The sequence below is a fragment of the Mus musculus genome, chromosome 11 (assembly GCF_000001635.26).
Source record: "Mus musculus strain C57BL/6J chromosome 11, GRCm38.p6 C57BL/6J".
Taxonomy (NCBI): domain Eukaryota; kingdom Metazoa; phylum Chordata; class Mammalia; order Rodentia; family Muridae; genus Mus; species Mus musculus.
The window spans coordinates 60,827,058-60,893,565 of NC_000077.6; the positions used below are offsets into that span (position 1 = coordinate 60,827,058).

General features: G+C 46.9%; 2 protein-coding genes and 1 long non-coding RNA gene across 6 annotated transcripts; 2 read left to right on the forward strand and 1 right to left on the reverse strand.

Moving 5' to 3' along the window:
• Nucleotides 1-3,573: 3,573 nt before the first annotated feature.
• On the forward strand, nt 3,574-31,366 carry Dhrs7b (dehydrogenase/reductase (SDR family) member 7B). Of its 3 annotated transcripts, none has more exons than NM_001172112.1 (7): nt 3,574-3,703; nt 17,108-17,286; nt 22,044-22,147; nt 24,685-24,901; nt 25,362-25,454; nt 28,643-28,795; nt 30,661-31,366. In NM_001172112.1, the coding sequence occupies exons 2-7, from the start codon at nt 17,115-17,117 to the stop codon at nt 30,864-30,866; spliced, it is 945 nt and encodes a 314-aa protein (NP_001165583.1). In that variant the 5' UTR covers nt 3,574-3,703; nt 17,108-17,114; the 3' UTR covers nt 30,867-31,366. The 3 variants fall into 3 exon arrangements, with proteins under 3 accessions (NP_001165583.1, NP_663403.1, XP_006532932.1); NM_145428.2 differs by having other exon boundaries at nt 3,574-3,674; XM_006532869.4 differs by lacking the exon at nt 3,574-3,703 and adding an exon at nt 10,738-10,872 and having other exon boundaries at nt 30,661-31,089.
• Nucleotides 31,367-37,394: 6,028 nt separating this feature from the next.
• Tmem11 (transmembrane protein 11) lies at nt 37,395-51,981 on the reverse strand. Of its 2 annotated transcripts, NM_001168507.1 has the most exons (3): nt 51,656-51,981; nt 48,703-48,990; nt 37,395-38,291 (listed from the first exon to the last, which is right to left on the reverse strand). In NM_001168507.1, exons 2-3 carry the CDS (start codon nt 48,714-48,716, stop codon nt 37,775-37,777), a joined length of 531 nt encoding a protein of 176 aa, NP_001161979.1. In that variant the 5' UTR covers nt 48,717-48,990; nt 51,656-51,981; the 3' UTR covers nt 37,395-37,774. The 2 variants fall into 2 exon arrangements, with proteins under 2 accessions (NP_001161979.1, NP_775655.1); NM_173453.3 differs by lacking the exon at nt 48,703-48,990.
• A 5,161-nt stretch (nt 51,982-57,142) lies between these two features.
• On the forward strand, nt 57,143-59,328 carry Gm26534. Its single transcript, XR_879906.1, has 2 exons — nt 57,143-58,489; nt 58,677-59,328. It is a non-coding gene; the product is annotated as a predicted gene, 26534 (long non-coding RNA).
• Nucleotides 59,329-66,508: the final 7,180 nt, after the last annotated feature.

A 66,508-nucleotide genomic window follows, 5' to 3' on the forward strand; every position in this document is an offset into this window, starting at 1 on the left:
GATTGGTGACCTTAATGCTGATATGGAAAGATCTGTACCCTGCAGGGATGATGGTTAACCCATGGCCCCATAACTGGAGCTCCCCCTCTTGGTTCTTACATACCTAGATACTCTAGCCCCTCCTTCCAGGCTCCAAGGGAAGAACTGCATATAACTTGGTGGAAGGGTAGCTGGATACTCAGGTGAGGGTTCCATGGCTTTTCCCACCCCCTCCTTTATGAATGGTCAGTTTCGAGCAGGCCCAGATGAACTCCTGAAGATGGGAGCTCAGAGGATCATCCAGTACATTGTCGCTTCTTACTGAATAGGAGCATAAAGCTAAGTAGGGCAGAACTAATCTCTCTCATTCTGTCCGTAAAGCTGTTACATCTCCTGGGAGCTCACTAGAGAATGTGATCACTAATCTTGTTTGCCTGCTTGAATACATCTGAAATTAACTGGGACCCAAACTGCTAGGCACCCTTGTGAGGGATTTTCCTTAATCAGGTTATTTGAAACAGGAAGACCCACTCTAAATCAAGACCACACCTTCTAGTGGCAACCCAGATAAAAGAACGTGGAAGAAGAAAGCTTTGGTTTGCTTCCTGCTTGCCCTTACTCTTGCTGGCAAGTGCATCTGTGCTGTTTCTAGGGCTGGTGCTAAGTCCAACTTCTTTAGGATTCCAATGTAGACTGAATGCCAGCAGCTCTCTGGGACTCCACCAAGTACTTCAGAACCACACTGAGACTGCTGATCTGCTGATACAGCCAGCCTCATGGACTGAGGACTGAGTGAACTAGCAGACTTTGGCTTTTCCACAGTGAGAAAGACTTTGTAGGGCTACCTGGACTGTATCCTGTAAGGTACTCTAATAAAATGCACACACACACACACACACACACACACACACACACACACACACTCACACCCCATCCATATATATATTCTATCAATTCTATCTATCTATCTATCTATCTATCTATCTATCTATCTATCTATCTATCTCATTTTGTTTTATATCTATATATAAACTATTGAGCTTTGTTCCTTTGGAGAACCCTAACTGATAGAATATCCATGAAACTTCTTAGCTTGCTGATCCAGGACCAAGCAGATATTTCCCTGTCACCTGAGTCTCCTTTCTTTGTTGTTCCCAATGGCAGCTGCTGTTGAAGGACTCAGAAATAGATATATTGTTTAAGCTTATTGAGGAGAAGAGGTCCAAAGCCAGCAAGATAGTGAGGAAGAGGCACCTGAGGGAGAGGAGAGGCACCATCTAAAAGTTATCTATCGGGGGTGGGGAGGGTCTAGATGAATGGCTCAGTAGTTAAGAGCACTGGCTGCTCTTCCAGAGGACCCAGTTTAAATTCCCAGTACCCACAAGGCAGCTCACATTCACCTATAACTCCAGTATCAGTATATCTGATAACCTCTTCTAGAGATTCTGGGAACTTGGCACACAATTAGTACATAAACATATATGTAGGTGAGGCAGCCATACATATAAAGATTTTAAAAGAAAAAGGTTGACCTGGAGACAGCTCAGTGGTTAAGAGCAGTGGCTGTTCTTCCAGAGGTCTTGAGGTCAATTCCGAGCAACCACATGGTGGCTCACAACCATCTGTAATGGGGATCTGATGCCCTCTTCTGGTGTGTCTGAAGAGAAGGACAGTGTACTCACATACATAAAATAAATAAATCTTTTTTAAAAATTGTACAAAATTCTCAAAGGACTAATAAAAATATAAAAAATGTTAAAAAAGAAAAAAGTTCAGTTTCTTATTAAAAACATATGCTTTTCAATTTTCATTCTTGTGCTACGGATAAAACTGAGTGCATTGCATATGCTTACAAGTACTCTAACATTGTGCTATATATTCTAGCCCAAAGCTAGTGCTTTTTGACAGAAACCTGGACTTCTAAGTACCTTAAGAGTCTGAATCCTATTTCCATTTTCCATTTAAGCTGGCTTCCTTGGACAATACTTTGGCAGGATAATCTTATGCCTTTTTGCTATTGGCAGATGGATGTGGAAGTCTGTAAATTCCACTTGTCCTTCACTGACACCTAGAGGAACTCTTTGTTACTATTTGGTACAAATGGAAGTCCAGACTTCTAATAAGTCTCCATTGACACTGGGAGGGGAAAGAGTGTTTAGTTATTGCTCTCTGCATGGCCTCTTTTCACACGTGGGAAGTGGTCTTGTCAGTGAGGGATGGAATTCCGACTCAACTCTCTACTTGGCTTCAGCTTACACAGAGAAGGGTGTGTGTCTGTGTGACTCCTTACACTTAAGTGGGGGTGGAAAGAGGAGGCTAGAGAGAATGGAGGAGAGTATGCCCAAAGTACATTATAAACTTGCATGAAATATCTTTATGCAAGCTCCTCTCATCTACAATAAACAGTCAATAATGAACATACAATAAATTTGCTGAGCAATAGTGGCTCATGCCCTTAATCCCATCACTCAGAAGGCAGAGGCAGGCAGATCTCTGAGGCCAGCCTGGTCTACAGGGTAAATTCCAGGACAACTGGGACTACACAGAGAGACCCTGTCTTGAAAAACTAAGATAATAATTTTTTCTGCAAACTTTGTATCTTTTGAAATAAAATTTATTTCCAGCTATATGTATTACAAATTGTATTGCTTATACACTCTCTTGTGTTGTTGACGTTGTTGTTATAATTATTATCTTGAGACAAGGTCTCTCTCTGTAGTCCTGGGTGTCCTGAAACTCGCGATGTAGACCAGGCTAGTCTTGAACTCACAGCACTTGGAAGGCAGAGGCTGGCAGATCTCTGTGAGTTCGAGGTCAGCCTGGTGTAAAGAACGAGTTCCAAGACAGCCAAGGCTACATAAAGAAAGCACTGGTCTCAAAAACCCAAAAAGAGGCGGGGTGAGGGGGAGAAAGAAAGAAAGAAAAAGAATAAAGAAAGTTCCTAGACTTAGCACTATTAATAGTATTAATATTACATGTAATAGTGACATATATGTATGTATATATATGTATATATGTACACATATGTATTTATGTATATATGTATGTATGTATATAATGTATGTATGTAATATATATATATACATATATATATATATATATATATATATATATATATATATATAATAGTAATACTAGAATAGTACGTTCCTAGTTGTGTTAAATGTGGCTCCTTGTTGGAAGGAAAAGTGACTACTTATGTGTAGGTCTGTTTCTAACCTCCTTAAAAAACAAAAACAAAAACCGAGCCCCCTCTCCCCATCTTTGTAACAACATCACATCGCCGTTTATAATAATCTTGGCAACTGTAGCATTTATTTTTGCTTTTTGAAGCAGTGTCATGCAGCCTAGCCCAAAGGGGACCTTGTATTCCTGAGCTGCCTCCCTTCATTTCTCAAGTACTCGGATAACAGCCATATGCCATCAAACTCAGCTTTGCAGAGCAAGTTCAGTTTTTTCTGAAAACCGATGGAACCCAAACCACTACTTAGAATTTTCCTCCGGAAGATTTACGGTATAGGACTTAAGCAGACTGACGTCATTTAGACCGCAAAGGCTAAACTCTACCTCTGTTGGGCGCATCTTCAGAGCGCATGTGCTTCCCGAGTATTGTGATTGGACGGAACCAAGCTGCATTTCGTCAATTCCGAGGCGGGAGCATGAAGTTGATTGACCATGATCTCTCCGTCCTTTAGGTAAAGGCTAGGGATGTTGCAACCTCTTGGTGAGTGGAAATGAGGACGGTGTCCTGTCTAAAGCGGAGGCGCGGGGTACATCTGCTTTAAGTGACTGAGTGAGGCTGAGCACGTTCTGGGGAGGCTGTGGATCCTGATAGCTTCCGGTTCCCCGCGGCGCCCCACAGTGAAGGAAGCAGGGTTCAGGCACTCCGCCCCGGCACGCTCATCGCGGAGATCACCTGGTCTCTGTGTGTGCGTTTCAGGGTCTGGAGCCTAGAGCGCGCAAGGTCGCGTGTGCATAGCTACTGTGGCATGACCCCAGTGGCACTCCTGCCCGGGGATGGTTAGGAGATCTGGGTTTTCGGAAAGGGCGAGCAAGATTCTGACTTTGGAACATCCATGAGAACAGCTTTCTTAGATTAGACACTTCCAACCCTAACTGTGCCGGTTAGCAGGTGCAACTGTGGGTGGATGCCTTAAACATTCAGCGACCGTTTCTTCAGTTAAAACTTTAGAAATATGGCAGTAGTGAAGAGTAAATAAGTTTTTGCTTGCAAGGGCTTAGCTAGTGGCTACATGTACTCAACACATGGTACTCATACATTACTCTCAGTTCATTAGCCTTTAGTATAGTGATTTGAGAGTTAATACATACGCCTTTCCACACAAACACTTGCACTAGCTCTCAGGTGGGTATTTACTTTTGTTATTTTTCCTTTTTATGCGATATTTTATTAAATGTCTTTACAGGACAACAGCCAGCCTCCAGACACAGCTGCTAAGACCCTGTAGGCACTGACTGGGACATGTTAGTTGGCTCTGGCTTCCCACCTTTTTGTTCTGAGATGGTGGTGGTGGGCAGGATCTCATGTTTGGGATCCAGGATGCTCACATGGTCAAGCAGAGGGTTGAAGGGCTGACCTTAACACTTGGGTGCCAGGGCAGCATGATCTTTAGTGCCCAGCACATCCTGTCTGAGCAATACACAGTGCAGGCAATGTCAATACAGTAACTAAAAGAGTCTCCACTGTGCATATCCACAGCCTTCATTGGCCCTCTGTCCTTAGAGCTTCCCATAACCCACAGCCTTGGAAGCCCTTGGCCCCACTGTAGCTGTCTTTAGATACACCAGAAGAGGGCATCAGATCACATTACGGATGGTTGTGAGCCACCATGTGGTTGCTGGGAATTGAACTCAGGACCTTCGGAAGAGCAGTCAGTGCTCTTAACTAATGAGACATCTCTCCAGCCCCGTACTTACTACTTTTAGTGGAATTGCCTGTAAAGACTTTTCAGTCTTGTAACCCTGTAGGGGTAGTGGAAAGCTTTAGAGAAGTAGCAGGTGGCAAGGGACCCCTTAGTGATAAGGTTTGAATTAGGCATCAAGACCTACTTGTTTTAGAAGTGCAGGAAGGGAAACTAACTGGAGTACCCACCACTATCTGTCTATTGTAGATACCCACTTTCCTCATCACAGCAGAGTATGAAGTCAGTAGTAGTATCTCTACATTTCGGAAGAGTCCTGGAAGCTTAGCTGCAGCAAATTAATGAGGGGAGGCAGGCTTTTAGATACATTCCTCTATGCAAAAGCCATGCTCATCCAGGGAACCAAGATTGCCTTTGAGTTGGTCATTGTAAGAGAAATTATTGAAAGATTGTTACAAGTCCTGTGCACCCGCTTAGTATGGAGGCCCAGGTTCCTCCTCAAACCCTAGTGCCAGGCACTTGGGGGGGATGCTGGTAGTTGCAATTACTCCCCAGGCAGGAGGTCACAAGGTCAGGAGCTGGAGGCCAGACCCAGGTAGACTTACTTTTTTTTGGAAGATACAAAATGTCTATTCACTCTAGCTAGAGAGCAAGTTCATCCAAGTCTAGCTTGGTAAATGGGTGAGTTTATTAAGGTGACTGGGTGAGGAATTACATAGAAGAAACGTAATTCAAAGGCGTCTGCATCCCTGAAATGCCCGTCTCAGAATGGGAGCTACATTATTGGTTTCTGTTCACCTTGCAGGCAGCTCCACCACTGAACAGCCTTCTCTGTCAGCAATCATTTGCTCTCTGACCTCTCCTCAGCATGGTGTTTATTCATACAGCTGTCAGGACCGGCAGGCCTTGTTGAGTCTTGAAAGTTTTACGAACTTTCAGACTTAGAAATTTCTTATTTTATGAGCCGGGTGACCCTTCCTTGCTTGTTTAATTTTTCCTTTCCAACATTAAGAGTTCGTTTGGGATCATTTATTTTTATTCTAGTACATGGATTAGCAGGTTAAGTAGACTTTTCCTTATAGAGAACAGACTGTGAGAAACTACTTGCTATAGTGGAAAGAATCTTTGCTCAGTTTTTTGTTTTTTTTTGTTTTTTTTTTGTTTTTTTTCCCTGAGGGGGCTGGAGAGATGGCTCAGTGATTAAGGACACTGACTGCTCCTCCAGAGGACCCAGGTTCAAATTTTAGCACATAAATTTTGGCAGCACATAAGGATACCCCTAAGATCTCACACTCTCACATAGATATACATGTAGGCAAAATAAATGCACATAAAATAACGGTGAAAAGAAAAATTCTTTTCTGAGTTACATATTGATTAGGGATTTGGTAAGAATAGCAAAATAAAGTTACTATGTTCTAGTAACACATGTGTTACTAAGAGGAAAATGTACCAGCCTGGTCTACAAAGTGAGTTCCAGGACAGCCTGGGCTACACAGAGAAACCCTGTCTCGAAAAAACAAAACAAACAAAAAAAAAAAAAAAGAGGAAAATGTAGCTTAGTCCTATTTTCTTTTTCCCTCCCTGTTTCACAGTGTCATTATGGAGTCTAGGCTGGCATCAAACTCATCCCTCAGCTTTAGCCTTCACAGTGCTGGAACTGCAGGTGTGCACTGCTGTGACTGACAACTTTTGTTTTGTTTTTTTCCCAAGATAGGGTTTCTGTAGACCAGGCTGGTCTTGAACTCAGAGATCTCTGCCTCCCGTTTGTTGGGATTAAAGGCATGCACTGCTACCACCCAGCCGACAAGTTTTATTCTAATAGACCAAAAAAAAAAAAAAAAAAAAAAATTGAAGATGAGAAAAACGAAACAATGTGTCTAAATGAGAATAGCTAAGAGGGAAGCACAGCGGAGTTAGAGGAGTGTGTGGAAGAATGGAGGAGAGGCTCCACAGCGTGGGATGCTGGAGGGACACAGTGAAGGAACACGGCATAGAGCCTTTTTTTTTTTTTTAAAGATTTACTTATTTTATGTATATGAGTACTCTGTAGGTATCTTCAGACACACCAGAAGAGGGCATCAGATCACATTGCAGATGGTCGTGAGCCACCATGTGGTTGCTAGGAATTGAACTCAGGACCTCTGGAAGAGCAGTCAGTGCTCTTAACCACTGAGCCATCTCTCCAGCCCCCACAGCATATATCTTAAAGGTGCAAGTCTTGTCTTATCTGGGTGTCTTTGGCTAAGGACTGGGAGATCTTGTAGCTCTTAAATCCCAGGCTTGGAACTCTCCTGCCTTAAAGGACCTGATGGTGTTTACAGAAGAGTACAAGCTGGGTAAGTGAGTATGTGGTTGATTGTTCTCGCCTTTATAAGCTGGTCTGTTTCAGAGTCTTTTGGAAAATACAGTATACAGCCATATGCAGCTTAGCGGCGGTTGAATACAATGCTGTCATTGCGTAAACATTTGACTGTGTATTTGCACAAACCAGGATTGCTACAATGTCAGAAGACTGTAATCTTATGGGCCATCATCATTATGTATGCGGTTCATCATAGGCCAGAATGGCTGCTCCTAGTTATATTGTAAAGATGTGTTTCAAAGCTATAGTTACACAGGAGTTTGGGAAAGGAAGTTTGTGGTGTAATATACCCATTAGAGGACTATAACCTAAGCTCTAGTCTACTGGTGCATGGTTGTGGCTTGGGCATAATGATTTGAGGGTTGACAGGAGTGATGTTGACTTCAGTGCAGTGGCTTGGACAGTCCCAGTTGTTGTTGTTACTGTTGCTGTTGTTGTTACTGTTGCTGTTGTTGTTACTGTTGTTGTTGTTGTTACTGTTGCTGTTGTTGTTACTGTTGCTGTTGTTAGCCATTTTACCACAAAAGAGGCCAGCCTAAAATGACTAACTACATGAAGGGCTTTGAGTTGAGAGTAAGCTGAAACTCTGTCCAGGATAACCTCATTTAATTTAACTTGGAATGCGGTTGCTGCTTTTCTCTCTCTCTCTCTGTCTCTGATTTATTTATTTCATATATGTGAGTACACTGTTGCTGTCTTTAGACACACCAGAAGACAGAAGAGGGCATCAGATCCCCTTACAGATGGTTATAAGCCACCATCTGTGAGTCTTGGAACTCACTCTGTAGACCAGGCTGGCCTTGAACTCAGAATCTGCCTGCCTCTGCCTCCCAAGTGCTAGGATCAAAGGCTTGAGCCACCACTGCCCGGCCGGCCCACAGCAACTCTTATAAAAGGAAGTATTTAATTGGGGCTGGCTTACAGTGTTAGAGATCTAGTTCATTATCATCATGGCAGGGAGTAGTATGGTGGCAGCAGCAAGAGAGAGACTCTGGGCTTAGAATGGGCTTTTTGAAATCTCAGTTACACACACACACACACACACACGCCTGCCCCATGACATACTTCCTCCAACAAGGCCACACTTCCTAATCCTTTTAAATAGTACCACTCTGTGGTGACTAAGTATTCAGATCTGTGAGCCTGTGGCAGACATTCTCATTCAAACCACCACATTCTACTCTCTGGCTCCAATAAGCAGATCGCACACTTCCAACTTGCAAGGGCAAAGGATATACATTACTATTCCAAAAGGGAGAAAACAGCACAATGAGGAAGTACTGGATGAGAATAAGACCAAAAACTTCAAATTCTGTATCTCCCATGTTTGGTGTCAAAGTGCTCTTCAGATCTCCAGCTCCTTTCAGTTCTGTTGACTGCACTGTACTTATTTCTCTTGGGCTGGGTCCACTCCCTGCTAGCAGCTCCCCTGGGCAGGTGTACAGTGACCTGAGCATCTCCAACATCTTGGCATCTTTAATGCAATCCAGGCTTCAGCTTCAGAACTTCACACAGTAGCTTCTCTGGACCTCCATGCAGGGACACTTCTGACACACGCCTGGCCTCGGCAGCTTTCCTTAGCCTCGGAGGGAGATCCCATGATCCCTTCTTGGATTCTTGACTCTAAAGCCAGAAGAACCATGTGGCCAGCACTGCTACCTTCTGTTTGCTGGGACTGGAACTTGGCCTCTTTGTTCAAATACATTTTCACCAGCTTTCGGGGCTTGATGGTTTCTGTCACTGCTCAAGCTTTTCTTTAATTCCTTTTCATGGGGCTGGAGAGATGGCTCAGGGGTTAAGAGCACTATCTGCTCTGCTCTTCCAAGGTCCTGAGTGCAATTCCCAGCAACCACATGGTAGCTCACAGTCATCCATAGTGGAATCTGATGCTCTCTTCTGGTGTGTCTGAAGACAGCTACAGTGTACTTATATACATAAAATAGAAATTGCTGTAATTCCTTTTCATGAATTAGGAGCTCAGCTGGGTGGGATCTTGCCCTGAGGTTGCCACTCCCTTAGCGTCAGGCTTTTCTTTAAACGTTTTTATCTCCATCCCACTTCCTGGTGCTCCTTTTCTCCCCCAAGTGTACACTTTAATTTCTCCTTGCTCAGCTTGCTCCTTTTCATCATAGGTCTGCCTAAGGGTGACCCGCTATCAACCATGTGACACAGTCAATACTAGGTTGCCTTGAAATCTCCTCTGCCAGTGCTATTAACCAAAAACTCCTCAGTTCTGCTTCAGCCAGACTTTTTGGACAAGGGCAGAGCTGCTACATCATTTGACACCAAAGTGTCACAAGACCAGGTGTCTAGGCCACTTAGTAATAGTCTTCTCCTCTGAAGCCTACATTGCTGCCAGGCCCATTATCTTCCACGCGTCTACTACTTGCATGACTCATGAGCCGACTTAATAAAAGTATTCAACTGCTTTCCTAACTCAAGTTCCACATTCCGCCAAGAAGCAGCACGGTCAGGCCTGTCACAGAAGTAACCCGCTTTCTTTTTCGTTATGCTCTTCCATTGCTGTGAAGAGACACCGTGACACACCAACTCGTATGGAAGAAAGCACTTAATGGGGGTTTGCTTATAGTCAGAGGCTTGGTCCATTGTCATCATGGCGGGAAGCATAGTGGTATACAGGCAGACATGCTGGAGAAGGAATTCAGAGCTCTACATCTGCAGGAGCAGGAAGAGAGAGACTTGGGGCTTGGAATGGGCTTTTTGCAACCTCAAAGTCCACCGTCAGTGACACACTTCCTCCAACAAGGCCGTACTCCTAATCCTTTCAAATAGGAGTCATGACCAGCTATTCAAATCTGTGAGCCTATTGGGGGCCATTTTCATTCAAACTGCCGCAGATGGCTTTGCCCTTCTGGCTTTTTTGCATGTGATAGTCTTTCTCTAGGGCAGATTCCACCCCGCATGTGCAGTTGTTTTCCAGCTTGCCATTCTACTTTAGTGTTCAGGACAGACTGCTGTAGGATGCGATGATGCTTTTCCTTTATATTTGTACAGGGCACCAGGCTTCATTCTCAGACTTCCACTGCAAGTTGGCCTGTAGTGGTCCACTGTAAACCCAGCATGAAAATGGAGTGCCAGTTGCCGATACGAGAGTCATTCCTTCCTTAAGCATTGAATGCTTTGGAGCGTAAAGGGACACAAGCAGTACTGTGTGTACTGGTGTACTAGTTATCATCACAGGGAGATCCGTGATCAGTATGGAATGGATACGCAGGAGGAATGGTAGACAGAAAGAAAAGAGGCAGCGCTGAGCTGTAGGAGTTTTGTGAAAGGGAGACTAAAAAGAGAGGGTTAAAGATATTCGTACAAATGACAGAGCAGCCTTTTGGCTGGAGACTGGAGGGTAGGCAGCCAGGACTCTAGGCTACAGAGGGAAAAGAAAGATAATAGAAATTGTATCGAGAGAAACCAACAGCAACAGTGGGGGCTGTGCTGGTTGGCTACACGGACCTGGCCGTATTTCATAAACAAAGCTGGGAGGAGACTGGGTGTGAGGCCACACACTGCTGACTCTCTGACTTGATTGGGGTTCAGGCCAAAGTCTCTGAGTACTCAACGGCAAAGGTGGCTAGGAGCTCGGACCGAAGAGCAGGTGGTTCTCTAACTTCAGATGGTGCAGAGCAGGTGGGCTCTCTAGTTGCTAATGGTTAACCAGAGTTGGGGTTGAAGCATTGGCCAGTGGTCTTGGTCTCCGTCCCTCCCTACTTCCTCTTCTCTGTCTGTCTGGTACTTACTGGCCTTTCCTTCCGCTTTTGCCTTGAGTGCTGGCATTACAACTGTCCATCATTATAACTGGCCCTGCTCAGACTTTTGGAAAGTCAATAGGAAATTTCAGATTTTTTCAGATAAATTTTAGTCTTACATTGGAGCCTGTCTGCCCTTTGGCCCTGTTTCCTTATAGTGTGGCTCAGTATTGCATGATTGCCTTTTTACAGACCTGGACCAATTCCTCCCTATGCCCTGGAGAGTTCTTTTTTTTTTTTTTGTTTTTCGAGACAGAGTTTCTCTGTGTAGCCCTGGCTGTTCTGGAACTCACTCTGTAGACCAGGCTGGCCTCGAACTCAGAAATCTGCCTGCCTCTGCCTCCCAAGTGCTGGGATAAAAGGTGTGCGCCACCACCGCCCGGCGCCCTGGAGAGTTCTTAGGACCTGTCTAGTGATTTTCAGATTTAGATGTTTAATTTCTGTGCATAGTTTCTGATGAGATTACATCTGCCTGTTCCTACCGATGATTTGAGTTCTAAAACATTGCTTTAAAGAATAAAGGAGTCTTGGAAACAGGTTCCATCTCTGACTTACAATGATGAACTTTGGCCAAAGTAATTGAAATGAGTAATATCATCACGGGTGACATAGTTTATGTCTAAGTTCCTATTCTTGAAGCCATTGCCACAACGCCTCTTGGTGGAAGAGAAAAGGAGCAGCCGAATGTGAGAGCTCATCACCCTGGCTGCCTTAGCCTGGGAGCCCCTCGGCCCTGTCACTTCCTTGTGCCAATTTACATGGCTTGTTAGTGCAAGTTCAGGCCCTAGGTCCCTCACAGGCAGGTGACTGGTGGATGTGCTGCATGTATAGGTGGCATGTCCTCACTTCCTGACCAGAGAGAGCTTCCTGTTTCCTGTCCTGCTTCCCACTTTTGTCAGACAGCCCCAGGAAGAGTCTGTCCCTTTTCCTACCAATTGATGTCTGGAAAATGTGAGCAAAGTAAGCCTCCCCCCCCCCCCCCCGTTCTGTTATTGGGTTGGGTTGGGCTTTTTCTTTTTAATTTTTTTTTGAGACAGACTCTCACTATGTAGACCAGGCTAGCCTCAGACTCATAGATATCCCACCATCTCTGCCTCTTGAGTGCTGAGATCTGACTCCTTTGTATACTGTCACTCTGGCCTTCCTCATCTGTCCATGATTTGGCCACACCCTGAACTAGAAGCTGATAAGTATTTGGATGAAAAATGCATACCTTATAAATGAATTTAAGCCCTCCTGTATGCCATTTTGAAAGAAAACAAGCTTATCTTTGACCTTGCTTTATATAGAAGATTTATTTCTTAATCTGGAAATATGATTGCCTGACACAAAATTCCCTTCAACTTTTCAATAGGATTAGCCATAGGTATCTCTCTTGGCCTATCCATCCGGCCCTTTCAGAGAAGCCTGGTAGGAGCTGGGCAGTGGTGGCGCATGCCTTTAATCCCAGCACTTGGGAGGCAGAGGCAGGCAGATTTCTGAGTTCGAGGCCAGCCTGGTCTACAGAGTGAGTTCCAGAATAGTCAGGGCTACACAGAGAAACCCTGTCTTGAAAAACCAAAAAAAAAAAAAAAAAAAAAATCAACCTTTGAGTCGGGCAGTGGTGGTGCACGCCTTTAATCCTAGCACTTGGGAGGCAGAGGCAGGCGGATTTCTGAGTTCAAGGCCAGCCTGGTCTACAGAATGAGTCCCAGGACAGCCAGGGCTATACAGAGAAACCCTGCCTCGAAAAACAACAGCAAAAAAAAAAAAAAAAAAAAAAAAAAAAACCCAAAACAAACAAACAAAAAAACACAGAGAAGCCTGGAAGGTCTAAGCAGTCCGGGGGCCCATAGGTGTGTTTATGTGTACTGCATCGTAGAAAAGGGTATTTGAGTAGTGGAAAAATGAACGTGTCTTAGTTAGGGTTATTATCACTGTGATGAGACACTGGCCAAAAGCAGCTTGGGTAACAAACGGTTTATTTGGCTTCTGTCATTGAGGGAGGAAGTCAGGGCAGGAACCTGAAGGCAGGAGCTGATGCAGGGGCATGGAGGGGTGCTCTTTACTGGCTTGCTCCCCCTGGCTTGCTCAGCATGCTTTCTTACAGAACCCAGGAACACTTGCCCAGGGTTGGCACCACCCGCAATGCACTGCATAAGTCACTAATTACGAAATGCCTTACAACTGGATCTTAAGGAGGCATTTTCTCAGTTGAGGTTCCTTCCTTAAAACTATGTAGCACAGCGTATAAACATTTTCACGTACTTGGGGAGATTATGTCATAATTGAACCCGGCTCATCAGTAAAATGGCTTGCTCTGTGAATGTCTTTCCCATGATGGTTATACTGAGTTAGTGTGGAGAGTTGGCCCTGATGTCTAATTTATTGTGTGTCTGCCTCTGACATGGCTTGACAGAACGAATGAGTGCAGCTGTGGACACACCTCACAGACAGTGGGCTGAGGATGTGTCCTGTTAGTCCTGGGTGGACAGTATCTTAGTTACTTCTCTATTGCTGTGACAAAACATCATGACCAAGGCAACTTATAAAAGGAAGCATTTAATTGGGCTTATATTCCCAGAGAATAGAGCCCATGATGGCGGAGCAAAGGCCGGGCAGCAGGAACAGCTGAGTGCTCGCATCTCGACCTGCAAGTAGGAAACTGTACAAACACAGGGAACAGCATAAGTCTTTTGAAACCTCAAAGCCTGCCCCAGTGGCACACCTTCCTGAACAAGGCTTTGGCTAATCTTGCCCAAACAGTTCCACAAGCATGAGGGCCATTCTCATTCAAACGTCCACGTTCTACTCCCTGGCCCCATAGGCTTGTAGCCATATCTTAATACGAAATGCATTTAGTCTAACAACAAAGGTTGGACTCAGTACCTCGGTCGTTTAAAAGTCCAGAGTCTCTTCTGAGAGTTAAGGTAAGATATTGTGGGCTGGTGAGATGGCTCAGTGGGTAAGAGCACCCGACTGCTCTTCCGAAGGTCTGGAGTTCAAATCCCAGCAACCACATGGTGGCTCACAACCTCTGTAACAAGATCTGACGCCCTCTTCTGGAGTGTCTGAAGACAGCTACAGTGTACTTACATATAATAAATAATAATATATATATATTCAAATATATATAATAAATAAATCTTTTTTAAAAAAAGAGATTGGTTAATCTCTTTACATATAATAAATAAATAAATCTTTTAAAAAAAAGATTGGTTAATCTCTTAATTGTAACCTCCTATAAAATAAAAAAAGCAAGTTACATAATTTCTAACATACAATACCACAGGCTACGTGTCACTATCCCAAAAAAGAGGAATAGGGGCACAGTGAGGAAACACTAGGCCAAAGCAAGATGGAAACCCAGCAGGGCAAACTCCAAATCCTGTAGTTGTGTGTCTGATATCAAAGGGCCCGGACGCCTCCATGCTTCTCTCTTTTGGCTGATCCCACTCTCAGGGTACAGCTCTAACATCTTAGGATCTTCAGTGTAGTAGGCTGCACCTTCACAGCTGCACATCATGGCCTGTAGGGACTCCCCTGCCACATGCCTGGCCTCAGCACGTCCTTTATTGCAGAGGAAGGTTCCACAGCGCCTTTGCTGGTGTACTCTCCAGAACTCTAAAGCCAAAACCACATGGGTGACACTGCCAAGTCCGGCTGGCTGCTTGGGGTGGAGCCTGGCCCTCTGCAGTTGAAGCTTTTCCTTTGTTGCTTTTTTTTTTTTTTGACTTTTTGAGACAGGGTTTCTCTGTGTAGCCTGCCCCCGACTGACCTGACCCTTACTGTATAGACCAGGCTGGCCCAGAACTCATAGATGCACCTACCTCTCCTCTGCCCCCTAAGTGCTGGAATTAAAGGTGTGCACTACCACCACCCGCTTCCTTTGTTACTTTTTAGGAACAGAAGATTCCCCAGGCCTCTTCTTTTCACCAGATGGAATTTGAGGTGGGTGGGGTCTTGGTCTGAGGACCGCCCTCCCTTTCCCTAGAGCTGGCTTCCTGGATTTCCTCGCACCTCGTGGCTCCTACGCTCCATTTGCTGGCGCTCTTTCTGTTCACACTGCACACTTTATATTTGCCGCGCTTGCTCTGCTTTGTTGTAAACTTGCATAAGGGTGGTACTAAGAACCACAGGACAAGACAAGATTGCCTGTAGATTTTCTCCACTAATTTTTAATTTAGCCTTAGGGGCAAATTCTCATTCATTCATTCTCCCTTTCTCTCTCCCTCTCTCCCCCAACCCCCCTCTTTCTGCTTTTGGTGTTTTGGTTTCAAGACAGGGTTTCTCTGTGCAGCTCTGGTTGTCCTGGAACTCAACTACCTTAGGTAAATTCTTAAGGCAGAAAGCAGCCAGGTTATCAGCCAAAACATCACAAGAATGGTCTTTAGCCCGGCTATGAATATCACTCCCTTCTGGAGATACTTGAGTGGACCTCCATCGTCCAATAGCTCTCAGCACTGCTACTGTCTCCCAGGCTTTGATTAGGTTGCCGCAGTAAACTCTGCTTACAGTGTTCAGCCACTTCCCTAGTCTGACATCCCAAAGGTTTCCACATATCTCCAAAATTCAACACGGTGAGGGAGTTTACAGCAGTAGCCCAGTCCCTCCTACCAGCTTCAGTCTTAGTAACTATTCTGGGATAAAACATGGTGACCAAGGCAACCATCAAAGGAAAGCATTTCATTTGGCTCACAGTTCCAAAGGGCTGGAGTCCATTGCAGAGCTTGGCAGCAGCAACAGCTGAGATGCCACATCTTGATCCATCAGAGGCCCCTACTGACTTACCTCCCCCATAAGGCCTTATCTCCTAATTCACTCCAAATGGGTCCACCAGTTATTCAGTCAAGAGCCTTGGGGGGGGGGGGGCATTCTTATTCAAACTGCCCAAGTCTGGCCTGAGATGTTGTAAAGAATCCCAGGAGTGTGCAGGATTGGGCGTGGCCTTTTCTCAGGTCCTAGGTGGCTGGCTCATGCTTCATTAGGCTTCATGATGAGGTACTCTGAGCTTTCCCGTTTCCCTGGGGCTGAGAAGCTCTGCTCTTTCCCTGCTCCCTGCTGGATGGGGCAGCCTGCTCGCTGCAGCACTGGCCTTGAGACATTTTCTGTTACACACACATGAGACTTTTCTGTGTGTGTGACAAATTTTGTTCAGTTTGTTAATTTAATTATGCTGGTATAAAAATTAAACTTTATTGAATCCTATTTATTTAGTGAGTTTTTGTCATTTGGTACAACCCAGCATTCCCAAGGTCTTTTTTTTTTTTTTTGGTTTTTCGAGACAGGGTTTCTCTGTATAGCCCTGGCTATCCTGGAACTCACTTTGTAGACCAGGCTGGCCTCGAACTCAGAAATCCACCTGCCTCTGCCTCCCGAGTGCTGGCCCAAGGTCTTTTTAAGAATTTGTTTGTTGTGAAGTGACTTTCTGAGGTCTGAGATGGCTCTGCATGAGGCTGCTATGGCTACTTGCAGCTGCTGCATCCCTGGATCTTGTACAAAGATAATTCATCCCTCCTGCTAACAGACCTGAGCGAAGAGATCAGAGGCCAAATTGGCAGTGACAGGTGGGAGTGGGAGTGGTACCCGCCAGGCTAGAGAGAAGACGGTTCATTGGGGCTCTGCGCTGGTGCTGCACCACATTTAGGGTCTAAGTTTCTGGGGCCTCTGAGTCAGTCACTCCTGATGTTTTGACTTTGTGTCTTTGGGTGCAGCTGTGGCTCAGTGAAATGCAGCTGAGACTGTTGGCTATGGTCTCGAGGGGCCATGAGAGGGAGTATGGAGTGGTTTCCAGTCCTTGTCCCTGAGCCTAAGCTCCGATGTCCTTCCCTGAGTAAGGTCTCTGCCCACCCACCTTCTTGCTGTCTGGGAAGTGACCAGCTCCTGGGCCATTTGGACAAGGCAGGGTTGTTCTAGCCTGAGATTTGCTCGGTACAAGGAGCTGGGATTGTAGTAAGGAGAAAATTTCCCCAAGTCCTTGACTTAGTTGGGTTGAGCCCCAGTCCCCTCCCCTCCCATCCTGGCCCTAGTTCATTGTATGGAGAAGCAGAAGTAGGAGCTGCTAATTTAGAGAAGGAGCTTTGGCTAATCCCCAGTTCTCCTACTCTGTCCCTAGTAACGTGGTTTGGTTCTCCCAGGAAAGGTATGCTGAAGGAGAGGGTCATGGACTTGGCCTCCCAGACGACCATCCTGCCCCTGCTGTTTGGCTGCCTGGGGATTTTCAGCCTCTTCAGGCTGCTGCAGAGGATCCGCTCAAAGGCTTACCTGAGGAATGCTGTGGTGGTAGTCACGGGCGCCACCTCAGGTCTCGGCAGAGGTAAGTCATGGGGTCTGTGATGGGGAGTCATGGGGAGTGGAATCAGCAGGCGCCGCAGGCCATGCAGAAGGGACCTGTCCGTAGTCCAGTTGGAACAGGGCATGTGAGCAGTGAGCAAGTCTGTGAGAATGAAAGCGAGTGAAGAGGCTGCTTCTAGACAGCAGTAGCTTTCCTCAGCTCCGCTGCTTGAAAAGAGGGATTTTCGGGGCTGGAGAGATGGCTCAGCGGGTAAGAGCACTGACTGCTCTTCCGCAGGTCCCAAGTTCAAATCCCAGCAACCACATGGTGGCTCAGAGCCATCTATAATGAGATCAGATGCCCTCTTCTGGTGTGTCTGAAGAAAGCTACATATAATACATATAATAATAAAGCTTTAAAAAAGAAAAAAGGAAAAGTAAAGAGGGATTTTCAGATGTGGAGAAGTAGGTGAACGGTGTTTTGACCTTTTCCCGGGTTTGTGTGACTCACTGGCCTTTGGCTGGGGGCTTGGCACTGGCTTTCATGCATTTCCTCTTTCCCATCAGGGACTTAGCAAGGTCAGAGGTCAGATCCATGAGGGCCTGCTTCTTCCCTCACCCAGGCCTTCAGCTCACACTGCCCTTCAGTGATACCTCTGAGGCTCAGGGAAAGTGTGCTGGATGCAGTCTCAGCCCCTTCCTTTTTAGGAGCTCTGCCACTGACTCCCATAGCCCAGGCAGAGGATCCCGTCAGACCTGCCAGGTAGACCTGCCCTCTTTCTTCTGTCTTTGCTCTGCACAGCATTAGCAGCTCCCTGTGGCTCCAGCGCCATTCCCGGGAGGAAGCTTGGGCCCTGGGCTGCACTCTTGCTTCAGTGGTTCTGAGTAGTGCTATCTCAGCAGAGTGTTCCTAACAGAGGTGGGGGTGGGGGTGAGTGTGTGTGGGGGAACAGTTACCAGTGTGCTCTCTGTGCCCTCATAGCTGAGAATCAAGGCGCTGTGACTAGATCTAGGATTTGCTGCAGCAGCTGCAGAGCCAGGAGCCAAACCCAGGTTTGACTCAATCCTAAAGCCACAGCCAGGGAGAATATGTGGGGCACAGGGATATGACAGATGCACCTGCGAGGTGGGAGGGGAGGAGGAAGTAGTAAAAGGTGCGGGAAGGTGGATGTTACAGGAGCATGAAGGAGCAGACAGGTCTGTAGTGTGCCAGGGGACCTGGGGAGGTCTGGGGCTGTCCCCTGACACTCTGCTGGTAAGCAAGGTCTCTGAGGGTGACGCTTGTGTCGACTGTTGGAGCTTTGGACTTTTTAAAGCACAGCTCTGCCAGGCCCTATGCCACTGACCAGGTCTCTGACCTTACCCAGCTACTATAAATAGGCTGGTTAGCAGCTGCTTAGATCTCTGCAACGAGGAAGTTTGTTTATTGTTTATTTTTCATTTTTTTCAGACAGGGTCTTACTCTGAAGCCCTGGCTGGCTAAGAACCTGCTATATAGAACAGAGCAGGTTGGCCTTGAACTTGTGACCATCCTCTGGCCTCTGCAGGCATTACAGGCCTGTGCCACCATACCACGCCTAGCTCGAGGAAAAACAAAATTTAAAGTCCTTGAAAAGTGACGGCTGGCTACAGTGGGATGGCGCACTGGTGAGGGCGCAGGACATTGTCTCTGTCATCTGCACTTGCTCTCCTGTTACCAGGCCTCGCTGAAGGAAACAGAAACTGTGGTTGAGGAAACCCCATCTGAGTACAGTGAGTGCATGCTGTGCTCCTCTGCTCCGATGGGAGTGCTTACAGCCTGCCCCTCTTAAGGCCTTGGCAGCAGAAACCCATCCAGGTGGTGGGACAGAGCTGCAGGCGCCACCTCAGAGAGGACACCCCTGGGATGCTGCCAGGCTAGGTTGCTGTTCACTAGCATCCGCTAGGAGGGGCATCCATGTGGTCCTTCCTGCCTAGTCAGGGTCGCAGACAGACTGATCTCAAAGTTTGTCTTCTGTTTTATGCATTTAAACTAAATGATGTGCAGGATGTTCTGGCTGCCAGCTCTGGTCAGCCTGAAGCATGGTTTACAGCCCAGGCAGGCTGGCAGTGCCAAGGGCTGTGTGCAGTCAGATAGCCGTCAGCCTCTTCCCTCGGTCCTCCTGCCTCCCTGGGTCAGCTTTTCCAAGAAGTGAGAGTAGACTCCTTTCGCCCTGTTCTCACTTCCGTCACTCCTTATCCCAGTTAAAATGTCTTCCCTTTTAGGCATCTCTAGGAAGCGAGGCTCATTTAGAATCTAGGAGGTGGTCTTCTAGAAGCTGTCTGTACACCTGTATGACTCCTCACTTTGGTCAGGACAGGACAAAATGGGGTGAGGAAGCCATCGGGGGCCAAGCTTCTGACCTGTAGGATGATGTCAGAAGCCCGCTGAGCAGGTCCAGCCTCAGGTGTGCTGGCCTCTGGTCTGCCCACAGGTCCCACTCCACCTGTGCTGGGGACCTTTGCTGTTTGCTTTGGAGATTTCCCAGGGATGGGCAGGAGCGTTTCTGTCCTTCACTCATCTGCCCCTCCTTAGGATGAGCCGGTGAATGGCAGTGCTGGACTTCCTTCAGAAATGACAGCAGCCCCGAAAGCATAGTACAGTCTGCCTAGCACCTCCTTCCAGAAGGCTGTGTGAGTGGTGCTGGCCCGATGTGCTGGGGAGTGCTGTGCAGGAGGCCTAAGGAACAGCCACAGGGTGTGAGGCCCCTCTCGGTCCCATCAGCCGCTTGGTTGATGGAGCACCTCTCTCCTTTACGAGGGGCACTGTCTGCCTTTCTCCTGCCTTCTGACTCTTGTGTGAGGGAAGGTTGCTCACCACAGTGTGCACGGCATAGCCCTGTAACCCTGCCCTTCTCAGTAAAGCAAATGACAGCCAACCCTTTGGTGATGGCGTTCAGAGGCTGAACTGCCCTGTAAGGCAGGCTTGTCCCATCTATGAGCCATGGAGCCTAAGAAGCTACTATACTACCTGAGCCTCTAAGTTTGGTTCTGAGACTTGTGGATAGTCTGGGGCCCATGTGTCCTGAGAAGACACATTCAATGGCCTGCTTTATTTACACTTATGCGAGCTCATTAGTTTGTAGAACACTTTTGAAGAGCAGTTTGGAAATGTTAAAATATTAGCCAGACAAGGCAGTGCATGCCTGGCCTGTATCCTAACACTTGGATGATAGAGACTGGAGGACCAAGAGATCAAGGCCATCATGGTGAGTCTGAAAGCCAGACTAAGCTAAGAGGATACATGAGCTCATGTTTAAAAAAACAAAAAACAGGGCTGGTGAGATGGCTCTGCTCTTCCGAAGGTCCTGAGTTCAAATCCCAGCAACCATTTGATGGTTCACAACCACCCATAATGAGAACTGATGCCCTCTTCTGGTGCGTCTGAGGACAGCCACATGTACTTATGTATAATAATAAATAAATCTTTGGGCTGGACCGAGCAGGGACTGAGCGAGCAGAGTTGACAGGAGCAAGAGTAGTCCTAAAAATTTAATTCCCAACAACCACATGAAGGCTCACAACCATCTGCTCAACAACAGTGTACCTATATACATAAAATAAATAACAGTGCCTGACAAATACAGAAGTAGATGCTCACAGTCATCCATTCGACGGAGCACAGGGTCCCCAGTGAAGGAGCTAGAGAAAGTATCCAAGGAGCTGAAGGGGTTTGCAGCCCTGCAGGAGGAACAGCAATATTTACTAACTAGTATCTCCAGAGCTCCCTGGAACTAAACCACCAACCAAATAAAACACATGGTGGGACTCATGGCTCTAGCTGCATATGTAGCAGAGGATGGCCTAGTAGGTCATCAATGGGAGGAGAGGCCCTTGGTCCTGTGAAGGCTCTATGCCTCAGTGTAAGGGACTGCCAGGGCCAGGAAGCAGGAGTGGGTGGGTTGGTGAGCAGGGGGAGCGGGGAAGGGATAAGAAAGGGAAGAAGAGAAACATATTGTAACTTAGGTGACTATCATAGAACCTGTAAGCACAGAAAGTCTAGAGTTGCCCATAGACCTAGCTCAAGTCCATTCTCGAGCACTGGGCTGCCCTCTGTCAGGGCACCAGGAGTTAGCTACAGCATGTTTGGGGACAGTAAACAAGGAGCAAGAGGTACTCTCTGGGTTTCCCCTACTTAATTTTGCTGCCTGAACTTCTCAGTCAGCAAGATCTTAGGCCCAGCATCAGCTTCCATGGCCTCTCAAGTGCTTTATATACCATCCCCTGCCTCCAGCTCCTACCCTTTAGGGCCAGGAGTCTTGACGGGCCCCCAGCCTGATTTTCCAAAGAACTGTGTGTGTGTATCTGCCAGTTGCATCAGTGGTCTGGGGAGCAGCATTGGCGGAGCTGGGCCACAGGTCCAGGGACCACAGCCACAAGAGAGCTGGCACCACTCGTGGAAGTGAATTGTCTATCAGGGCAGGTTTCCTGCCTGCTGGTCTCAAACTGCTTAGGCTTGCTGAGCTTGCTCCACTACAGCAGAGTTGATGCCCATAGGGTTGCTCAGGGTTATTTAAGAACACCATGGTAAGTCTGAGCACTGCACTCACAAGCCTATCTACCTTCGTGCCTTTCTCTGCCTTATACATGCGTGTCACACCTTGGGATGCAAGGCCTTCACTGAGCTCATACTCCCTCCCAGCTCCACACTGCTCCACACATACATGTCAAGTATGTGAGAAGCAGGCCTTGTGCAGGGTTGAGTGACTTTGAACTGAACTACCTGGAGGAAAAATGGCCCTGGATAATTTCAGCTATCAGAGTTCTTCTCTTTTCTCTTAGAATGTGCCAAAGTCTTCCATGCTGCGGGGGCTAAACTGGTCCTCTGTGGACGAAATGTGAAGGCCCTGGAGGAGCTCAGCCGGGAACTTGCTGGTTCTTCTCAGGTGAGAGCAACAAGGATTCTGTGAGGGAGGAAGGAAGAACTGCTGTGGGCCACAGTAGCCTACTCCAGGACTGCTGAGCTACACAGCATTTATCCATCCATCCATCTATCCATCCATCCATCCATCCATCCATCCATCCATCCATCCAAGTGATCACATTGGACTTGGCAAGCAGCAGGCTCCAAGCACATTTTATACCCCCTATATTGCTATTGTCCGCTGCTGGGCAAGCGCTCTGTCAACTCAGCCTCATTTTGGTCCTCTGTCATGGGTTTGAGTTACTGTCTGACTTCCTGTCATTTATTTATTTTATGCATATGATTTTATGCATTGTCTTCAGACACACCAGAAGAGGGAGGGCATCAGATTGGATTACAGATGGTTGTGAGCCACCGTGTGGTTGCTAGGAATTGAACTCAGGACCTCTTAACCGCTGAGCCATCTCTCCAGCCCAGCTCTTAAACTTTCTAAAGCTGAGACCTTTAATAGTTCCTCATGTTGTGGTGACCCCCAACCAACAAATTATTTTCATTGCTACTTCTATAACTGTAATTTTGCTAGTTATGAATCATAATATAAATACCTGTGTTTTCTGATGGTCTTAGGTGATTTTTGTGGCAGTGTCCTTTCACACACACACACACACACACACACACACACACACACACACACACACACACCCCAGGTTGAGAACCACTGATCTAGCTGTGTGGGATTTACATGTGTTGACTCAGGTCTTTGGTTGGCTATCACATTCTCAGAGCTCTACATTTCTTAAGTTGGCTTGCTTGATGGGGTACCTTAGATTTCTCAGGTTCTTCTTTTCTTTAGATTTGTTAATTTAAATAATTTTGATTATTCTGTTTTTAGTTCAAGGATTTCTTACTCTTTCCTTACCTGCTTTTTTAAAAAAAATATTTTTATTTTATGTGCATTGATGTTTTGCCGGCGTGTTTTCTGTGTTAGGTTGTCAGATTCCCTGGATCTGGAGTTACAGACAGCTGTGAGCTGTTTATGGGTGCTGGGAATTGAACCTGGGTTCTCTGCAAGAACAGCCAGTGTTCTTAACCACTGAGACATCTCTCCAGCCCTCTTCACCTGCTTTTGAACTCTATTGTCGTTACTACTTCATTTACTGTACTTTTTAGCTCTGCCATTTCTTTTTATAACTTTTCCCTTTATTGAAATACTTCTTTTTAATCCATTTCCTGTCTTTGCCTGTATCTTCCTTCCTTCTTTCAGCATTGCAGAGATAGTTGTTTTAGTGTCTTTATGTATAAAATCTAGCATCTTAGCTTTCTGGGGATTCTTTTCAGAGATTTCTTTATTCATTTGATTGGTTTGGTTTTTTGAGACAGGGATTCTCCATGTAGCCCTGGCTGTCCTGCACATTGCTCTGTAGACCCGGCTGGCCTCCAACTCACAGAGCTCCTCCTGCCTCTGCCTCCAAGTACTGGGACTAAATGTGTCACTACTGCCCAGCCAGAGACTTATTTATAATTTTGATACTCCAAAAGCAGTCTCCTGGCAGCTGTCTTAGCGGTAGCAATTGAAACAGAGCTTCCTGCCTCCATGCCACACCTCAGGAGTAAACAGCAGGTCAGCAGTATTTGGAAGCTAAGGTCTTTCTTGCCTACCCTGGGTTCCACAAGCTGCACCAGAAATATGGACTGCCTTTCCCATAGTCGCCTGCCAGGTTGTGGGGGCAGCAGCTGCCAGCAGCTCAGTGACTGCAGCGGCTCAGTGGCTGTGGCGGCTCAGTGGCTGCGGCGTCTCAGTGGCTGCAGCGGCTCAGTGGCTGCGGCGGCTCAGTGGCTGCAGTTCACCGCTGGTAGCTGTGAGCTATCAGCAAAGTGTGCTCTGAGAGGTCACGGTCAGATAGGATCCCTGGAGCTTCCCGTCCTGCTCTCTTCTCTGCCTTTCCCTCCCTTCCTGTGTTCAGCAAGCTGCCCAGCAGAACTGTGCTGGGTGGGTTTCGCTAGCGTCTGGCGCGTTGCTGCATTCTTTGTGACCATGGAGTTAAATGCCCGTCCCTCCAGACTGGGTCAGGAGGCATATCTGGCCTCCTTTTTCTGTGTCCCAGTGCTAGGCATACCAAGAATACACAAATAACATTTCATGAACAGATGACTGGAAGTGACAATCCCAGATGGACCGGGCCTGTGCATTGTCAACTTGAGTGGCGTCATGATGTACGGTGTGGAGCAGCAAAGGCAGCTATTGTTAATAACTTGTGGTAATGTACTATTCAAGTTTACACCATATATGATCCCACCCTGTGGGCTTCACAGTCTGGCTATTTAAGGTAAAAAGAGCCTGTGGTCACATCTGGTGGTTGTATAGCAGTCACCTTCAGTCTAGGAGAAAAGTTGCCCAGACCAGATGTGAACAGCACTGGCAGGGACTTCGTATGTTGCCACATGTGAGGGGTGACACAGCCTATAGTATTTGTGCTGAGTGGGACAGTCCCAGAACTCTGAAGAGTAGGAACGTGGCTGTCATTCATAAGGTGCATTTTGTGTTTTGTATTTAACCAGGGACAGACACACCAACCCTTCGTGGTGACCTTTGACCTCGCGGATCCTGGTACTATTGCTGCTGCAGCAGCTGAGATCCTCCAGTGCTTTGGCTATGTGGACGTTCTCATCAATAATGCTGGGATTAGCTACCGTGGTACCATTAGTGATACCATAGTGGACGTGGACCGGAAGGTGATGGAAATAAACTACTTTGGCCCTGTTGCTCTAACAAAAGGTAGGCATCTTGGGGTCAGAGATGTGAGTATTAGTCATTAGAATGCCTGTTCATCTTGCTTGCTTCTTTGTAGTGTGACACTGCCTTTTCCTGTCCATTCCTCTTCCTGCAGTGGGTGTGGTCATTAGATTTTGGGTGCTTGGCCTTTTCAGTGTTTATAGTTGTACTGTATCTGTTTTGGGCCCTCACATCACATCAGTGTCGCTCTCATTGGTGCAGCTTTGCATTTTTGCTCCATGGTACCTGCATCCCACTGAGGGAGGGCAATAATTTGATGTACAGACTTCAGATCAGAGGCCAAGCTCCCAGTAGGACCAGGGGAGTCTGCTGTTTATATTCTCTTCTTTCCAACAAACCACCCTCCATCCTCCCATGGTTCTCCATGGAAAACTCTTAAGTCTCCTCCAGCAGCGCCAGGCATAGAGACTGAGAGAGCTAACTTCCCACCCTGTCCCCTCAGCGCTCCTACCCTCCATGGTGGAAAGGAAGCAAGGCCACATCGTCGCCATCAGCAGCATCCAGGGCAAGATCAGCATTCCTTTCCGATCGGCATGTGAGGACTTTACCTTTCTTTAAAGTGTTTATTGTGCATGTGTTCCTGATTATAAAAATGGTGTGTTCTTGGGGTGATGGTGGTTGCACGCCTTTAATCCCAGTGCTCATGAGGCAAAGGCAGATGGATCTCTGTGAATTCAAGGCTAGCTTAATCTACAGAGCGAACTGCAGAACAGCCAGGGCTACACAGAGAACCTAGTCTTGAAAAACACTTCCACAAAAAAACTCAAAATGGTGTGCTTATTAGCTAGATTCATACACTGCGGAAATGCCCTACAGAGAGATGAAGCAACGTAACTTCATTAGCACGTTTTTTGTAACTTTATTTTGTTCTGATTTGTTTTGTTTTTTGAGACTTTCTACATATCTCTGGCTATCCTGGATCTCACTTATTATGTAGTCAAGGCTGCTCTTGAACTCAGAGATCCACCTGCTTCTACCTCCCAAGTGTTTGGCTGCCACAACAATGATCAGAATATTTTAAGTAGTCACATACCTTAGTTCAAATCCCAGTTTACCTCTTACTCATTAGGTGACCTTGGGCAGGTATCCCTGTCTCTATCTGCTTATCCTTACTTACAAATGGAAACAGCTCAGCCTGGAAGACCTGCAGCAGCCCTGGGTTGAGTGAAATCCCTTCTTCAGCTCTCTGGGGCATAGGGCTCCCAATTTTTTTTTTTTTTTTTTTTTTTTTTTTGGTTTGGTTTGGTTTTTCGAGACAGGATTTTTCTGTGTAGCCCTGGCTTCCTGGAACTCATTCTGTAGACCAGGCTGGCCTCAAACTCAGAAATCCGCCTGCCTCTGCCTCCCAACTGCTTGGATTAAAGGCGTGCGCCACCACTGCCTGGCAGGATCACATTTTACATAGTGTTTCTGACTTGGTCATCCACTAGATGAGCATAGGTCCTTTTAAATCAGGTACAGTTTAGTAAATGACTATGACATAATTAACGTAGCCACTTCCATAGACCCTGGGGAGTCCCTCTACCCCTGCCTCAGGCTTTGACCTTTCATAGTGATCTGTGACAGAATATCCATGGATATTATATCTCTAGGGGTTCACAGGGACATTAAGATAAGCCACAAGAAGTAGAAACAACATATATAACACCAAAACACGAGAAGCGCCCAGCTGGCTTCTGGCTCCGGTGTTCACTGTCATTTCATTTGCTGCCCTCCTGTTACACATGCCGACAAACACACACAATGTAGCTTCTAGTTTAGGGGGTGAGGGGCTTTTAAAAAAACATATTTGAAAGGTAATAGCACAACATTTTTTTAAACATTAATTAATTTATTTATATAAGTACTCTATCACTCTCTTCAGACACACCATAAGAGGGCATCAGATCCCATATCAGATTATTGTGAGCCATCATGTGGTTGCTGGGAATTGAACCCAGGACCTCTGGAACAGCAGACAATGCTCTTAACCGCTGAGCCATCTCTCCAGCCCCCTCCCTATTGTTTTTAAAGATTAATTAATTTATTTCATGTATGTGAGTACACTGTAGCTGTCTTCAAACACACCAGAAGAGGGCATCAGACCCCATTACAGATGGCTGTGAGCCATTATGTGGTTGCTGAGAATTGAACTCAGGACCTCTGGAAGAGCATTCAGTGCTCCTTTTTAAACATGTGTTATTCTCTGAAATAGTGTCTTGGTAACAGCCTTTGCCCATCCATGTCCAAGAACAAGTTCATTCTGGCTAGCCCAGTGGAGGAGGGGCTGAACTGTTTCAGCCCTTGGAAAGGACAGTGACAACACTCAGTCAGAAAAGGACAATTGGCCTTTAAACAAAAGCGTATTCTTTCTCCCAGGTCTGGACCCTGGCTCTGCCTTCTGGCTCTAGGTGTGTGTGTCCTTAACTCCACATTTCGACATCATACCTGCCTCCCAGCGCCCGTTCAAAGATGCAATGAGATGTGCTGTGTAATTTAAAAGAAATGGAGCATTATGCTTCTGTGGGTATATTTCTCTGTTGTCTCAATTATGTTTAATCCTGATAGCCTTGGACAGTTACTAAGGCCTGCTCATATGATTCTGCAGAAAACAAAAACACAAATCAAAATGCTGTAATCAGGAATGATTAAGCAACTAAGGCCTAGTGTTAATAAGGGGTAAATTTCCATAGCGGTCACAGAGTATGTAATGAATTACTGTACTCCATGTTTTACTTTGACTTAGTTCTACTAGCTTCTGTTCTCTAATTGCCCACTGACTGCAGCGGGTGTGCATGGCAGTATGGTTACCATGTGGTTAACTAGGTTGAGTCTGGCCAGCTTCCTAGGGAAGTGGGGTTCACCTAGTGATTAACAGCCTTCTTAGCAATGAAGAGGGAGAAATGGCTTTCTCTCCCACTGCTGTTAAGACTTCTGAGACGTTCACAGCAGAGCATACACATTAGGGAGTGGCACTGTGTATGCCCTGAGGAGGGGGTCAGCTGTAACTGGCAGCTTTGTGGGCTTGATGTGCACAGCATCTCGAAAAGCCCATGGCCTGGGAGCTCTGGACTGACCCAGCTGTCAGTACTTCCGTCTTGAAGACCCAGAATGGCTGCTCTCCTCAATCCTTAGGCTGTCTCCGGAGTCACAGACGTCAGAGTTCTCTCTAGTCATCTAGCTCGTCTCCTCACACTGCCTGCTGCCTTCTGGCACCTGCTGTGACACTCCTTGCACTGCCTTCCCAGTGTGTTGGAAGCCCCTGTTGACAAGGACTGAGACATTTAGAACTCCAAATTAGAGGAAGTGGGTTTTCTGTGGAGATGCTGGTTGGCACCAGCCTAGGGAGCTGCTGCAGTCCTAAGGGCTTGAGTCTCTACAGCCTTGCATGAGGGAGGCTCCCAGGAGCCATGCTCAGCAGCCAGCGAGACTGGGACAACGTGTGCAGGCTCCTGTGGGATCCAGCTCTGTCACTGGGGAGCCTCTCCCCCACAGGCCTAGATAGACCCACCTGGCAGGGCTCATTCTAGTTATAGATATGTATATACACATGCGCGCACACACCGAATATATCACTTCTTTTCTGAGCCATCTGAGGAAGCTGAAGGCATGGTGGCACTTAATTCCTATTACCTTAGGGTCTTCTAAGAACATGGACACAGTGCACTTGTCAAAGCCAGGACATGAACATTGTCGTGGCGCTGTCCACGCCAGCTCACTTTCGGCCTTTGTCCACAACTACAGATTCAGCCTCCAAGCATGCAACCCAGGCATTCTTTGACTGTCTGCGTGCAGAGATGGAAGAGGCTAACATCAAGGTGACTGTGATAAGCCCTGGCTACATCCATACCAACCTCTCTGTAAATGCTGTCACTGCCGATGGCTCCAGATATGGAGGTAGGTCCGGCTTCTCTCCTTCATCAGTAAGAGCTACAGCTTGACTGCAGTGCCGCACTCTGCTAGCCTGAGTGTTGGTTGCAGATGTGGCCTGCTGTGTACTTGGCGTTTCCCCCTTGGCCTTATCACTTCAGCTTTCAGAACAACCCACCACCCCAGTAGGTAGAGAACTGACACAGCAAACCCCTTGTGAAATGTCCCCAAACTTCCCACTAGCTCATCTGCAGATCCCATGGCCCAAGGAATACCATCATCGTTAGGACTAAGTCAATCAAACTGATGGAGGGAAGGAGGTGGGGTCCGAGGAAGGAGGGGGCATAATTGGCTCCTATGCAGGGCCTTAGAAAGTGGCTGGTTTCAGGGGTGGTGTTCGGGTGAGGCTGGGTCAGGTGCAGCAGTGTCAGTCTCCAGTCTGCTCAGCTAACTTATAGGTTCTGCACGTGGGCTAAGCAGCCTGACTCCAGCTTATGCATATAAGAACACACAAAGAACAGTTGACTTCCATCTTAGATCAGCTGGTCCATGAGTGCTGGAACTATTAGAGCCAGCCTTACCTTCCTGCCCTTGGAGCAGGTCTGCTATCTATCTGTCCCAACAGACTGACACTAAGGCCTGCCCTTGGATGTGTTTTCTATGGGTCTGTGCAGCTGCTGCTACCCAGCTGATGCAGGTCTAGCATCCATCCAACCAGCCTTCAATCAGTGCCTTTGCCACAGCAAGCCTTTCTGCAGAAAGTCACAGTGGCAGGAGCCAGACAGCTGCAAACCTGTCCATCTTAGAAAATTCACTCAACCAGTTCTTAGCTTCCCATTCTTCTGTGGTAAACACAGTGAGGACAGATACCAGCGAGGGAGCTCGGGTTCTGGGTGGTGTCTGCCAACTGGTTCTGCTGTTAGCAAGATGATGAATCACCAGCAAGGAAGGAGCATCAATGCTGTTACCCTACACCCTCCTAACTGCCCCATCTGTTCCTCATCCAGTTCTTGATGACACTGGGAACTAAGACAGCTGCTTACTCCTAACGAAGTGCATAGAGGTACACCTGGGGTCAAGTGGTCTTTACCATCTCCCACTGATAGCCTTGAGAACCAGTCAGGACAGAGATGATAGACCATCCCCCAGTCACTAGCTGTTGCCCAGATGCAGAACACCTAAAGTTAAGAATACTTTGAGGCCGGTTCAGATGGTTCAGTGGGTAAACATCTGCCACTAAGCCTGACAACTTTCTGGGTTTTTTAGATTTATGTTTTTTTAATTTTTAATGTATATGAGTGCTGTGTTGTCACGCACTTCAGAAAGGGAATCAGATTCCGTTACAGATGGTTGTAAGCACCACGTGGGTGCTGGGATTGAACGCAGGACCTCCGAGTTCTCCACTGCACCTAACTGTTGTCATCTCTCCAGCCCGCAATCTTCTTTACATGGGCCTGGAGCCCACTTTGAGGCCTCCCTGTGCTGGGTTTCGGCATCTGCCACAGAGCACCAAACAGACACATTCCCTTTGGTTCCACACACTAACTGGTATACCCAGTCTATTATCTTGTCTGTATCTCTTTTGTCCCCATTTCCCTGCTCTGAACCATAAACGTTTCTCACTTTCTCAGTGTAATATCCTCCCTGTCCGGAGGAGCTCTAAGAGCTGGTTGGCCTCATGCCTCCTTGTTTATCCTTTTTTTTTTTTTTTTTTTTTTTGGTTTTTCGAGACAGGGTTTCTCTGTATAGCCCTGGCTGTACTGGAACTCACTCTGTAGTCCAGGCTGGCGCCTCGAACTCAGAAACCCACCTGCCTCTTCTTCCCAAGTGCTGGGATTAAAGGCGTGCGCCACCACACCCGGTTTAGGTTCCTTTTCTTTTGTTTACTGTAGCTCTAGACAAGAACACAGCCCAGGGCCGAAGCGCTGCAGAGGTGGCCCAGGATGTCTTTGATGCTGTGGGGAAGAAGAAAAAAGATGTTCTCCTGACAGACTTTGTGCCATCCATGGCTGTCTACATCAGAACTCTGGCTCCCGGGCTCTTCTTCAGAATCATGGCCTCTCGGGCCAGAAAAGAGCGGAAATCCAAGAGCTCCTGATGCTGGTAGGGCTGCTGGCTTGGGCAGCCTGATCAGACCGACTACCACACCTTCCTGGGTGGGGATTGCAGTGCACGGGATCCGCCGCTAAGACCTGGTGGAGGGCTACCTTGTATTTGTTTCCCAGGGAGTGATTAGCTCTTAAGGAGTGAAATATGGAGTTGTACAGGAACACTAAACGATGTAAAATAAATGACTGAAGAGTGGGTCAGAGTTCACAGTAGAAGAACCATGTACAGGTCTTCTGAGTCTCGGACGTCCCTGGTTTCGGAAGTGGTTCTGGAGGTTTGGGGACCAGGCATAATAGCACCAGCCCCAAATCTGGCTTTTTCTTTTGTTTTTCAAGACAGGGTTTCTCTGTGTTGCCCCAGCTATACTGGAACTCACTCTGTAGACCAAGCTGGCCTTAAACTCAAGAATCCACTTGCCTCTGTCCCCCAACTCCCAGGGCTGGGATTAAAGTTGTGTACCACCCCCATCCCTATTCATCCTACCTTCTCAAATCTGCTCTTAGTTTGGCTTATTGGAGGCCACTGGCCCAATTCTTATGGAAGAGGCCTGAGGGAGAAGGCTGGTAGTCTTAAGATGGTCCCAGGTCCTGCTCTTACTGTAGAAAGTGGGTGAGTGTGGAAGGATGTTTGGTGTATCCTATGTAGTGCCAACTTTAGCAATCAGGAAGAATTCCCCCGAGTCCTCTCCCCTGGTCCTGTTACTTTTCCAGTAGCCTCACCGGGTACCATTCCAAGCTGAGGTGAGCCTGTTGGAGAGCAGCCAACAAGGAGAGTTGCTGCTTGGCTCTGGTGTGGCATGGGAAGAAGGCACTCAGACTGCAGATGTCGGCTGGGGTTGCACTGCTCAGGCGGTGCCCCAATTCCAGGAAGAGCTAGGAAGAGACCTTGTGCTTACCTTTGACTTTTGGTTTCTCTGTGTAGCCCTGGCTGTCCTGGAGCTCCCTCTGTAGACCAGCCTGGCCTCAAACTCAAGAGATCTGCCTGCCTCTGCCTCCAGAGTGTGGGGGATTAAAGGCGTGCGCCACCACCATCAAGCCACCACTATCGCACCACCACCACCGTCTGGCCACCTCTGACTTATGAAAAAGGCATGAGGTGCAGGTCAACTTCATTTTCCAAGTTTAGAAGGAAATTTTTTCTGTTATAGAAACTAAAAGCTGAAACCATAGGAGGTGCACTGGAGATCTCCCCAGATATGAGTAAAACTCCCTTATAAAGCTGTCACGTTCACTTAGCTCTGGGCCTGATGAATTGCCTTTAAAATGAACAGATAAACATTGTGCGTTGAGCATTACCTCCTCCTCCCTGTCTGCCCTTTCTCTCTCCCATCTTAATCTCCTTCCATCCCCATCACTTCTATTTTATTGTCTATGTACCTCATTTTATGTGACTATATGAAACTTAGGAGCCAAAAATGAGAAAAACATGAGACACTTGCCTTCTGAGATTCGCTTAATTTAAGGTATTATCTCCAGTTGCACTTGTTTTTTCACAAATGTACAAAACTTTGTTAATTTTAATAACTGAAGAAAGTCAAAGCTGGGTAGTGGTGGCACACGCCTTTAATCCCAGCACTTGGGAGGCAGAGGCAGGCAGATTTCTGAGTTCGAGGCCAGCCTGGTCTACAGAGTGAGTTCCAGGACAGCCAGGGCTACCCAGAGAAACCCTGTCTCAAAAAACCAAAAAAAGGGAAGGAAGGAAGGGAGGAAGGAAGGAAGGAAGGAAGGAAGGCAGAGAGAGAGAGAGAGAGAGAGAGAGAGAGAGAGAGAGAGAAGAGGAAAGGGAAAGGGAAAGGAGTCAGTCCAGTGAGTGTGCTGTTTTGTTATCCCTATCTCTATTTCCTGTCTGGTGTTGGACACCTAGGCTGGTTGCATAGCTTAGCTATTGTGATTATTGCTGCAGCGCTCACGGATGAGCAGGTGTCTCAGATGGTCTGACTCGCACCCCTGGGTAGCACAGGTACACAGCAGGTCTCTTTCTATGAGAAACTTCCATACTGATTTCTGTACAAGTCACACTAGTTTAGATTCTTACACACAGCAGTGTGTAAGAGTTCCCTTTGCCCACATCCAGGCCAGCGTTTGCTGTTTTCTTAATGACTGACTTTGTAACTGAAGTGAGATGTCTGACCTGCATTGCTCTGATGCATAATGAGATGAACAGTTTTCATGTTTTGTAGCCATTTGTATTTATTTCATCTGTTATGGCTCACTTTTTAAAAGTTCGTTGTGTATTCTAGATATTAACCCTCTCAGCTCTGACAGTTTCTTTAATCCTGTTGGCTCTCTCCACCCAAGTCACGCTCCCTTTGCTGTACAGAGGCCTTTTAGCTTCATGAGGTCTGATTTATCCCTTGCTGGCCTTGTCACCTGAGCTGCAGGGGTCCTGTTCACAAAGTGCCTATTTCTGGAAATATTTTCCCTACTTTTCCGTAACAGGTTTGAGTTTCACATGAAGGTCTATTTGGAACTGATATATTTGTGTGCAGGGCAAGATAAAGATCTAGTTTCGTTCTTGACTAGGTGGGTGGCCAGGCTTCGCAGCTCCATTTGTGCATTTCTGGCATCTTTGTAGCTCCAGTGATACGAGGTCCTAGCTCAGTCTTTTATTTTGCCCCATTAGTCTACATCTGCTTAATGCTAATACTGAGCTGACTGCTATGACGACCATGACAAACTTCACGCTCTGTAAGGTGCTGACCTCCCACGTTTATTCCTTTTGTTCAAGATTACTTTGGCTGTCAAGGATCTTTTGCACTTCTGAAATTTGTTTTTCTAGTTTTGATTGATTGATTGTTTTTTTTTTTTCCAGACAGGGTTTCTCTCTGTAGCCCTGGCTGTCCTGGAACTCACTCTGTAGACCAGGCTGGCCTCGAACTCAGAAATTTATGTTATTTCTAAGAATGGTTTTTGAATTTTGATGCAATTACATTGAATCTGGTTATATCTGATATATATGGTTCTTCCCTCCCTCCCAGACTGTATCTCAGTCTGGCCTCAAAGTCACTCAGTAGTCAAGGATGGCCTCCCAAGTCCTAATCCTCCTGCCCCAGCCTCTCATAAAATGTTGGGGCTATGCATGTGCACCATGCGAGTTTATAGAGTGGTAAACAGACCTAGGGCCTCAGGAATATTAGGCAGTCCCAAACTGGGTTACCCATCCCAAGATTGCTATTTTCACAATATTAATTCTTCCAGCCCCTAAGAATGGAGGTCTTCCCATCTTCGAGTGTCTTTGGTGTCTTTCTTGAATGTTCTAAAGTTTTCTTTGTCAAGGTCTTTATCCCGTCCCCTTGCTGAGAATGTCAAGTTTTATTTTTCTGGTGAAGTCTAGTCATGTAGAAGAATCATTTGCAAATAAGGATACTTTCCCCTTTTCCTGTTTTATATGTATGGGTTCTGTCTGTGTACATGCCTGCTATTACCATGTGACATGTCTGATGCCCGTGGAGGCCAGGAGAGGGCATCAGATTTTCTAGGACTGAAGTCATAGGCAGTTCTAAACTGCCATGTGAGTGCTGGGAATTGAATCTGCATCCCCTACAAGAGCAGCCAGGACTCTCTAACCACTGAGCCATCTCTCCAATGCCTTGTACTTCTCTCTAGACCATGATAGGTGCTTAAAAATCGCTGCAATAGCCTAAGGTCAGTGTTGTAGGCTTTTAAGTTCCTTGGGAGAAAGAAGGTGAGTATGTGACCAGACCGGGTGACTTATTTACCATGGCCCACACCTTGTCCTAGATGGCTCAAGAACTGTGGGTGAAATGTGGATACAGATCATGGGTGACCTCTCATCTTCCACAGATACCATCTACCCTCCTGCCAGGGAGGAGGAAGGACCCTTTAGTGTTCATAGTAGATCACATTGCCAGGGGGGAATCAGTCATTGCCAGCAATAACTATCCCAGGGCTGCAGCCTAGTCCCTGGTGGCATAAAGTTACAAAGCCCCCAGCATGTTCCTAGTGAACAGCCATACGCATACTGCCCCCTACCCTGACACCCGTTGGCTGGCACTTTGAGAAGGGTCACGTCCAGCTACCATTCTTCCCTCTCCACTGAATAAAATGATAAGCCATGCAACAGCACACTCAGTCATCCCAGGAGAGAACATCAAACCGTTGAGGCTGGTTTGGGGAGACACTGATAGGCAACTTAAGAGCTACTGAGGCCTCACTCTAAAAGTGAGGGGACCAAGGATTCATGTGACCTGCATACTCAGACACTCTGGCCATGACCTTTGCTTCTCATGCCAGCTGATGACGTAAGCCTAGGACTGAGGGCAAGAGCCATCAGCGAGGCTCTGTAATGCCTAGCTACTCCTAGCCAACCCAAGCCTTCTCTTCCTACCTGCAGTTACCCAGAGCTGTATGCTTGGAAGGCCCAGCCTCCCTGCCAACCCCTGCTCTGGGTTTACTTTGTTCCTGACATTTTTAGCCCAGTTCCTGACTGTATTCCTGACTTTGTTTCCCTGCCCCTTTCATCCTTAAATGTCTTCAAGTATCTTGGTGATAAAAGTTCAGTCTTGGGGGCTGGCAAGATGGCTCAGTGAGTAAGAGCACTGGCTGCTCGAAGGTCCTGAGTTCAAATCCCAGCAACTACATGGTGGCTCACAACCACCTATGAGATCTGACGCTCTCTTCTGGTGCATCTGAAGTCAGTTACAGTGTACTTATGTATAATAATAAACAAATCTTTGGGCCGGAGCAAGCAGAGACTGAGCGAGTAGAGTTGACTGGAGCAAACAGAGGTTCTTAAAAAAATTCAATTCCCAACAACCACATGAAGGCTCATAACCATCTATACAGCTACAGTGTACTCACATACAATAAATAAGTAGGTAGATAAACAGATAGATAGATAGATAAATAAATAAATAGATGAGTCTCCATCTTGATTGTGAGACCTGTGGTATCTGGCCAGCGATGATGCCCGACCCTGTAGCAGTCCATTCTGCAGGGCAAGTTCATGCCCCATGGCTTAAGACTTTTCCTTAAGAACAAGGACACAACAACTGGACCATGTGGACGGAGCTCTCCAGGATCTGCCTGTCTGTTTACTGTTAACCCCCCTTGATAGAGCGCTCTGCTCCTGAAAGTGGTAGCAGGTAGGCAGTTGAGACTAGATTCCTTCTGTGACCCATGCCCTAAATGGGTCACACAGAACTCTTATCAGGTGGGTTCCCAACAGGACAGTCAAGGCCAAGTGGCTTTTCTTTCTTCTCACCAGAATGTGAGATCCATATGCTGCCCCTCTCCCAGCCCAGCCCAGCCCAGCCCACCCCACCCCTGCTCTTCTGGCTAGGAGCCAAATTACCAAGATGGCATTTCAGAATCTGGGTTAGTACACTTAACAAGAGTCACTTTGTTCAGTGCAGCTTGGGAAATAGGAAGGAGCTGTTTGTACCTGGTTGCTATTTTGGGCAAGGGCATCTGCTTAGCTGAAATGAGGTCCCCAGCCCATAGTCACCGTCACCTCCCCTCCCCCATGCAATCTGATGTGCTGAAAGAATACAGCCAGACCAGGTGACCGACTGCTTGTTACAGAAACCTCTCCCATGCGGTGCTTACCCATCAAGCTCAAAGCCAGCCTTTAGCCAGTCAGCTCTCTCAGATACCAGATACCAATTCGCCCTAGACACTTGTTCATGGCCAAGGCAGTTATGTCTTCACCATTCCCCGAACCATTAGTATTTCTACAGTACTTGGAATTAAGTCTCGATTTCTTACACTTTTTGTGGGCTTTTTAAAATGTCCCAACTCTGGGCCTCTCCTATCACAAATGGCTCAATCAATCACTCCTGTAATTCTCTAAACCCTTACACCCAGGTTAGGACCCTTCCTGATGCTGGGCATCACAACTTTCTATGAAGAAGCTGGCTTAGCTATATACCAGAGACGGGAGAAGTGCCATGCCCCAGCCTTCATCCAGGGAATCATTTTTCCACTTACTGAGAGCCTTAGGGGAGGAAAAAAAAAAGACACAAAGCTGGTCGTGGTGGCACACACGCCTTTAACCTCAACACTCCTGAGTTCCAGGCCTGTGCCTGTTCTACACAGCAAGTTCCAGTACAGCAAGAAAGTCCTCTCAAAACCAAACCTTGTAAGATTCATTGCCCTGGGCAGAGGCGCCTCCCACAGCCTGGGGTACTGGGATGAACTCAGGGCTACATAGTAACAGCAGAGATTTCTGTGCTCTCTGTCAGTCTTTGGAGAAGGGCTTCTGGGTGTGATGCTCCCAGGTGAGCCACAGGGAAACCAAGGCCACCTTATCCTGCTATATCTTAAACAGTGCATCATCATCACCAGTGGTAACAAACAGCATGGCTAAGGGGGAACATGACTGGGCTAGACTAGCAGGCCAGAAGCCAGGGTAGCTATTCCTATTATGCATTCTTTCTGGCAGGATGTTAGCTCTAGAGCCACTCTGCTGCAAGGAGGCACAGCAGGGTGTGTCTGCAGCACTTGCCCATCTCACACACAGCAGCGGCTACAGGTACAGGCAGAAAAGAGAACAGAAGTTGAAATTCTCATAATTTTAATGGTCAATAGCTTCCGGTTGGCTTCTGAATGGTATAGTTAAACAATACACTTAAGACACCCCCACAGCAAGTTCACACCCCTCAGAAAGTAGCATTGGCTCCTATCCATACTCCACTGCTCAGTCAGACTTCCACAGCCTGGGAGCCACTCCTGGGTTATGGAAATAGACATCTTAGTGTAATGAGCTGAAGAAACCCCTGGCACACCCATGATCTGTTATTTTTGCTTAAAAAAATAACAAGTATTAAACCAAACACTTTCCCAGGCGCTGCTGCTTCACAGAGAAAACCCAGTGCTGCTGTCGGGATCTGAGTCCTGTGGGCCTCGTGGTTCTGCTTCTCGTCCCCCTCTCCTGCAGTCATACGGCGTAGAGCTCATAAACCTTCTTTACACAGTACACCAGGGCAGCCAGGGCTATTGTGTTGTGCAGTCTCTTTCTGTGCAGGTCGTCCTTCCGAACCAGCACCACTGGTGTGGAGGAGGTGAGCGTGTGCAGAGGCAGGCGGGACAGTTTATAGGCATCATACTCCACCTGGTACTTGCAGCAAGGGTCAAACTGCCAGGAGATCCCATAGAGGGTACAGCAGGCCAGGCTCAGCACACCAGCGGGCAGGGAGATGTAGTGGGAGTAATCCAGGGGCAGTGCCAATGGGGTGAAGAGGCAGGCAGTACCTGCCAACACGGCCGTCTTGTGCAGGCAATTGCCTACGGTGATCCAGCGTGCTGTCTCGTCTCCAATTCGGGTGGGCTCTATCACAATGTACTTGTACTGGGCTTCCAGCGCCTGCTCCAGCTCATACTCAAACTGGTCCTGGGCGTTCTCCCCACTGTAGATTTCGTGCACAATGTAGCAGTCTGTAGCTGAGAGGCTGACCCTTTAGTGGAGGGAAAAGACAAGGAGGTTAGGTTCAACAGCCTAACCTATCTGAGTGTACAGGGCTGGGCAAATGTTTGCCTCAGCTTCAAGAACATCCCACTCATAGGTTTTCTTTGCTTCAGAGCCCAAACTACAAGACAGCATTTTTCCCCCCTGGAAGAAATAGTGAAACAAAAAGGTCACAAAGGTGGGCAGGCGTGGTGGTCTTCACCTTTACCCTCTATACCCCAGAGGCAAAGGCAGGCAGATCTCTGAGTTCAAGACCTGTCTGGTCGACACAGTGAGAAAAGACTGCATTCCAAGTACAGTGGAGGGGGTCCCCATACCCAGGCCAGCAGCCCCTCAGTAAAAAGGGAAAGGCTCGAACCCAGGCAATACAAATACTTTACCCTCAGTGACTCCAATTAAGCTGGGCTCAGGTAAGGCTTAATTAAATCACAAGCCCCAAGTCAGGTGTGCTCCGGGGAGAAGGCTATCCCTTGGGGTGGGACCAGAAACCTCAGCATGGGGAATGGAGGTGGCTCAGAGAGAGTTTGTCTAGTCTGCACAGGGCCCCTGGACTCACTCAACCCTAACACCACAAAAAATAAAAATAAAAAGAAGCCACAGCATGGGCCATGGCCACAGCAGCCTGTCCATCGGCATGCCATGTTGCAGACCCCTGAGACCCGCCAGGAAGCTGACAATCCCAACTGGAAAGCAGTCATTTTCCATGAACATCTTCTGTGGACTTTCTCCATTTAGAGTAAAGTTCAAGGGGAGGAAAGTGAGCAGGGCACTGCAGTTGCTTCTTCACAATTACTGTCAGACACTTTTAGCCAATAAATAGCTTGAGGTCTTTCTGGTTCAAAGTCAGAGTTGAGACCAGCCATGCTGGCACACGCCCACAATACCAGCACTCAGGAGCCTGCACCAGGAGGACAGAGTCCCATGCTGGCATAAGCTGTATAGGAGACTGTCTCAAAAAAAACAAAGTCCCTCGATAGTAGAGGGCAGTTAATGGATTCTGTTTTCAAGTGGGTGCACTCATGGCCAAGAGATTCCCTTTGTGGTTTCATGTTCATCAACCAATAAAAAAACCAAAGGACCAATTTACACACCCATCTGTGAAACTGAGATTCCAGGCAGAGCTACTTCCAAATCACACCAAGCCCTGCCCACTTTCAAAATGGGAACAGTGAGCTAAATACCTAATAAAAAATGGAAAAAAAAAAAAAAATGGGAACAGGGTACCTCCCCATGCAGAGCATCGGAAGCAATTCTTCCCCCACTGCGGAACTCAAGGCAAAATGTGGGTTCACGGTGGGATTGCAGGCTGCAATACCAGTCAGCTTTAGTGTCACGGCCTTCTCTGCCCGCAGGCTGTGGCCATGCAGAACACAGGAGAAAGTTTGTCTCAGTAAAGCACTTTTAGCTTTACTATGACAGACTGCTCCATCTTAAAAACCTATCACTAGGCAGATGACACTTCTAATTTCTTCCTGGCCAGTTCCCAGCGCCCCCTGCACTTAATCGACCCGGGTCAGACCAGGAGAGTCTATGTCTTGCTGTTTGTCAGGAGAAATGAGTGAGCATAGTTTGAGACATGTTTGGAAAGGGAGGCCAGCGCATAAAGTGGAGTGACATGGAACAGACACAGCCAGGGAAGAGGTCTGCGTCAGAGGTCACAACTCTCAGGTCCTCACTGCAGGCTGTTCTATGAACATCAGAGCAGTGTTACAGCAGCCACAAACCCAGGTGTGCCTATGTTCCTGAGCTGGTTCTGTAGATGCGCTCACCACAATCCTTTCCTACGCACTACAGACCTGGTCCAACCATACAGCATGAAAACCAAAGCAAGCAACAGAGGAAGCACGAGTGCCACACAGGAGGTCTCTCAAGTTCACAGGTAAGACAGCACAGGTATACACCATGGATACCAGAGACACCAATTCTTTGGGGACTGCTAGTTAAGAAAAATAGTCCTGAGTCTCCTTTGGGATGGTAGAATCTTTAGAGAAGCGTACTTCCAGATAGAAAATGGAAACACTCGAACCAAACATCCATGAAGCACAAGTCCCCTTGGGTCAGACAAGGTGTAGGCATACTAAGCACTGGTAGGAGGGAGTCCTGCATGCCATGGCATGTGTGGGTTCTGAAGGGTCTTATCTACTTCAGTAAATGGTGCTCAACTCCCCAGGAAAGAGCCAAGTCCAGCCATCTCTCAGCCACTCCAGCTTGAGTGGTTGGCTTTTATGTCTGAGTCAAATCCCAGCCAAAAAAGCCAGCCAAAAGCTTGGTTTCCACACCAGTGGAAAATGGAAGTAGGACAAGTGATGGGCAGGAGCTGGCCCCGACTGAGTAAGCCCTGGGCCTTAATTCTAGGTGATCTGACCATTGGTGAACAGAATAAACCAATGACGACTGCTGCTACTTGGCCGAGGATCCCTCATCAGAACTGCTGAAGAACAGTGTAGTGTGCTTCTGGACTTTGGATGTATTCAGATTGGAGAAGAGTCAACAGACAAGAAGATGTCATGGGGATATACCCCAAATGTGAAGTCCAGTTCAGTGTGTCCTTGCTTTACACACGCTGCGCTGGCTAGTTTTATGTCAACTCAATGCAAGCCAGAGTCATCTGAAAAGGAGAGAATCTCAGTTGGGAAAATGCCTCCGTAAGCTCCAGCTCCTGCAGTTTCTTAGTGATTGATGGGGGGAACCACAGCCAGTTGTGGGTGGTTCCATCCCTGGACTGCTGCTCCTATGTCCTGTAAGAGAGTTCGCTGACGTGGATGCCTGAGGCCCATGCTCCTACTGACTGACTCGACTAACTGGATGTGACTGTTGCCATGGTACTGACGCCTGCAGACTCACAGTTGAGAGGGACATAGAAGGCTTCTGTAACAACCCCGACCCCCCCCCCCCACACACACAAAGTGACTGAAAGCCATTTAATTAAGAATTCTTAATTCTTAAATGGTGCTGAAGTGTAGCCCTCCACAATTAATGGCTTCTGGTGGGGGTGCAGGTAGAAATGACTCAGTTTTAAGAGGCTAGTCACCTATATGGGCAACACAAATTGGATTTTTTCTGGTTTTGTTTTTCTTATTCTTTTGGGGTGGAAGGGAAGGCCCCAAGGGTGTGTGTATGGGCAAACCTGAGAGGACTAGGAACTTTCTAGGACTAGAGAACTAGCTCAAGTTTCATGATGTGAAATCTTCAAGTAATCAATAAGAATATTATGGAAAAAAAGAACTGAAGTTGGTGGAGCAAGCCATGAGGGACAAGTCTTAAGATAACAGCACTCCTGCCGGGCAGTGGTGGCGCATGCCTTTAATCCTAGCACTTGGGAGGCAGAGGCAGGCGGATTTCTGAGTTCGAGGCTAGCCTGGTCTACAGAGTGAGTTCCAGGACAGCCAGGGCTACACAAAGAAACCCTGTCTGGAAAAAACAAACAAAAAACAACAAACAAACAAAAAAGATAGCAGGACTCCTCCATGGCCTCTGTCCTCATAGGAACCCTGCCTCTAGGTTCCAACCCTGGTTGAGTTCCTGTCCTGACTTCCTTCATTGATAGACTATGGATGAGAAGTGTAAGCCCAATAAACCCTTTCCTCCCCAACTTGCTTTGGTCATGGTGTTTAATCATAGTCCTAGTAACCCTAACTCATTACAAGTGCACCTAAGATATTTTGTAAGATATTCTGAGTGCACCTGCATTGTGACTGCCTGTCATGTCAATGATGGAGTGTGGGATTTTCCACTTGTGGCATCAAATGAGCACTTAATGTTTCAAAATGCTTTTCAGATTGGGGATAGAATACTGCACCCTCCTGAAATGATGCTCCAATGTGAAATGGCAGCTGAGAGTCAGGGGAAAGGCAAAGTAGAGAACGCTGTCTATAATGCAACTCTTGTTCTGTGTTGTATGCATGTGTAAGTGCCAGGTCGGTATGAGCATTTGGAGGCCAGAGGTCAGTGTTGTTTCTCTCTTCTCCACCTGATGGCCCTTCCATGGTTTTTATGGATTGCCCTGGCTGTCCTGAAACTCACCTTGTAGACCACCAGGAAGTCCTTGAACCTTGAATTCAGAGATCCGCCTGCCTGTGCCTCAAGTGTTTGTTTGTTTGTTTGTTTATGGTTTTTCCAGACAGGGTTTCTCTGTGTAGCCCTGGCTGTCCTGGAACTCACTTTGTAGACCAGGCTGGCCTAGAACTCAGAAACCCGCCTGCCTCTGCCTCCAAAGTGCTGGGATTAAAGGCGTGCGCCAGCACTGCCTGGCCTATTTATTTTTATAAACCAAGGTCTTTCACTGTCCCTGGAGTTTGCCAACTGGCTAGACTAGCAGGCCAACGCCCATCTGTGTCTCCTCTCCTCCAGCACTGAGGTTACAGGCACAGGCTAGCACATCCGGCTTCTATTCAGGTGCTCCTCCTGCAAGCAGAGTGAGCGCCTTAGCCACTGAGCCATCTTCCCAGCCCCTTTCCACCCTATACTTGGCACAATCTCTGGTACTTAATTAAGAACACTGTCTTATGCACTTTGCTAACACTGGGTGAGGGGTCACTCTATCCTGAGCCCTTCAGCAGAACAGGCGGCAACCTTGCTCTAGTATCTCAGGGCATGGGCCATGCCTAGATCAATCAGTTTTATGTAAGGGAGGGGGGTAGTAAGCAGGAGTCACTTGGAAATGCTGGCATTGCAGCAGAAAGCAGCTATATGAGAAACTCTCTGGGATACAAGTACCCCACGAATGTCTGGGAGGCTGTGTACAGGTCTCTGTAGTTTTTACCTCACCCCCACCCAAGGCCAATCCTCAAATATCAGTCTTCCCAAAGTCTAAAAACATCTGATCAAGACCCAAGTCCGTTTAGAGCTGAGCTGTATGATGAGAGCAAATTTGCCCAATAAGTGACAAAACTACATCTGTTGACCTGCTGCCAGGCACAGGGTCCTGTAGTGCACATGCAAGCAGCAGGTACCTTCCATGCTTCACTTAGGTACAAAGCTAAAAAGCTCTGTTGGCTTGTCTGGAAATGAGGCTTCACAAGCCAAGATGCAAGGTGGTCTCTGCTGTGTGGGAAAAGGCAAGGCTTGCTTCCTACGTGCTAAGTGATTAAGTGCAGGGTTTTTGGTTTTGCTTGTTTTCAAACAGGGCATCCCTGGCAGGTCTTGAACTCACAAGAGATCTGCCTGCTGAGTCCTGGGATTAAAAATGTGGGCCACGACTGCTTGACTGAAACACAAATTCAATTATCTGTGATAAAATATACACAACAAAATCTAGCACCTTGCCAGCAGTGGTGTCGCACTCCTTTAATCCCAGCACTTGGGAGGCAGAGGCAGGTGGATTTCTGAGTTCGAGGCCAGCCTGGTCTACAGAGTGAGTTCCAGGACAGCCAGGGCTACACAGAGAAACCCTGTCTCGAAAAACAAAAACAAAAACAAACAAACAAAAAAAATCTAGCACCTTGTTAAATACAGCTACACCATTACAGAACTAATCACCAGGAGGTTTAAATCCAAAATCGTATCCATTGAACCGCCTTGTACCTACCGTCCTATCTTCTAGTCTACTCAGCTACTCTAGGTACCATACACTCATGGAGTATCTGTTCCTGTGTGCAGTGCCTATTGCATTTCAATGTTTTTTTTAAAACAAAAAAAAAATTTTTTTAAACTTTTAGCTCCTCCTCCTCTGACAGGGTCTTACTATGTAACCCTAGTTGTTCTGGAACTTACTACCTACTACCAGGTCTTGAACTCAGAGATCCACCTGCTCCTTACCTCTTGAGTACCGAGATTAAAGGTGTGCACCATCATATCTGGCTAATGTATGGAAGTCACAGATGTCAGCTCTCCTGCCCTTATGTGGATCTCTCATCAGGCAAATGTCGAGCCATCTCCTTGGCCTCCTATTTCAATTCTTTTGGACAAATACCCAGATGTAAAGTTGCTAGGCAACACAGTAGTTTTATTTTTAAAACTCTGTTTTTATACTTATTTCTAGATTAAATTTTATGTTTCATGTAAGGTTGTTTTGCTTGCATGTATGTCTGTGCACCACCTGTATGTCTGGTACTGGTTGGCGTTACTGACAGTCAGTCGTAAGCTGCCACAAGGGACTAGAACCCAGGCTTTCTGGCAGAGCAGCCAGTGCTCCAGCTCACCAAGCCGGCTCTCCAGTCCCACTTATCTTAACTTCATATTTCATTTCAAAGGACACATACATGCCAGAGTGCACGTGGAGGTCAGCATTCCAGGGGTTGGCTTTCTCTTCCCACTAAGTGAGTCCCAGGGACTCATCCTTACCTAGCAAGCCTTACTGGGCCTGGTTTCTTTTAATAGTCATTGTGGCAACTGTGAAGTAAAGTGGCCTTTATTTCTAATTTATTTGGGACAAGGTCTTAAGTAGCCCAGGTTGGCTTGGAATTCAATCTGTAACAGAGGATGACTGAACTCCTGATTCTCCTGCCCCCACTTCCCACGTGCAGGGCTGCAGGCGTGCGCCACTATATGTAGCTGACAGTAGTTTTTGATAGACTGATAACGGAACCCTTGATTTGTATTTTTAAACACATTTTATCATGTGAAATATGGTGATGCACTCCCACTCCCCATGCACATGGGCGAGGGAGGTGGAAGGATCTGTGTTTTAGGTAGCTCAGCATCAATCCCGTAATTTTATGCCACTTTCATCACCCCAGAAACTCTGCATCCCTTAGGGGCCCTGTCTTCTCCCTTAGTCCTTCTCAGTTGTTAGTAGCTACCAAACTGCTTCTTGACTCTGGATTTGCCAGTTCCGAGACTCCAGAGAAGCAGAACCACACATGGGGTGGGGTTTGCAACAGGCTTCTCTCACTTAGCACTATGCTTGTAAGAGGTATCATATATTAAGTTAGCTTAACATATTTAATGTAATTTTTAAACACCTAAGAGAGCTATATGGAACATGTATCTAAGGCTCTGTACACCAAAAGATCAACAGCCACTTTCTTCCAATGATGGTCTAACAGTTGACCTTAACATTTTATTTTTGATAAGACTTTTCTGTTTAAAAACAAAACAAGAGGTCTGTGAGAGGCTCCATGGACCATGGTTCTTGTCACCGTGCCTGAATCCTTCAGACTTCTGTATTTGAGGCAAGAGAACCAACTCCAATAAATTGTCTTCTAACCTCCACTTGCACACACTGTGGTGTGACTGCACACAAATAAATGTAAAAGAAAACTTAACTTACAGCAAAATAAAGCCAGCAAGCACATGCATGTAGAAGTGCTCGCCTCTATCCCTGGCTACCTCACTGTCTTGAGACAGGGAACCTGGAGGGAAAGGAAGCGGAATGTGCTGTGTCTTTTCTGTCAAAATGAAACAAAGGAAGTTACCTGCAATCTGCGTCTCCTTTGGCGAGGGTTTGGGTTTGTTCTTCCGACCACTGGGACCTGCCTGTGGTCTTACTCTTCCTAGGTCTAGAAGCTCTGATCTTGGGACAAGCTCAAACCTTACATTTGTCTAAGATCAGAGTATGTGCTCAAGACTGTGCCTTCTGCTCTCAAAGCACACTTTCCTTATGAACAGGAAATCTGCTACCTTTTCTGTTAGCAGATCCCATGGAAGCGTGAAGCTCTGCTGCTGCTGCTTGCCTCTGTGGCTGGCTTGATGGAGAGCTGGACAGCCTTCCTTCTGCAGAAGTAAACCTTCATGCTTTGTTCCTTGCACAGTGTGATCCTTTCCGAGACCTCAGACCCATTCCTAACAGCACTAAAGCAAAAGCTTGCTATGCCGCTAGGCTAGCTGGCTAGCACGCCTCAAGATTCACTCATCCCTGCCCCTCTCCCCCAAATGCTGGGGTAACAGCGCAGAGACAGCCATGCCCAGCATTTAGGTAAGTGCTAAGACTCTGAACTCAGGTGTTCCAAGCACTCACACCCACATGATGCGCCTCTCGAGCTTCCTGCGCCTCTCAAGCTTCCTGCTTGTGGATCCTCCTACCTCCTACAGCCTTTTTGTTGTTGTTTTGAGACAGGGGTTCTCTGTGTAGCCCTGGCTGACCTCACAAAGATCTCCTACATCTCCTTCCTTGTATTGGACTTAAAAGTGTGAGTAACTACTGATCAATTATGTTTTTTGTTTTTTTGTTTTTTTTTCTTAAAAAGAAAACTCTCATCTGAGCTTGGTAAGACATACTTGTAGTACCAGCTACCCTGAAGGCTAAGGAAAGAAGACTGAGTTCTAAACCTGAGTTCAAGTTCTTTGGGAAACTCCTTCCCAAAGGGGGGAGGAAAGAGGGAAGGAGGGAGGGAGGGAAAGAAAGAAACGAAACCAAATCAAGCTTGGTGTGGGTACAGGGCCCTGGCTTTGATCACAATGGGTCAAAAGCCCATTCTCTGTTGCATAAAAGTTCAATGCAAGCCTGGGTTATATGAGACCCTAGCTCAAAACCAAACAAAACCCAAATATTTATTCAATAATCTATACAGAGCAGAGATCAGATACCCATGGGGCCCCCACTGCTAAGGCAGAGAGGAAGGGGGGGAAGGGAGGGAGAGTAAGAGAGAGTGAGAGAAGGAGGGGGAGGGAGAGAGGGGGAGAGAGAGAGAGTGTGTGTGTGAGAGAGAGAGTGTGTGTGTGTGTGTGTGTGAGAGAGAGAGAGAGAGAGAGAGAGAGAGAGTGTGTGTGTGTGTGTGTGTAGAGAGAGAGAGAGAGAGTGTGTGTGTGTGTGTGTGTGTGTGTGTGTGTGTGTTTGGGGGCTGGGAGGTCTCTAGATCCAGAACTCAATCTGACGGTTCACTTCCTAGGCCCCAGTTTCTCAGGCAGGGTTCAAGTGGAAACTCACATCTATCTAGGCTAGCACCTGGTGCTTGGGCCTTTTTAAAAACAAACAATAACCACAACAAACAGAGGATGCTTTCATCAAGGTATCCTCCCCATCTGGCTCTGCCTGAACTCGAGGGACAGGAGCAAAGCTACTGTGGCACAACGGCACTGCCCTTCCAGAGAACACCAGCTGAATACCCACCTGAGGTGGCTCACAGCCACCTGCAACTGCAGCTCCACTCACAGGTGCACACTCAAACACATCATCAAAACAAACCTTGCACACATCTTTAATCCCAGCACTTGAGAGGCAGAGGCAGGTGGATCTCTGAGTTTGCGGCCAGCTTGGTCTCCAGATTGAATTCCAGGACAGCCAGGGCTACACAGAAAAGCCCTGCCTTGGAAAACCAAACCACTTTGCTACCCTGAGCCACTTTCCCTGGTTTCCCAAAGGATGAGAGAGTGTGAGGACCTGGCTGGGTGCAAAAGAGGACAGGAGCAAAAGACCTACAGCTGTTTAAATGTAATCCATTGGTAAAGTCAAAACCCCAGCCCTCTGGCACTGTACCATTTCAAGCACTGACAGACACAGGCAACTAGTGGTAGCCCCCATTAATCGTCAGAGGCAGAAACTCTTCTACACCGCCTTCATCTGAAGACCTGTGATGAGAACGCAACGGTTACTGGTTTCCCCAGGAACTCTGGGCCCACCAGACTCCCTGTCGGCACCAGGACCCACACAGAGGCAGTAAGAACAATCTTCACACATGGTGGCTCTTGAACCACACTTCCCATCCCAGCCACAGCTCTTTGTCCTCTGAAGAAGAAAGCTATGACCAACCCAAGCTGGCCAGAGAGGTCTCGGCCTATTTGTTGTTCCTCCATGGACACTGTCAACCCTGCCTTTCTCAGAGGTGGGATCCACTGAAATGAGCTTGCAGGACTGACATAGAAGCAGATATCAAAGCAAGTGGAACTCGGGCTGCTTGAATAAAACCCAGGGAAACAGAAATATACCCCAAAGGCTGGACCATGGCAGAGGCCAACCTACACATTAATGTCTGAGAGCAGAACATGTGGCTCAGCTGTGAGTGCTGTCATCTCTCACCAGCCAACAGACAGAACCCCCATGCCTCATCCCCATCCAGTGGCTATAGGTCAAGAGACTTTGTTGTATGTCCCAGGCCTGCTCACTCCATCCAGATCAGGAGGAAGAATCCACCATACATACCAAAGCCAGAATGAGAACCTCCTGAAATACTAAATGCCTCAAATCCCTAGAGTCCTCAGCTCTAAAAGGCTTAGAGCAGAAAGGGGGTCTATCATCCCAGGAATGTAAATAATGGCTGTTCAGCTGTAGTAGGTACTAACCCTATAATGGCCACTGGGACCCTGTCCCCCCATATTCACAAATGGCATGGTCTTCCAAGAAAAGGTGGCAGGGAAGGATGTGGAGGCCACCAACCCCATGACAACTTGCTGCCTAACAAATGCCCAGAACTGAGGAAGGAAACTTGAATACCCCAAGCCATACTTGTATCATGGTCAGATGCAGATCAATTATCTTTACAAGATCATCAAAAAAGGAACTCAGAGTACAGGGCCATACTCACATTCCAACACTCATGGAGATCTCAGAGATGCTCAGGAGCTCTGAGCAGCACCAAGTAAGCCATGAAAGGCCAAGCAGGGCTGTCTGAGAGCTGGTCCAGGCTGACACCCAGGTGGTAGAACACAGATACCTGCTCTGCTTTCCTAGATGGATAAGTGTGCCTCAAAGAGGCCAGCAGGACAAACGGCAATCTGTTTGCTGTGCTTGCTGTCAGTATGCTCAATTTTGGACAAGAATTCAGGTTACAGCTCAGAGTTTGACGTTCTTCATTACAAATACTGTTGTTTCCCTAGATTTAATGGAGTGGAGAGAAGAATCAACACACAAGCAGCTCTCTGTTTGCTCCTTTCCCCCTCCAATCTCAGTTTAGATCAGAATTGTTCCTATCTATTTTACTGATGGAAAAACTTCTCTCTAGGCTTAGTCATTAGCCCAAAGCAAGTACTGGACACCAGACACATGGTCTACTATCTGAGAGCTACACTTTTCACTGTACTTAATTTTAACTTCAATGTAATCGCCACACATGGCTAGCAGCTACTGAACTGCTGTCACTCAGCTCTAGTACTAGCCTGTGTTTCTGGACTTAACAGGCACAGCAAGAACCACTGCAAACTAAGCTGACAACCAGCACAAAGTGGGGCCTTAAATATAACATATGCACCAGAGTATGCAGCCACTGGCAAACACAGTGTCTGTTCAAAGCACTGCCCATTCCAGCCTTGCCACAAAGCACACAGCATCCCCTTTGGTTTCAGCACAGGGCAGGGGCAGGAAGGTGTGAAGAACTCTGGAAGTGCTCTCTCTCAACATGAAGCTGAAATTTGAGTCAGTCCAAATGTGACACGGAACAGAGTCACTTAGAAGGCACAAACAGCTTGTGTCACAGAGTCAACACTTGGTGCTCACAATCTATGGGTGCTGAGTGTACATTATTCTGGTCTGCTCCATCCTGTCAGGCCACCAAGCAGCAATGGAGGTGCGCCCAGAAGTCAGTCTGCTAGTCAGGAGGGAGTGTGTTTCCACACACAGCCTAGAGTGGGAGGCCTGACGGAGATGGGGTTCTGAGAATGAACTCTCTGGAAGGGCCCTTCCCATAAAGGCCGACAGAGGAGTAACCTCCAGGCACCAGAAGGAGGGCAGATGGCAACTCTCAAATCATAAAATCAGACGCCCATCCCTGGCAGACATACAGCACCTGCATGTTTGGGAAGAACCTTCAATTCCTGGGCAAAGGTCACAACCTGAACACCTACAGGACCCAGGACGATAACCTTACCTAGTTAAGACTTCAGTGAGAAACAAGCACCAGTGGCTCTGAGGAGAACCACTCCCTATCTAGCTTCACAGTGAGTTCTGTCTGCATTGGACTTAAACTCCCTTAAAGGCTGCTGCAGCACAACCAGCAAGGCCTGGACTAAACTATGGGCGGTTGGTTGACAAACTGCTTTTAATTAATATCTGTTTCAAGACAAAGGAAAAATTCTCCATTTTCTTAGGTAGGCTAGCAAGACTCCTGTCTCACACTTGAGGCATGCATGTTTGGCCCTTTCAGTCTGTGTCCAAGAACAAGAGTATGGCAGGGTGCAGTAGCCCAAACCTTTATTCCCAGTGCTTGGGAGGCAGAGGTAGGCGGGCCTCTGTGAGGTCAAGGCCAGCCTGGTCTATAGAGTGAGTTTCAGAACAGCCAGAGAGAGCTACACAGTAACTCTAATGACTCTACACACGTGGCTCTAAAAACAAGCAAACAGAAATATTAGGAAAGTTCTTCCCTTCTGTTGGGCTGAAATTAAAATCCTGAAAGCATCCTTAGGGATTTAAGGACTCGGAAAACAAGATAACCTCTCTGGCTGTTCTTATCTAAGAAATAAGTGGGAGTTAGGGAAAAAACAAACAAACAAACAAACAAACAAACACTCCTCGCCACTGCTTTTCCATGTCACAGTAAACGCAGAACGGATTATTTAGCATAACCGAACTCAGGAGTAAAACTGGCTACCACTTCTGCCAAGCAGGAAGACTAGTGTGGGATGGAAAAGCTGTCGTATGCAATAGCAAGAAACATGGGATGCGTCAGTCAAAAAGGAACAACGCAGATTAGTTGAGACACAACTTTTATGGTTGACAGTACTCATTGGAAACGGAGGGGAAAAAGTCAAACTTTGCTTTTTTTTTTTTTCTTTTCCTTTTTCTGACATCCACAGTAAAATGCGGAGGACTTAGCAAGACCGACTGGGCAGGTTAATCCAGTAGCGCCACCGATATACACCCACCTCCCCAAACTTCTTATCGTTGAACAGCTTCTAGTAACCTATTAGCTAAAAATAATTCCCAGAAGGAAAAGGCTACAAGTTCAACCCGAAACACGTCAACTACTCTTGTCATCCGGAAATCACTGGAAGAAACAAAACCCCTAGCGCCCCCAAACGCATTCAGTAGGAAAGGTCACTACAAAGGACTTAGGGCAGAAGTGCTCGAAGAGAACCCTCAAAAAGTGGCGACGATTGCTCGCTCACAAGGCGGCCAGGCTCAGGCTCTTGGAGGCGCGCCCGGCACGCTGCCGCTCTCAGCAAACGCCCCTATAAAGCACACGGCGCCGCGAGCCTCTACCCTCCTCCTCTCCCCGGAGCCCATCCACGCCACACCGGGCGCCCAGGCCGAGCGGGCCACGTGCGCGAGCCAGCGGCCCGGAGCCCACAGGACGCTCGGTAGGACAGCGTGGCGGCCCTCGCAGCTACTCACCCTGGCTCACCGCCCACCCGGCTGCGGGTCGCCGCCCCTCCGAGTCGCGCTCCCCTCGCTCCTGGCCGTCGCGCCGCCCCGCTCCTCCCACACCTAAGCCCCCGCGGACTGGGCCCCGCGCGTGGCGGGCACACGATCCGGAGTCGCGCGTGGCACAGAGGCTTCGCCGGCTCTGCGGTCGACCTTCGCCCGCGGTCGCGAGCCCAGCTTACCTCTCTCGGGAGCCGCCGCCGCCCGGACCCAGACGCCTCCTTCCCCACGCGGCCATCTTGGAGACTCTCGGTTCGTCGGGGGCTGGAGCCGACGCGGCTCAGGGCGCGCGGGAGCCGAAGGGAAACGTAGTCCCGTGAGCCGCGCGGACGAGGTGGGAGGTTGCGAGAAGGACTACACTGCCCACAATACCTCACGCCGGAAGCCTGCTGTAAGCTGCCGCGCGCAAGAGGGCGAGGGGGTGGGATCCGCCTTAGGAAAGAGTCTTCAAGTCGCAAAGTGCGAGTCGCTGCGCCCACCGCCTGGACGTCCTTGGGCTCCCAGAACGAGTGGCTGAAGGAGAGCGGAAAGAAAGCGCCTACCACTCCCAGAGCGCTTCGCGCGACGATCCCGCCCTCACAGCCTGAGAGGCCCAACCCTTGGCCTCGGCCCTGTTGCCCTTCACCGTGGCTTCGGCCGCTGGGGGCCTGAGTCCCCCAGTTCTCACACTTTACAATGACTTGAGCAGCTTAACCTTTCTCCTTTCCCATCTGCAGACCAGAACTCGTGCACCTTCAGTCCGAAGGTTACCTCTGCCTCCGCGGCGTCAACTGCCCCCCTCTCCTGACCGGAACTTGCCCGGCTGACAAATCCAGAGATTTTGAAGGTCTGTAGATGTGCTTGCCCTAAAACGCCTTTTCCTCCCAGTCAGGTTTTATGCTTGTCTGGTTTCTATAAAGTTCCTGGTTTTCAAATTGAATATGCAACTCCGCCTCCGATTGCCAAACTCGTAACACATGCAAGTGTGGCAAAAGAATAGGGATGTGTAGAGAGACGTCAAGAATAAGGTATGAGGGGGCTGCGGAGATTGTTCAGTACTTAAGAGCACTAACGGCTCTTTCAGGGGACTGTGGATCAGTTTCTGGCACGTGGTAGCTAACAACAGTCAGCTATTGCAGTAACGTCTGACGCCCTCTTCTGGCCTTACGACCACAGCACACGTGTAGTGCACAAAACACCCAGACACAATCAATCAATCAATCAATGCCAGTTGATAGTGCCTGGGATCCCTTCCTTGCCTGGATTACTCAATAACAAACAGCATGCAAGAGAAAAACTTGGCCTGGAGAAGGCAGGTAATGGCTAAGGACTTCAGGTTATGCATTCTTCCAGATCACTAGCCCATTCCCTACCTGAGTGTCTTTGTAAATTTTTTTTTTTTAAGTAAATTGCCTCTATTGCTAACTATGCATCTCTGATACAATTCTTTGTCCTGAGACACAAGAACCTAGGAACTTATGTAGGTGGTCCCTGTGACTCAGCCAGGAGGTAAAAATCTATGTTTTCTCTCCCATTTCCCCCTTCCTTAACTACACTCTACTACCCAGGAACATCTGTGAGAAAGCTCTCAGCTCTTTAGGAACCTGATAAAAGTGCAGGGGTGACGGGCAGTGGTGGCGCACGCCTTTAATCCCAGCACTTGGGAGGCAGAGGCAGGTGGATTTCTGAGTTCGAGGCCAGCCTGGTCTACAGAGTGAGTTCCAGGACAGCCACGGCTACAGAGAAACCCTGTCTCAAACAAACAAACAAAACAAAACAAAACAAAAAAGGTGCAGGGGCGTGTTCTCTTTCCCATTACCCTATAGCCACTGCCTAGGGGATGTCTGAACCCTTTTCTCAGCCCTACTGCAGTATGAGCAAAAAACAATGTGTACTGACCAGGGACTGCCAAGCCCACATTTAAGCTGGGAAGCAGCTAGCCAGGAGGGTCTGCCTTTACTGGGAGTCCTCAAGGATCTAGTGTTCTGGTGCCAAGTCAGAGACATGGTGGATCCCACCGGGGATCTATGTCCCTGTCTTAGATTTATTTCTTGTTGCTGTGATAAAAATACACAAGCCACTTAAGGGAGAAGAGGATTTATTTGGCCTACACTTCAGGTCATAGTCTGCGGTGGTTTTAATAACGGTCCCCATAGGCGCATATATTTAAATGTTTGATTCCCAATTGTACTGTTTAGGAAGAATGAGGAGGTCTGGCTTTTATTGTTGAAGGTGAGTCACCGGGAATGGGTTTGAGGTTTCAAAAGCCCATGCCAGGCCCTGTTCTTCTTTCTGCCTGGTGATTGTTTCAAAATATAAGCTCTTGGTGACTACTCCAACACCTGCCTGTCTGCAGCCATACTCCCCACCATAATGGTCATGAATTCACCCTCTGAAAGTGCAAACAAGCCTCTAATCAAATGCTTTCTTTTCTGAGTTTAACTGTTCATGGTGTCTGATCACCTCAATAGAAACATAACTGACAGTCATGACATCATGGCAGGGAAGTCAGAGCAGTAGGAATGTGAGAGCGCTGTCACTACATCCACAGTAAAGAGCACAGGTTGGGCTGGAGAGATAGCTCAGCGGTTAAGAGCATTGACCGCTCTTCCAGAGGTCCTAAGTTCAATTCCCAGCAACTACATGGTGGCTCACAACCATCTGTAAAGGGATCTGATGCCCTCTTCTGGTGTGTCTGGAAACAGCTACAGTGTATTCATATAAATAAAACAAATCTTTTAAAAAAGAGCGAGAGTGCAGGATGTATTAATGTGTGCTCATACCCAGTTCTTTCTCTTTCTCTGCTTGTGTATAGTTCAGGGTCTCTTGCCTCCCATAGTGGGTAGGTTTGTGTAAAGTTGGCAACACAAAACAACCTTATCACTTATAAATTTGACAAACACTGCTTTAAGCCATAACCGTAAACTTTCACTCCTCCTTCTCCAAATCTCAGGCTTATCTCATAATATAAAAAAACAATTCAACTTTTAAAATCCCAACAAAGTCCAAAGTCAATCCCAGTACTTGGGAGGTAGAGGCAGGCAGGCATATCTCTGACTTTGAGGCTAGCCTGTTTTACAGAATGAGTTCCAGGACAGCCAAGGCTACACAGAGAAACCCTGTCTTGAAAAACCACAAAATAAAAGTCCAAAGTCTTAACAGTGAGCTATAATAATAATAGAAATCATATACTGATAGAGAATAAACATTTCCCTTTCAAAATGGAAAGATCGGTGCATATTAAGGACCAAAACAAAACAAAAATTCAGCAGTGCAAACACCAAGTCCCCAAGCTCTATCTATACTATCTGGGGCTAAGCACACCTTTAATCTCAGCACTTGGGAGGCAGAGGCAGGCGGTTCTGAGTTTGAGGCCAGCCTGGTCTACAGAGTGAGTTCCAGGACAGCCAGGGCTATACAGAGAAACCCTGTCTCGGGAAAAAAAAAAATCGGCTATGGTCGGAAAAGCTTGGGCATATCCATTTTCAAGCCCTGCTAGCTCACATAGCTTAACTTTTGGGCTAGCTCCACTCCACACCTGTGGCCATTCTTGTTAGATAACCCATGATTCTGGCATCTCCAAAGTCCTAGGGTATCTACTACAGTTTAGGTTTCACCTTCACAGCCTCACACAGTGGCCACTCAGGAACTCTGACCCTGCCACACAGTTCTGGCTTTGGTGGCCCTCCATGACTTTCTCAATCTTGCATCTTTGCCATCAAAACCAGTACTACATAGATAGTATGTCAAGCTATGCTGCCAGCTTGAGGTGTATATAATATATATCTCCATAGCCTAGCTCTCTTGGATCACAGCAATATCAGCTTCTATGTGCTGACCCTGAAGAAACACTTTTCTATTGTCACCGTGCAGAGTGCCAGGCTTCTCTTTAGCAACTCCATTCGGTCTCTGTAACAGTTATGGCTGCTTTGTTGTCTGCACTCTTCTCTGAAACTTTAAGCTTGCCTACATACTTTTCCTCTGTCAAAGAAATTAGTCCATTATCTCTAAATTGAGCATCACTCAAATTCTTGGGACATGGCAGAATGAAACAAACCACAAGCTTGGTCAACATACCACAAGAATGGCCCCTGGCATAGGTCCTGACACAGCCCTTGATCCCCTGTGAAATCGCATGAGCCAGGCTTCCTCCTCTGTGTCTCCCTCAATGTTACTATCTTCCCAGCGCCCACCAGAATGACCTTTAACCTCTGTGTACAGTTTTCAATGGATTTTCTTTTTGTTTGGGTTCTTTTGTGGTTTTTTTTTTTCTTTCCATTTTTTATTAGGTATTTAGCTCATTTACATTTCCAATGCTATACCAAAAGTCCCCCATACCCACCCACCCCCACTCCCCTACCCGCCCACCCCCCCTTTTTGGCCCTGGCGTTCCCCTGTTCTGGGGCATATAAAGTTTGTGTGTCCAATGGGCCTCTCTTTCCAGTGATGGCCGACTAGGCCATCTTTTGATACGTGGTTTTGTTTTTTACTTTTTAAAAATTTTATGTGCATTGGTGTTTTGCCTACATGTTTATCTGTGTGACAGTGTCAGATACTCTGGAACTGAAGCCACAGACAGTTTTGAGCTCCCATGTAGGTGCTGGGAACTGAACCGGGTCCTCTGAAAGAGAAACCAGGACTCCTCTCTCTCTCTCTCTCTCTCTCTCTCTCTCTCTCTCTCTCTCTCTCTCTCTCTCTCACACACACACACACACACACACAGATATATATGTGAATACACTGTAGTTGTCTTCAGACACACCAGAAGAGGTCATTGGATCCACTGCAGATGGTTGTGAGCCACCATGTGGTTGCTGGGATTTGAACTCAGGACCTCTGGAAGAGCAGTCAGTGGTCTTAACTGCTGAGCCATCTCTCCAGCCCCCTTTCAATGAATTTTCTAACCTAAAGTTCAAATTTTTTTTGACAGCCTTTCCACAAAACAATTCCAAAGGCCTAAAGGCCACATGCTTAGATTTATCGCAGCAGCACCTGTTACTGGGATTCCCTGACAGAGCACTCATGTGTTTCCCAGGTCCAGGTTATAGTCTATCACAGCAGGGAAGTCCCTCCAGTTGGAAGGCGTTTGAGAACTGGTCACGTTCCAGTCACAGTCAAGAAGCAGACAGCAGTGAACGCATCCTTCTGCTCAGTTCCTTCCCTACATCCATCCAGTCCAGGATGCGGGACAGTTTTATGTCAGCTTGGCACAGGCTAGAGTCGTCTGAAAAGAGAGACCCTCAGTTGAGAAAAAGTCTCCATATGATGCTGCTTAGGGCATTTTCTTAGTGACTGAAGGGGGAGGTCCCAGTCCACTGTGGGTAGTGCTATCCCTGGGCTGCTGAGCCTATATTCTATAACAAACCAGACTAAGCAAGCCAGTAAGAAGCACCCTCCATAACCTCTGTATCAGCTCCTGTGTCCAGGTTCCTACCTTGTTTGAGTTCCTTTCCTGACTTCCTTTGATGGTGGACCATGATGTGGAACTGTAAGCCAATAAACCTTTCCTCCTCCTCCCTTCTGATCATGTTTCATCATTGCAAATAGTGTCTCTAAGACGCTAGCCATCACATGCCCATAGAACAAATCAGGGAATCGCCAGCTGTGCCATGGTACATCCTTTAATCCCAGTACTCTGGAGGCAGAAACAGGCAGATTTCTGTGAGTTGGATGTCAGCCTGGTTTATAGAATGAATTCCAAGGCAGCCAGGGCTCCAAAGAGAAACACTGTCTACAAAACAAACAAACAAACAAACAAAAGAGGACTTCATCTTCAGATGACTGTAAATTACATCATGTTGACAATTAAAACTAAGCCTTATAGCCCCGACTGGGAATGGGCCAGTGCTGGGATAGTTTACTGCTGACCATATGGGCAATCAGATATGGGGTAGCCACATTGCTGCTAAAAATAATAACGCACATGTGGCTGTTCCAGGTCCTGCGCTCCAAGCCTTGCCTATGCTGCAGACATTTTTCCTTTATTCCTTTCACCCTTCCTCCGTCTTTCTAGATGACCCAGAGGTAATGGGAAGGCTCTAACTGTGGTGCATTGCAAATGCTGACTCAGTTTCCTTCGTGGTCCAACACCTACCTGTTGGCTTCATGTGCTGACCCAGCCAGACTACTTCTGGCTGACTATGCTCCCTACTCCCCTAACACTATGATTTGTCTACTTCTGCCTTATACTGCAAGTGCTAACTCTTCCCTGTCTAATTACAGTAGGCAGTGCCATCCCTGAGGGTCTGTAGATAAAGCCTCAGCTAACAAGATATTCCTTGGGCATTAGTTCCAAAGGGGAGAAAAAACCCACCCATTTGGACTTTTAACTTAATCATGATTTAAAACAATTATTACTATTCACACAAACATGTCTTTTTCTGAATTTAGCAGCTTACTAATTCAGGATTCAATTATGTAAATTATTTATTGTTTGCTTATTTATTTACTTATTTATGGAGATTCTTAGGAAAGGAACCTTTTTCCGCTGTGATAAAAACAGACTCAGAGAGGGGTGGTGGTTCATACCTTTACTCCCAGCACTTGGGAAGCAGAGGCAGGTGAATCTCTGAGAGTTCAAGGTCAGCCTGGTCTACAGAGTGAGTTCCAGAACAACCAGGTCTACACAGAGAAACATTGTCTTGAAAAAAATCAAAACCATAAACCCCCAGAATTCTCAGATATGCTTATAGCAGAGAACAACTTTTAATTTTGTGACTGAATCCTGGGAGAGGGACAATGGAGGTCACTGGCTTAAACCGCATTGGGTAAAGAGTGATCCTAGGAACATGTGCAATACAAACTAGAGCTTCGGATTTGCCTACGGCTGTTCTCTGCCATCCTAGAGGATGCTTGGGGATGCGAGGACAGGCTGGCTGATTCCTGTTTGGGGATGGAGATGGCTCTGTGGGTAAAAGCACTTGTTGCCTTGCAGACCAGGTTCAGTCTACACTCAGTTTTCAGCACCCACATATATGAAGGATCTGACTTTCTCTTCTCACCCCTGAGGATGCTAGGCATAAATGTGCCGCACAGAGGTACGTGTAAGCAAAACACAAAAAATGTGGTTTGGGGATTTATGTGGGTTGTTTTTTTGTTTTTTTTGTTTTTTTTTTTTTTGGTTGGTTGGTTTTGTTTTTGTTTTGTTTTGTTTTTTTCCTGGAACTCAATCTGTAGACCAGTCTGGCCTCAAATTCAAAGAGATCTGACTGCCTTCTCTTCCAGAGTTCTGAGCCACCACTGCTCAGCTACAAAAACAAAACAACATAAAACAACTGAAGAAAAGAAGAGGAGGAGGGAGAGAAAGAGGAAGAAGAGAAGGACAGTAATGAAGATAGGATGAAGAACAGCTCTTTGTCACCTTTTGGACTCCAATGCATGCTCAGTGAATTGGAATAATGTTGATCTTTGGAAATATTTAACACATGCCTGCTTGCATGGGTGTATGCATGTGTGCATGTATGTGTGCGTGTGAGTGTGTGTTGTAGTGTATGTGTTTATGCACATGAGCAGATAGAGCCCAGAGGTAGATGTCGGGTAAGTTTCCCACTATTACTGCCATCTTATTTTTTTGCAACAGGGTCACTCAGTGAATCAGGATGTCACCAGACAGCTGGTTAGCAAGCTGCAGTAACCTGCCTGTCTCTGTGAGAAGTGGGCATCAGATCCCCTGGAATGGAATCACAGATGGCTGTGAGCTACCTTGTTCTGGGAATCACATCCATCTGGTCAAATATTAGAAGGAATATTAGAAAAATTTCCTGTTGCTTTGGAAGTTAAATGCACACAACACACACACACACACACACACACACACTATGTAGATGATTTACTACTGTCAGTGGAACAAGAGAATAAAATTATGAGCTCAACAGTTTATCACTGTTGACTTTCCTGGGGAAAGGAAACTTGTAATTCCTAAAAAGTGACGGGCTGGAGGGATGGCTCAATGGTTAAAAGTTCAGGTTGCTCTTCCCGAGGATCTGAGTTCAATTCCCAGCACCCACTTTAGTCAGCTTACAATTGTAAATATTTTTCTTAAAAGAAGTTAGGATTTGCAGAAACCAGGCCATTAAAAGCTTAAAGGTAGACTCGAGATGGTATGATAAGCATATAAGAAATGCCTTCTAGAAATAGCACTAGAACCCAGTGACATCACTTACTCAAGATAACCAGGCATGTGAATGCATAAGCAGAGAATTCCATGACACCTACTTGACCGTATATAAGCAGGGATCACCCTGGCTTGGAGAGGAGTTCTGAGAGAAGGGGTGTCTGAGAGCAGCGAACAAACAGCTCCAAGCCAAACCACAGGTCCAAGCTGGCAGCGGCCTATGCTCTGCTTTCTCTGTAGATTTCCAGACAGCTCTCTATTCTGCTCGATCCAGTTCTCTAAACAGCAATCCCTTCCTATCCTAACAATCCTCTCGATAGCTCATCTCCTGCAGATCATAGGCCCAGTCTTTCATTTTACTTACCAATCCAGTCATTTATTCCAGGTTTCATTATGCTTATTCTATGAATCTGCATCCTGTGACTGCAGCCCCTTAATTCTTAAGAGACAGCAAGCACACATTTTCTTTTAACACTGCAAAAGAATTCAGAGATCTACCTGCCTCTGTTAAGCTGGGTGGGGCCCCATCTTGAAATTACCATTTCTACCACACCTGGGTTTAGGAATCTGCCTGCCTTTATAAGCTTAAACAAAACAAAACAAACAAAAGAAAAAGGATTAGCTAGGTGAGGGCTGGTGAGATGGCTCAGTGGGTAAGAGCACCCGACTGCTCTTCCGAAGGTCTGAAGTTCAAATCCCAGCAACCACATGGTGGCTTACAACCATCCGTAATGAGATCTGACTCCCTCTTCTGGAGTATCTGAGGATAGCTACAGTGTACTTACATGTAATAAATAAATAAATCTTAAAAAAAAAAAAAAAAAAAAGATTAGCTAGGTGAAATCTGCAATCACCATTCCCTAAATCTCTTTATCTCCTTTGGTATCTTTCTGATATGCTTGCTCACTGCACAGCTAGTTTTGTTCCTTTAGATTCGAGAAGTCCCTTACATAATTCATATTGCATCCTTATTTTCTGAGAAATATATTTGTGAACCCATGTTTTAGAGTTCTTTTCCACAGCGGGCTGTCCTGAAGGTCCCAATGTTTACTATTTTGCTGAGACATAGCCACACCTTTGTGTGCTGTCTCTGATTATCATGGAGTCATTAACTTTAATAGGGAGGACATTCCTTGAAGGAGAAATGTAAAATATGTACATCACTATAAAAACAAGCCTTATGCCCACAGCAGCCGTGGACACTGGTGGAGGCACACACCTGCTGGCCCTGGCCCATGGGCAGGGACCATGTCCTTCTGTCCCTACCAAGGCCATGCAGGACCAGGCAGAGACTACGAGTATTACCATCACTCTTCTCTCTAGGACTGCTGGGGACATCGGAGAAATGTCACCTTGATCTGCCCTGCAGCTGGAAAGTCTATCCTGGAATCCCAATCAGAGACTACTATTAAAAGACTGAGCTGGCTTCTCAGCTAAGATAGGTCACACAGGTGAACAGCCTTTGGGAGATAGGCTTAGGACCATAGCCTAAAACTTAGAATTTGAACCTTGTGTGATATTAAACCTCAGCATAATAAAATATAACATTTGAGGGGCTGGAGAGATGGCTCAGTGGTTAAGAGCGCCGACTGCTCTTCCGAAGGTCCCGAGTTCAAATCCCAGCAACCACATGGTAGCTCACAACCATCCATAATGAAATCTGATGCCCTCTTCTGGAGTGTCTGAAGACAGCTACAGTGTACTTACATATAATAAATAAATCATATATATATATATATATATATATATATATATATATATAAAACGTTTGATTAGGCATCGTGGTGCACGTCTTTAATCCCAGCACTTGGGAGGTAGAGGCAGACGAATCTCTCTGAATTCAAGGCCAACCTGGTCTACAAAGTGAGTCCAGGACAGCCAGGGCTCTGTTAATACAAAGAAACCCTGTCACAGAATACAAACAAACAAATGAAACGTCTGTTTATTAACTATGCATACTTATCTTCTTGCTTGCTACAGAAGCCCAGCAGTTAAAAATACTGTCTGTTCTCCCCGAAGACCCCAGGTTCCAATCCTAGCATCGGTGTGGCAGGCACCTCAGTTTCAGGGAACCCAGGGCCTTCCATCAGACATGCAAGCAGTACATAGACATGCAAGCCAGCAAAACATCCACATCACATTAAGGAAAAAAAAAAGCTAAAAAGAAGGGGTTATATAAACATTTAGAATAGTTCATGCTTTAGGAGCTAGTTAAAAGAAAAGAAAGGAATTTTTGAATTATTTATTTCTTTTATGTATATGAGTGCACTGTAGCTGTCTTCAGACACACCAGAAGAGGGCACTGGATCCCATTACAGATGGTTGTGAGCCACCATGTGGTTGCTGGGAATTAAACTCAGGACCTCTGGAAGAGCAGTCAGTGCTCTTAACCGCTGAGCCATTTCTTCAACCCCTAAGGTTTTCGAGTTAAATCATAAGAAACTAGTTACCCAGGTACTGGAAATCTTCCAACTGCCTGAGGAAACTGCAATTATCCAATCCCTGGGCACCAAAGAGGACACCACTCTGAAGCCCACGGAAACAGACTGGCTGATGGAATAACGTGAGAAGCCATGACTGAACCTCCCTCCTCACACCTAGACTAGAACTTTAACTGGAAAAATGCTCCATCAGATTGCTTGTAGGCAGGTCTTGGTGGGTTGGGAGAACATTTTCTCAGTTATGATTGATGTGAGAGGGTCCAGACCCCTTGGGGACGGTGCCACTCCTGAGCAAGTGGTCTAGGTGTATAAGAAAATGTGCCAGGGGCCAGGAGTAGTGGTGCATGCCTTTAATCCCAGCACTTGGGAGGCAGAGGCAGGTGCAGGTGGATTTCTGAGTTCGAGGCCAGCCTGGTCTACAGAGTGAGTTCCAGGACAGCCAGGGCTATACAGAGAAACCCTGTCTCGAAAAACAAACAAACAAGCAAACAAAAAAACAAAAAAAAATTTGGTTTTTACGTTCATTCATTATTTTGTGCATGGGTGCACACAGGGGAAAACTTGCAGGAGTCAGTTCTCCTTCCATCATGTGGCTTCCAGGGATCAACTCAGGTCATCAGGCTGGGCATCTGATGAGCCATCTCTCTGGCCCCAGATTCATTTTAAACAAGGGCTTGGCCATACTCAGCCACAGGGACCCCCAGGTACCCGCTGGCCTAGTTAACTCTAAACCTGGGGTTTGGGGTCCAGCAAACTTGTCTCTTCAGCATTTAAGATGAGCGCTGGAGGTGTCCTGGTTAGTTCTTCGTCAGCTTGACTCAAGGTAGAGTCACTTGAGAAGAGGAACTCAGTTGAGAAAAACATCTCCACTAGACTAGCCTGTGGTCTATTTTCTAATGGTTGTGTTAAACCCACAGGGCAAGAGCAAGATCACTACCATAATTTTGAGCCAAATTTGAAGCAAGCTTGAATTTATTGGCATGTAGCCAAGGGCTGACCAGGGACTGCCTTTTTTTTCCAGGTTAAAGGGAACAGCCTCAAGTCCATTTCTTGCACACACACAAGCTCCCCACCCCAACCCTCGTTTGTTTTGATTTGGTCTTTTGGTTTTTTGAAGCAGACTTTCTCTGTGTAGCCCTGGCTGTCCTGAAACTTGCTCTGTAGACCAGTCTGGCTTCAGAGATCATGCTTGCTCTGCCTCCTCCCAAGTGCTGGAATTAAAGGCGTGTGCCATCATATGATTCTTCTTGGGTCCCAATTAAGGAGTAAAATCACAAGTAGTTACAAAGCAGGTTTACAGAAGAGAGACAACGAACTAATAAGAAAGTACAGAAAAATCTAAAACAAAAACAAAACAACAACCCACCATGTGGTTTCCGTATGATTTAGGAGGGTGATTCGTGAGATCAGGGGAGGTCAGGGCGGGTCAGAGAGGGTCAGGGTACTCAGAAAACAACTGAAGGTCATGGGTTGAGACAGGTCAGGCTCTAGGAAACAGACTTAAAACCAGCAACTTGTCTTTTACAGTAAATGGAAACTTACTTTTAACATTACGGCACAATGGCCTTCAAACTGGAGTCAGGCAGGTTCCTCAGTTGATGTAGGAGGGCCCAGCTCACTGTGGGCAGCAGGACCACTCCTGGGCCACTGGTCCTCTAGTGTATGGAAAAGCAGGATCAACCAACCATGAAGAGCAAGTCAATAAACAGCGTTCTAGCACGGCTTCTTGTTCAGTTCTGACTCCCCTCAGTGACGGACTGTTACCCAGGATATATAAGCAGAAATAGACCCTTTCCTCCTTGCCAGATCCAAGAGGCACAAATGGCTAACTGTGGTGCCTCTTAGCATACCAAAGAGCAGCTGACACATCTCAGCACCTCTTAAGAGTCTAGCTGGCTCCTCTCAGCTTCTTGACACTCCCTTACTCCTTTCTCCTTTGTTCCCTCTTCTCTCTCTCTCTCTCTCTCTCTCTCTCTCTCTCTCTCTCTCTCCCTCTCTCTCCCTCTCTCTCTCTCCCTCCCTCCCTCCCTCCCTCCCTCCCCCCATCCTCCACTTCTCTCATGGTCCAGTCCAGTCTCCTGGTCATGTCTGGTCTACTTCTTTCTCTCCCTTCTCTGGACTCTTCCAGATGCCCCTGGCTGTGCTCTCCCTCATATCTACAATAAAAACCTTCTCCTCAACTCTTCTCCTCAGAGTAGTCATATCTTCATTGCATTCTTTCTGGCTTTGGTGCTCAACCACAGCAATAGAAACCCTAAGGCAAGAGGAAAGCATGCTGTGTGCTTTAGCCTCAGATACATCGTGAACTTGCATGGCTGGAAGACTCATGCACCAGCACTTTTGAAAAACTTCCCTTCGTCCTCTCATCAGAGTGCTGGGGTAGGTGTTGGTTGGGATGGAATTGGGGGTCTCACATAAGCTAGATAAGCACTTTTATCTTTAAGCCCAGTCTCGAAGACCCAGACCTCCTGTTATAATAATGGGAGCCAAATATGTCTTCTCGTTTGAATACCTGGAACGTTCAGGGAATGTGGGGGTTGCTCATAACTTCCTAGAATCCTGTGGAAAGGTCCAGCCTAGGAGTAAGCAAAGGGGGCTTGGTCTTGAACATTGGGTTGAGCACCATCTAGGTAATGCTACTTATACATTAAAAAGGGAAAACATACTAGGGGGGCTGGAGAGAGGGCTCAGTGGTTAAGAGCGCCGACTGCTCTTCCGGAGGTCCTGAGTTCAAATCCCAGCAACAATATGGTGGCTCACAACCATCTGTAATGAGATCTGATGCCCTCTTCTGGTATTTCTGAAGACAGCTACATTGTACTTACATATAATAAATAAATGAAACTTGAAAAAAAAATCTTACTGAGGCTAGGCCTTAGGTCAGTATGAGAATATTTGCCTAGCATGTGCAAGGCCCTGAGTTCATCCCTGCTAAGACACACACACACACACACCCCTTACAGCTAGGTGTGAATGGTGCACATCTGTAACCGCCAAATTTGGGAGGTAGAGTCAGAAGGATGAGGAGTCAAGACCATCCTCAACTACATTGTGAGTCCCAGGCCAGCCTGGGCTAAGATTCGGTCTCGAAAACAAACAAACAAGCCAGGCATGGTGGCGCACGCCTTTAATCCCAGCACTTGGGAGGCAGAGGCAGGTGAATTTCTGAGTTTGAGGCCAGCCTGGTCTACAGAGTGAGTTCCAGGACAGCCAGGACTACACAGAGAAACCCTGTCTCGAAAAACCAAAAACCAAACAAACAAAAAACAAAACAAAAAGGAACAAGACAATGACTAAGCTCTTCATTTGCCACAAGGTGTAGAGCTTTAGCCAATGACCAAGATGGAGGGGCTCTACCAGGGAGTACTGAAAGTCTGAGAAAGAAAACATGGCCCTCCTCTCTGCACTTCATGTAACAGAGCCAACTCGAGGAGAGCTGGTGCTACCTAGTCACAGGAGAGACAGATACTATATAAATAACCCATAAAGGGTACTGACCTCAAGGGCCTGTGCAACCATGTGCTGGTGCAATGCTCTAAGACACAAGAATCTGGAACTGGGTGCTCTCGGAACCCAGATCCACACCTATTACAAAGCTCATATGTAAGACACTAGCTTAAAATCTAAACAAAACATAGGTCTCTGTTAAAATTACATGGAGTAAGTTTACCTATATTTTGCAAGTAACTACTCTTTGGAATTGGATCTTATGTAATTTCTGTTATGAAAAAGAAATAATTTGGCAAACATAAAGATACACACAGATATTTTTAAATAGAATTAAAAAATATATATATATATTTTTTTTTTGTTGTTTTTTGTTTTTTCGAGACAGGGTTTCTCTGTATAGCCCTGGCTGTCCTGGAACTCACTTTGTAGACCATGCTGGCCTCAAACTCAGAAATCTGCCTGCCTCTGCCTCCCAAGTGCTGGGACTAACTAAAGGTGTGCGCCACCACTGCCCAGCTAGAATTGAATTTTTTATTAACTTGTTTTATGGGTATTTTTTCAGTATGTATGTATGTATTTATTTATTTAATTCCTTTTGTTTTTTTCCAAGAAAGGGTTTCCCTGGTTATCTTGGAACTCACTCAAGGCTGGCCTTGAACTCAAGAGATCTACCAGCCTTCCTCTGTTTCCCAAGTACTGGGACTAAAGGTGTGAGCCACCACAGCCTGGCTATGTATGTGTGTTTTGCTTGCATGTATACCTATGCATCGCTTGCATGTCTGGTGCTGGGGAGAGACCAGAAAAGGACATGGGATTCTCTGGGTATAGTTACAAATGGCTGTGAGCTGACATGTAGGTTCTGGGAAACAAATCCTGAGTGCTCTTAACCACAGAGCCATCTCTCCAGTCTTGAAATCTGTATCTTGTTGTTTGCTTTGTCTTTTAAAACAGAGACTAATTAAATGGTCCTAGCTGGTCTGGAATTCACTATGAGAACAGGCTGGCCTCAAACTCACAAGAGATCTACCTGCCTCTGCCTCCAGGGTACTTTG

Excerpts from the sequence above, each read along its gene's own strand:
- Dhrs7b (NM_145428.2), top strand. The coding sequence starts at position 3,655 with ATGATCTCTCCGTCCTTTAG. Across the intron at positions 3,675-17,107 it reads ATGATCTCTCCGTCCTTTAG|GAAAGGTATGCTGAAGGAGA; the intron begins GTAAAGGCTAGG and ends TGGTTCTCCCAG. Across the intron at positions 22,148-24,684 it reads AACTTGCTGGTTCTTCTCAG|GGACAGACACACCAACCCTT; the intron begins GTGAGAGCAACA and ends GTATTTAACCAG.
- Tmem11 (NM_173453.3), bottom strand. The coding sequence starts at position 51,711 with ATGGCCGCGTGGGGAAGGAGGCGTCTGGGTCCGGGCGGCGGCGGCTCC. Across the intron at positions 38,292-51,655 it reads GGCGGCGGCTCCCGAGAGAG|GGTCAGCCTCTCAGCTACAG; the intron begins GTAAGCTGGGCT and ends CCTCCACTAAAG.